Genomic DNA, 72,089 nt, shown 5'->3' with positions numbered 1-72,089 from the left:
ATGATAATACAATTATTGTAAGACCTCAAAGGGATCGAGGGTGTGACACCTCACCGTTGCAGTAACTCCTCATCACACAAAATGCAACACACACACACAAAACGAAATCGAAGATCAGAAGTGGACACAAAAAGCAACCAAAAGCAAACGGATGGAAAAAAAAAAATCACTTTGACAGCATGACAAGGAAAAGAATGATAAAATAAATAGCAGCCTACCTGCGTGCTTTAGCAGGTGCAGCAACAGAAGCATGTTGAAAAGTAGTTCCTTAGACATGATTTGCGTCGCGTCACTCCAACAATCGTTATAGTCAAAAGTTTGATCCTGTGTTTATGAAATATTTGTGTGAAGACACGCAGGAGGTATCAATGTGTCTCTTCTCCACTAGAAGGCTCTCTCGCTTCGACGAAGTACACAAGTTGAGTAGTCCACTGAAATGAGGCAGGGCTGGAAATCATTCGCGACTACATGTCACTGGCGCAGCGATATTGAAATGTGTATTAAATTATGTATCAGATTATGACATCATCATGATAGATACATTTCAGATGACAATGGATATGAAACGCTCTTGTCTGATATGACAGTAATATCGCACACGCTCAGAATGATGTGGCGCACTTCCCTTTGATATCGGCCTATAGGTTAATTTTCTCTCTCCTCTCTCTCCCTCTTTCGTATTTGTGAGGGCAGAAGTAGAAGAATGCAATGAAATGAGTTACCAGCAGAACAATTTCATTTGTCTCTAAGGATCTCATCATTTCTTCTTGTATATGATCAAGATGTCATACAGGTTCTTCTTGTTTCTAGTGAGGATTACATTGCCTCATTCAACACCACGGCGAACAAGATAGGAACAACAAAGTGGTGTACGTGCGAAAATGACACAGGGTTGTCGAATTCAGCATGTACTTTAAGTAAACTCTGTGTGTGATTTTTTTCTGTATTGAATTCGTTTATACTCGGTTCATTTATTTCTTCTTTTTGTCTCATCTGTTTCTTTGTTTTGTTTGTTTGTTTGTTTGTTTGTTTTTCATCTGAGAAGATGGATGGACAGCCCATATTTAGCTACGTTTAAGCTGGTCTTCCATGGGGTCCACTTGGATGTGAGGTGGGACCACTTCACTGGTTAAACACCCTGCTCTTTGCGCTGAATGAATGAAGCGGATCTTTTACGTGCATGAGTTGTTACTCTCTCATACACGGGACCTTGTGGAGCGGGAAATGTGCAAACGCCGGGAAATGTGCAAACGCCTGGAAATGTGCAAACGTCTCGCCGGGAAATGTGCAAACGCCGGGAAATGTGCAAACGTCTTGCCGGAAATGTGCAAATCTCTAAATTTCATCAACGGGAAATGTGCAAACGTGACGCCGGGAAATGTGCAAATGTTCAATTTTGCCGGGAAATGTGCAAAACGTCGCCGGGAAATGTGCAAACCATTCATTTCACCTATATTATGTAGAGATGGAAGAGAAACCTCAATCAAAGCTGCGCACGAACCATTACCATCTTTACCACCTGTCTTAGCGACCATCTGTCTTTTATGCCTCCGCCACGAAGTGGTACAGAAGCATTATGGTTTCGGGTTGTCCGTCCGTCCGTCCGTACGTCCGTCCGCTTTCGTTTACGCGGTAACTTGAGTAATATTGACTGGAATTTTACCAAACTTGGTCCAAGTATAAAGTATGATGGGGTAATATTTGATAAGATTTTGGGTGAAATCGGCCTAAGGTCAGAGGTCAAAGGTCAAGGTCAAATCATGAAATTGTATCCGTTTACGCGATAACTCAAGACTGGATCGAGCAAATTTCACCAAACTTTGTCGGAGGATGATGTATGATGGGACAATTACTTGATAAGTATTCTAGTGAAATCGGACAGAGGTCAAAGGTCAAAGATCAAGGTCAAATCCTAAAATTTATCTGTTTACGTGATAACTCAAAACTGGGATGAAGCAGCTTTCACCAGACTTGGTCCAAGGATGATGTATGATGAGACAATTAGTTGAGTAGATCTTAGTGACATTGGCAAGAGGTCAAAGGTCAAAAGGTCAAGGTCAAATGCTAAACATGTTGCTATTTCCCCCATATCTATGCAATGCCCAAAGTATTTTCTCAAACTTAGTGTAGACATGTACTACTGCGTAAAGATTCTCCAAAGAGAGTTTCATGTCATAAGGTCAAAGGTCAAAAGGTCAAAGGTGAGTGAAAATGTTGCAATATCACTTTTCTCGCAAATGGTTCAATGTATCTTCATGGAACTTGGTGCATACGCATGTACTGACTGGCAGGGATTATCTAGGGAATTTAGGGGTCGCGGGTCAATAGTCAGGGGGTCAAAGGTCAAGGTCAACTCCTCAAAATTTTACTATTTCCCTCATATACTAGTATATGCAATGCTTGCATTATTAGGTTTTAAAACTTAATATATACGTGCATTACCTAATGGAGATTTTCCGGGAAATTTCCAGCCAGAAGGTCAAAGGTCAAAGGTTAAGGGTCAAGGGCCAGGTTTCAATGCCCCCCCCCCAAAAAAAAAAAAACAAACAAACAAACAAACACTATTTTGTACTGTAATTACATTCTTTTTTCATACCTTGGAAATTACTCAATGCATAAACTTATAAATGGGTCCGTGTGGAGCCGGGAAATGTGCAAACGCCGGGAAATGTGCAAACGCCGGAATTGTGCAAACGTCTCGCCGGGAAATGTGCAAACGCCGGGAATTGTGCAAACGTCTTGCCAGGAAATGTGCAAACGCCGGGAAATGTGCAAACGTCTCGCCGGGAAATGGGCAAATTTCATCTACGGGAAATGTGCAAACGTCACGCCGTGAAATGTGCAAAAGTTCAATTTGCCGGGAAATGTGCAAAACGTCGCCGGGAAATGTGCAAATCATTTACTTTAGCGATATTGTGTATAAAGATAGTAGATAAACTCCATATCAAAACTGCCCATGAACTTCCACCATTTAGATTTTCTTAATGAAATCCTTGACAGATTTTCAACAAAGTTGGCAGGTAGCACGATTATGGCAATGGGATCTCAATTTGTTTATATAGCAGCCACCCCCCCCCCCCCCGAAAAAGGGAGGGGGGCTCAATTAAGTCCCAGAACTACGGTATTATCGAAATTCTTCTTGTATTATATAACCAAATAAGAATGAGCTAGGATGGTTCTTTAACCCTAAAGGGCCGGGCTTTTTGGGCTATGCTCAGACCGCGGGGGGGGGGGGGGGGGGGGAGGGGGAGGGGATGGACTCCGCCCCCCCCCCCCCAAGGAGATCTGGCCATTGGTGGTGCGATAGCGATTAAATTTCGCATGCGTGACACCCACGTCATACTCTACAAGATTGTGTCATAAGATTTTGTGAAACAATCAATTTCTAATTTTAATTAATTAATTATGCAAATTAAGCTCAAGATGATATTTTATGCCTAATTAAAAGCATTGAGAGTCTAATTTTTGATCTGTAAATCTTGTTTTGCATATTCAACAATTGTACCTCACAAAAACTTCCAAAAACTCATTTCACTTCTTATTTATTTCATTGTTTTCAGAATTTCTTATGTATTCCTTGTTTTTAACTTTTGGGTTTTTTTGTTTTTTCATTGGAAATTGTCACTAACCACTCTTCTACCATAATTAGCACAAAATTGATAAATGAAAGTGATTAATTGTAAAAATAATCAGGTTTTATGACTTTCATGACAGAACATTAGGCCTTCTCGCGTTACAGATTTATAGCGCGAAACGTCGAGGGGGGCGGATTCCGCCCCCCCCCCCCTCGCCCCTTTAGGGTTAAAGATATTGATGACAGGAATTCTCGTTTAATGGCAGATCCAGGGAGGCAGGGCACGGGGACATAAGTGGGAGGAGTCTTCAAATTGAAGCCTCAGAGTCCCTAAACTAGTGCTATGAAGACATTAATTGACTGAAATTGCATGTTTGATTATGACGGATTCAGGGGTGTCCGGATCGCGGGGGAAGGGGTGAGGGGAGGAGAGGGATTTTCTACATTGTCAGTATCTTCCTGAAAGTCTAGGACAGATTTTCACGAAACTTGTCAAATAGCCTCATTACGATGATATGATTTTATGAATTGAAATTGGCCCCCAATCCTCCCCCCCCCCCCACCCCCGGCCGAAAAGGGGGAGGGGGGGGGGAGTTGAAGCCTCAGAGTCTTCTAAACTCTGGATTTTTAGTAGTATTTTTCTGTCGTAAAAAAAAAGAAAATAGAGCTAAGTTAGGGCCTTGTATGACTGAAATTTCATGTTTGATTATGGCAGATCCAGGGGTGCCCTGATTGGGGTGGGGGGAGGGAAGTGATGGAGAGGAGGGGATTGTACACATTTACTGCATCTTCTTGATAAATCCCAAGAAGGATTTTCACCAAACTTGGCAGATACCATCTTTATGATATGGCCTTAATATGGTAACTGAGCTCCACCCCTCCCCAGCCGGGGGGGGGGGAGGAGTTGAAGTTTTAGTCCCTAAACTCTGGAATCTGTAATCTTCTTCTGTTGAACCGAAGAATATGGAACTACGTTATATGAAGACACTACAGTTACTAAAATTTCAGGTTTGATTATGACGGGTCCAGGAGTGCGCTGATAAGGGGTGTGAGGGGGATTTTCCACATTTTCTGCATAGTCTTGTAAATATATGACGGATATTTGCCAAACTTGGCAGATATTATATTTATGGTGATTCGGTCTTATTTTTTTTTTTTTATTGAATCCCCCTCCCCCCCCCCCCCTCCGCCGACGAGGAGGGGGGGGGGGCAGAGTCCCCCATTCTCTTGATTTTTTTTTTTTACTTCTGTCGACCGAAAAAGTTAGTGCTGTAAAGACATTAATGACCGAAATCTCGTGTTTGATTATGGCGGTCTAGGTGTGCTCTGATCGGGGGTAGGTGAGGGGTGAGGGGGAGGGGGTGCTGTTCGTTATTCCGAAGGTTCGCTGTTCCGAAGGTACGTTATTCCAAAGGGTCGTTAATCCGAAATACGCAAAGTCCCTATACCCAGAGGTTCGTTAATCCGAAAATGAAAAAGGGTTCGTTAATCCGAAAATTGTTGGCGTTATTCCGAGGTTCGTTATTCCGAAGACTGGTTAATCCGTAAATGAAATTCGGACAATGAACTTCGGAATAACGAATCTTAGAATAAAGAGCCTTCGGAATAACGACCTTCGGAATAACGAACTGTAACCAGGGGGAGGAGGGGGATTTTCACAGTTTTCTCCATCTTCTTGAAAAATCTATGACGAATTTTCACCAAACTTGGCCATAGCATCTTTATGGTGATAGTACTGTAAATACAGTTAATGCATGATGTAGGCTCAAGTTTACAATGACAGATGAAGGAATGCCCAAAAGGCGAGTGGGTAGGAAGGAGGCTTAATTTTCACATATTTTGTTTTTTTCCTGAAAACTCAAGACGCATCCCTCGGATAATAAATTTATATATCAGCTTAAAAAAAAAAAAAAACAACAACAACAACAACAACAACAACAACAACTTCTGTACAGAAATATGGAGCTAATAGAGTGCTGGTGCCTGTTATGGTAAGTTAATTCATGAATATTAATGTTATGTGCGGCGGAGGCGGATTTGTCACATATTCAGCTTCTTCTTGAAACCCTTATATACTAGATATTTGCCAAGCTTGAAACGCAGCGTAGCGTATTTATCTGGTGATATGACCTCAATTTGTCTAAATGAGCACTGCCCAACTCTAAAGTGGGAGGAGATGGAACCCCCCCCCCCTCATCTCCGCCCCTTGAACTTGAAAGGACCAACACGAGGGGGGGGGTCGTTCGGGTGGAATTCAGAATTTTATTGAAAACCCTATACATATGGAAAAAACGAATACATACTTTTTAAAGAAATTTTCTATACAACCAAGAGTAATAGAACACACTCTTATCACATTTTTAGAAGGTAGATCTATACTTTGACGAAATTTCACTTCTGCTTACTAAATGACGTGGGGGCTACCCTGGTCTTATCCTAGCTTTGGGAAGGGGAACAACTCGGACTTGTTGCCCCTTCGAACAAAGTGGGATTCTATTACCCTAGAGATGCTACCTCTCACGTTCCGTGGAAATCCGTCAAAGATTTCTCAAGTGGATGCAAAATATGTGAAAATCCCCCTCCTCCCCCTCAACCCCCCCCCCCCTCCCCCGATAAAGACACCCCTCGATCCGCCACAATCAAACGTGAAATAAAATTTCAATGTCTTCATAGCACTAACTAATGGTGCGTTCCCACTGCCGATCAGATCAACTCGATCAAGCGAGATCAATCCCGATCACCTATTTTTACGAGACCAATCCAAACCAAATGCTCGATCGTCCTTCAACACGATCCCTTGCCGCCGCTATTCGATCTTTTACGATCCACAGCCGACCATTCTCGACATCTCCAGAATCTCTCCTCGACAACCACACAGATCTCTACTCGAACATCCCGATCTACACACGATCAATACACGATCGCTACACGGTCAATACTCGATTTCTACTAGACTTCTTAGACCAGCTCGAGATGACTCGATCTGTGAAGATCTTGCATCGAACGGGTCGGCAGGTTCGTACAGTGATCGAGTGAAAGAAGAATTGGTTACAGTATTCGTTTGGTTATATGAGACAACTCAGTATTTATGCTTGAATACGGCGTGGCCCAAAAGAGTGCCATAAAACTGACTATTAATTGCAAAGCATGAATGAACGAAAGATTATCTTTAGTATAGGTTTTACCGGCCAATTTCGCACTTTTGTCAGTCCATTTGATAAAAGGTTCATTCAATTTTACCCGACCCGTTCGATGCAAGATCTTCACAGATCGAGTCATCTCGAGCTGGTCTAAGAAGTCTAGTAGAAATCGAGTATTGACCGTGTAGCGATCGTGTATTGATCGTGTGTAGATCGGGATGTTCGAGTTGAGATCTGTGTGGTTGTCGAGGAGGAGATTCTGGAGATGTCGAGAATGGTCGGATGTGGATCGTAAAGATCGAATAGCGGTCGGCAGGGATCGTGTTGAAGGAGATCGAGCATTTGGTTGGATTGGTCTCGTAAAAATAGGTGATCGGGATTGATCTCGCTTGAGCGAGTTGATCTGATCGGCAGTGGGAACGCACCATTAGTTAGTGCTATGAAGACATTGAAATTTTATTTCACGTTTGATTGTGGCGGATCGAGGGGTGTCTTATCGGGGAGGGGGGGTTGAGGGGAGGAGGGGATTTTCACATATTTTGCATCCTCTTGAGAAATCTTTGACGGATTTCCACGGAACGTGAGAGGTAGCATCTCTAGGGTAATAGAATCCCACTTTGTTCGAAGGGGCAACAAGTCCGAGTTGTTCCCCTTCCCCAAAGCTAGGGATAAGACCAGGGTAGCCCCACGTCATTTAGTAAGCAGAAGTGAAATTTCGTCAAAGTATAGATCTACCTTCTAAAAATGTGATAAGAGTGTGTTCTATTACTCTTGGTTGTATAGAAAATTTCTTTAAAAAGTATGTATTCCTTTTTTTCCATATGTATAGGGTTTTCAATAAAATTCTGAATTCCCCCGAACGACCCCACCCCCTCGTGTTGGTCCCTTTCAAGTTCAAGGGAGGAGATGAGGGGGGGGGGGGTTCCATCTCCTCCCACTTTAGAGTTGGGGCAGTGCTCATTTAGACTAATTGAGGTCAATATCACCAGATAAATACGCTACGCTGCGTTTCAAGCTTGGCAAATATCTTGAGGTCATATCACCAGATAAATACGCTACGCTGCGTTTCAAGCTTGGCAAATATCTAGTATATAAGGGTTTCAAGAAGAAGCTGAATATGTGACAAATCCGCCTCCGCCGCACTTAACATTAATATTCATGAATTAACTTACCATAACAGGCACCAGCACTCTATTAGCTCCATTATTTCTGTACAGAAGTTGTTGTTGTTGTTGTTGTTTTTTTTTTTTTTTTTTTTTTTTTTTTTTTTTTTTTTTTTTTTTTTTTTTTTTTTTTTTTTTTTTTTTTAAGCTGATATATAATTTTATTATCCGAGGGATGCGTCTTGAGTTTTCAGGAAAAAGACAAAAAATGTGAAAATTAAGCCTCCTTCCTACCCACTCACCTTTTTGGGCATTCCTTCATCTGTCATTGTAAACTTGAGCCTACATCATGCATTAACTGTATTTACAGTACTATCACCATAAAGATGCTATGGCCAAGTTTGGTGAAAATTCGTCATAGATTTTTCAAGAAGATGGAGAAAACTGTGAAAATCCCCCTCCTCCCCCTGGTTACAGTTCGTTATTCCGAAGGTTCGTTATTCCGAAGGCTCTTTATTCCTAAGATTCGTTATTCCGAAGGTTCATTGTTCCGAATTTCATTTACGGATTAACCAGTCTTCGGAATAACGAACCTTCGGAATAACGCCACAAATTTTCGGATTAACGAACCCTTTTTCATTTTCGGATTAACGAACCTCTGGGTATAGGGACTTTGCGTATTTCGGATTAACGACCCTTTGGAATAACGTACCTTCGGAACAGCGAACCTTCGGAATAACGAACAGCACCCCCTCCCCCTCACCCTCACCTACCCCCGATCAGAGCACACCTAGACCCGCCATAATCAAACACGAGATTTCGGTCATTAATGTCTTTACAGCACTAATTTTTTCGGTTCGACAGAAGTAAAAAAAAAAATCAAGAGAATAGGGACTCTGCCCCCCCCCCCCCCCCTCCTCGTCGGCGGAGGGGGGGGGGGGGGAGGATAAAAAAAAAAATAAGACCGAATCACCATAAATATAATATCTGCCAAGTTTGGCAAATATCCGTCATATATTTTACAAGACTATGCAGAAAATGTGGAAAATCCCCCTCACACCCCTTATCAGCGTACTCCTGGACCCGTCATAATCAAACCTGAAATTTTAGTAACTGTAGTGTCTTCATATAACGTAGTTCCATATTCTTCGGTTCAACAGAAGAAGATTACAGATTCCAGAGTTTAGGACCTAAAACTTCAACTCCTCCCCCCCCCCCCCTGGCGGTGGGAGGGGGTGGAGCTCAGTTTACCATATAAGGCCATATCACCGTAAAGATGGTATCTGCCAAGTTTGGTGAAATCCTTCTTGGGATTTATCAAGAAGATGCAGTAAATGTGTACAATCCCCCTCCTCTCCATCACTTCCCCTCCCCCCACCCCCAATCAGGGCACCCCTGGATCTGCCATAATCAAACATGAAATTCAGTCATACAAGGCACTAACTTAGCTCTATTTTCTTTTTTTTTTACGACAGAAAAGACTACTAAAAATCCAGAGTTTAGAGACTCTGAGGCTTCAACTCCCCCCCCCCCCCCCCTTTCGGCCGGGGGTGGGGGGGGGGAGGATTGGGGGCCAATTTCAATTCATAAATCATATCATCGTAATGAGGCTATTTGACAAGTTTCGTGAAAACTCTGTCCTAGACTTTTCAAGAAGATACTGACAATGTAGAAAATCCCTCTCCTCCCCTCACCCCTTCCCCTGCGATCCGGACACCCCTGAATCGTCATAATCAAACATGCAATTTCAGTCATTAATGTCTTCATAGCACTAGTTTAGGGACTCTGAGGCTCAATTTGAAGACTCCTCCCCACTTATGTCCCCGTGCCCTGCCTCCTGGATCTGCCATTAAACGTGATTCCTGTCATCAATATCTTTAATCCTAAAAGGGCGAGGGGGGGGGGGGCGGAATCCGCCCCCCTCGACTTCTCGCGCTATAAATCTGTAACGCGAGAAGGCCTCGTCGCGAGGCTTTTCTTTGTTAAGTCTCGGCGCACTTTTGAGACCAAATTTGCAACGTCCGCGCATACTTTTGCGAAGCCACGCCCATTTTTGTAACGGAATGTCGCCCCAAAACGGGCACAATTTTGTGATTTTGTGTACGTTTCCTATATGGAAAATAATGTTCTGTCATGAAAGTCATAAAAAACCTGATTATTTTTACAATTAATCACTTTCATTTATCAATTTTGTGCTAATTATGGTAGAAGAGTGGTCAGGGACAATTTCCAATGAAAAAACAAAAAAACCCAAAAGTTAAAAAACAAGGAAATACATAAGAAATTCTGAAAACAATGAAATAAATAAGAATTGAAATGAGTTTTGAAGTTTTTGTGAGGTACAATTGTTGAATATGCAAAAACAGATTTACAGATCAAAAATTAGACTCTCAAATGCTTTTAATTAGGCTAAAATATCATCTTGAGCTTAATTTGCATAATTAATTAATTAAATTAGAAATTGATTGTTTCACAAATCTTATGACACAATCTTGTAGAGTATGACGTGGGTCTCACGCATGCGAAATTTATCGCTATCGCACCACCAATGGCCGAGATCTCATGGGGGGGGCGGAGTCCATCCCCTCCCTCCCCCCCCCCCCCCCCCCCCCGCGGTCTGAGCATAGCCAAAAAAGCCCGGCCCTTTAGAGTTAAAGAACCATCCTAGCTCATTCTTATTTGGTTATATAATACAAGAAGAATTTCGATAATACCGTAGTTCTGGGACTTAATTGAGCCCCCCTCCCCTTTTCGGGGGGGGGGGGGTGGCTGCTATATAAACAAATTGAGATCCCATTGCCATAATCGTGCTACCTGCCAACTTTGTTGAAAATCTGTCAAGGATTTCATTAAGAAAATCTAAATGGTGGAAGTTCATGGGCAGTTTTGATATGGAGTTTATCTACTATCTTTATACACAATATCGCTAAAGTAAATGATTTGCACATTTCCCGGCGACGTTTTGCACATTTCCCGGCAAAATTGAACTTTTGCACATTTCACGGCGTGACGTTTGCACATTTCCCGTAGATGAAATTTGCCCATTTCCCGGCGAGACGTTGCACATTTCCCGGCGTTTGCACATTTCCTGGCAAGACGTTTGCACATTTCCCGGCGTTTGCACATTTCCCGGCGAGACGTTTGCACAATTCCCGGCGTTTGCACATTTCCCGGCGTTTGCACATTTCCCGGCTCCACAGACCTCCATTTTATGTCCTATTCGAGGGACAGAGTGTTTTGCCTCTTACTAGAGGGGACGATTGCTTACACACAACAATGCTCGGACCAGACTCGGATTCGAACCCCGGGCCGCGTGATCGTGAGGTAGCGGAGAACGCGCTACCGACTGAGCCAACTCACCGCCGTTCCACTTCGCGCATGAGCAGAAAAAGGTCATTTGTACCAACAAGCATTTTGGTTTGTAAATTCACTGAGATAAGCATCTCAGTGAACGGTGGTCACAAGAATACAGTGGAAGTTTGTACGTTCGTTTTATGGGTCTGACTGTACAAAATCGCCTCGTACTTTTCCAGGTCCCAAAACATTCGCAAATTGTCGTAAGGAATTTGCAAACAGTTGCTAATATTTGCAAAACTGTCGCTAAAATTTGCTTACAGTCGCTAATAGTCGCCACCTGTGTTTCGCAAACACTTTCGCAAACATTCGTCAAAAAGTTGGTAAATCTCAAATTTGCTACGTTAGCAAACGTTCGCCGTTCAGGGAGATACCAGCTTAATAGTAGAAGGAAGACATCATTTTTAGATCCCGAGATAAAATGAAAGCTAGAGCAGGGTTTTTTTTTTTTTTTTTTTTTTTTTCTTTTTTTTTTTTTTCTACAGTGTCTTTGGATCGCCCTATACGGGTACCAAAGAATTTAAGCTACCTAACCCGCCTCAACACGTTGAAATGCATCAGTCACGATGAAATAAGTTTCAAGTACTCATCTTTCAAAACTTGTAACACAAATATAAAGCGTGCTGTTATAAATTGTTATAAGCCATTTATCGTATACATGACACTCGGTAAAGTAGGGCCTACAAATTACTTGATATACTTTATCAATGGGTCAATGATCTTTGGATCAAAGATGCGCTTATGATATAAGTCATTCAAAATTGTGTCTGTCTCCAATCTAATGCTCTCCTTGTTTTTTGGGGTGTTTGTTTTTCTACAGGAAAACTAGAATGTTTCTACGGAGACTGTATGTTCTAATAGGTCTACGGTATAATGTCTTGACAATGTGCGATGACAGTTTCACATAACTGGCAAAATATTATAATGACAGAGTCGTCACAAATGCGCTGAATGTTCACTTTCCTTGAAGTAGGTTTAACTGGATGAATGGCTAAATTGTCTAAGAGTGCAGGTATTTGGCAATTAGAGGATTTTACTTGACTTTTGACCCTTTTAAGTTTATGCATTGAATAATTTTCAAGTTAAGGTGAAAAAGTATAATTTCAATGTGTGAAGGTAAAACATTAGCATTCAAACCTGGCCTTCGAACCTTGCCCTTTGACCCTATGACCCTGAAGTTCCCAAGAGAATCACTGTCAGGCAGAACATGCATAAATATGTACTTAGTTTCATGATGATACCTTGAATCACTTTTGGGATACGGAAGAAGAAGTGAAATTAAACACTTTAACTTGACTTTTGACCTCTTGACCTTTGACCTTTAGCAAGAAACTTCCCAGAGAATCTCTATTGAGTAATACATGTGTATATCAAGTTTCAAGAAAAATCCTGCAGGCATTGCATAAATAGGAGGGAAGGAGTGACATTTTGGGAGTTGACCTTGATCTTTGATCCATAACCCCCAATTCCCTAGATAATCATTGTTAGTCAGTACATGCACATTTAAGTTCCATTAAGATACCATGAACCATTTGCAAGATATGGAGAAAAACATGAAATTTCAAATTTTTCACTTGCTCTTTGACCTTTGATCTCATGACCCAAAGCTCTCTCTGGAGACTCTTTATTTGGTAGTACATTATTGTATACCCTATGTTTAAAGAAAATACCTTTAGGCATTGCATGGATATGGGGGAAATAGTGAAATTCTGAGCAATTGACCTTGTCCTTTTGAACTTTGACCTTGAGCATGTATGTCTAAAAGTTGATAGGCACAACTTTGCCTACTCATACATATACATGCCAAGTTCATTAGGATACCTCAAACGGTTTTTTTAGTTACGCTGTCCACAAAATTGATAACGGCCCGGAAGGACGAACAGACGGACGGAAGGACGGACGGACAACCCGAAAACATAATGCCTTTGACACCACTTCGTCGCCGAGGAATAAGAAAAAAAAAAATAAGTGAAAGCAACTCAAAGTAAAAATTGCTGTCTAAATCATGAAAATCATGTTAACCTTGAATAAGCAACTTAAACACCCCCAGATCAGTAGTTGACTATGTGTAACTGATATCATAATATCTCTATGAAAGGAATCACGAACAATCATCCATGCGCACTTTGGCAAGGCACACTGACAATTTCACTATCAATGATTTATTATTCTCACATAATATATATTATCAAATATACAAATTCTCAGAATAAAAAATATGCATGAAAATAATTTCATTCTCTCATGCAAATTTTTGAGTACCTCTGTCGATGTATTGCGCATTTACACAAAGGGACCTCTCTCGTTGCTGATACATCATGTATAGCAAAATTAATACTCACATCATCAAAGTTTACATAGAAAGGCGTGATTGTGTCTCGATATTACGTGATACAATAGAAAGAGCAGGTGAGAGAACAAGAGGAAGAGACAGACTGACAAATAAAGAGAAAGACGAGAGAGAGAGAGTGATGAGAGAGAAAGAGAGAGATGAGAGAGAAAGAGAAAGATGAGAGAGAGAGAGAGATGAGAGAGATGAGAGAGAAAGAGAGATGAGAGAGAGGGAGAGAGATGAGAGAGATGAGAGAGAGATGAGAGAGAAAGAGAGAGATGAGAGAGAGAGAGAGAGAGAGAGAGAGGAGAGAGAGAGAGAGAGAGATGAGAGAGGGGGAGAGAGACAAGAAGGAAAGGAGAAAGATGAAGAAAGGAATGAAGAAGACAAAATTGGGCCGTGACGCGAGAAAAGGGCCCTTAGGGCATAAAAATACGAAAAATGACTTTTCACCGCCACATTGTAGAATGAACTCTGACGTATTTAGATATGCAAACCGTTTTCTGAAATTCCACTCCTAAATGCCCCAATTATGACATTTAAAAAAGAATGCTTTGTTCAAATCTGACCACTTTTCTCACGTCACGGCCCATATGTATATACCTCGGTACTGCATACATTTCACTGTGATTAAATCGTAAAATTTCAGTTAATCATACCAACAACTCAATTACATTCCTCATCTGGTTGATCAAGCACAAAATAGTCAGTCTAAGAGACATTGGATATTAGCGCGGCACACTTAGTAAATGGGAACCTATTCATACGGAGGTCGGATATAGTGAGATATCTGATATAACAAGGTTAGTTTGCAGGTCTCATTCCTTTTCATATTCTGTTATTTGTTTACTTGATAATTATAACGAAATATTGGATGTGAGGAAATTTCAGTAATCCGAAGCAGCACATTAAAGAGGTTCACTAAACCGTCTTGCGCCGTTTCAGTCTCTGACTAATAATTTCTATAAACTGCTTTACATTACTGCTGACTTACAATGTAATTGCAGCTCTGAATAACAATCACCAAATGGCTCCATGCACAATTCTAGCTAGTCTGGTTTCCAGGACCCTTTGCCAACTGGACTCCATGTCGATGAAGTCACGCCCCGCGATGAAGTCGCCAACTTCACCAAAAAAAAAAAATAAATAAAAAACACCTTAAACTATACCAGTTTTCGACGCTGAAGGCGTCAAAATCCTGAATAGTGAAATAGTATGAGCAGAGGGTCTGAAAGCCAGACTAAATTCTAGCATGACATAATAAATCTCATACAACATATCAAGTACCAAGGTATACATAAAATGACAAATTGATATAATAAAGGCAACTTCAGAGGACGAGCGTCGTTTGTCAGCTAACATCGTGGAAGTCAAATACAACATATGGACGCACATGGTTTTAAGTTTAAAAAAGTATTTATGTTTTGAAAGATTAAAAAATGAAAGTGTTTCTATCCATGGTACAAATTCATAGACAATAGACGATACAAACTTGGCATTCACCTCCCACTTACATTTTCTTTCCGTGTAAATTTTCCAAATTTAGGCAGCAAAAGGAGGAACAAATAGTACTCAATTGTTAATGCATTTATAGTCATCTAAAGTAGATACTAATATATTGCACCACAGCAGTTTTTACAATAGCTAAAAATGTGTATGGTATATAATTACTTTCATATTGTGTAAATGCCCTCACAAGATTCGGGCAAGTTATGTCCTGTATACATTTGCTCTTTCGTGGTTTGACCCAAATACACACAAATATTCTTTGTCATAGAGACTTCTTTGATTTCATAACATCAACTACTATACCATATAAAATATAAAGAATACATGTAATACCATTTGCAATATTTCTCACACAATTGCGATTTCTATAAATCTTCAAAAGCGGTAAACTAAAAGCTCCATAATTTTACTTCATCCTCAATATGAGGAAAAGGAAAAACATGAAAACAAATATTATGTGAAATGAAAAAAAAAAAAAAACACCTAACAATCTATTAATGGCACAGGAAACATCCTGAGCAGAAGACAGTATGTTGATATAGTTCTTCATTTTGGTGGCCAAAGACTGATAAGCCCTAGCACATCTGTTTTATCAGTGCATCTGTCACGAAGCATTGTGTATCTCTAGGAGAACAGCACAGGGAATGCGTATTTCATGAATAATTTGAAAAAATGATATCTGTAATGAGAACATTCTCCAGATTGTTTGTTTGTTTGTTTGTTTGTTTGTTGTCTCAACTGTGTGTGCATCGTTGTTTTTGGTGTGTGTGTGTGTGTGTGTGTGTGTTTAGATGGTGACAGCTCTTACCCCCAGTGTATTGAAATAACTGGAAAATGCACAAGAAATCGAACAAAAAAAATCCTTCAGAAATGATTATGTATTAAGTTCATCTGAAGTTGTCTCAGCTTAGTTGCATTCAAAAGATTATTCCATGCAAATCTACCAAGCCTCAGACCTCTGATGCCACTTCACATGGGTCATCCTTTTTTCTTTTCTTTTTTGGATAAACATGCTTCTGGATTAAAAATTCTTAATAATCAAGATGCATCATGCATTTGACTTTTAATAAAAGGTACCCTGAAGCAAAGTCAATCCATTCTAACTACCCTGAATGTGATGTAATGATGTTGCTCATAGAATGGCAATATCCCAATTAATGCTCAGCAAGGTTTTCCACTGTAACTCTGGTAACTGAAGATAAATCCTGTTTGAACATCATAATGTGCACCCTCTCCACTCTCTGAGGATACTTCTTAGCAGCTGCTGCAATCCCACTTGATATCAACTCTTTCATGATAAGCGAAGATGCGACAGTATCACTTTTCAGTATGGATAAAATGCAGGATTGGGCGTAATATGCATGCTCTAAATACCAACGTAAACAGTAAATGTATATTTTCGAGTGAGTGATTTTTCGCGCTCACCCAAGTAAGATAAGTTCCACGTGTTCTTAATTCCGCTGAATCAAGACATCAACTTGTAGATCATATGACAAGCAAAAGTATTTGCATGCTTTTCTTTTCACACCAATTTCTGGTTGTGCGAAATGTGTGAAAATTTCCCACTTTTACAGTATATTGTCGTACAAAGAGAGTGGCCTTCTGTTGCCTTGGTCTTCCCTTCTCACATCTGTTTCTGCTTTACACATATTATATCTCCTTTTTCAGTAATCTTCATTATTTTGATTTCATTCATTTCATAATTATTGCATCAATCATAAGCATTCACTTGAATGCATACATAAATCTTGCACATTAAAATTCAAGCGCAATCACCAATCATTTGAACACAAACATACATACACAAAAAACCACAAACATACAATACACAGACACATCTGCGCTAAGATGAGTCTCACGATAATTTTTCCACCGAATTTGGTCTTAAAGAATGGCAAGAAATTAACCCCATGTCTCACACATATCTATTCACTCAATTCTCTCTCTCAATTTTCTCTGATATGCACAAAGCAACACTCACACCAACAAAATCTCTGTTACCCCCTCCAGAGAGATTAACTTCTCCAGGCTTCCTAGCTGCTTCAATAACAAGCATCACTCTCAGTTTCTCCTATATATACTGGTTACAAAATGCAGCATCTCTTTTTTCAGGTTTAAAAATCTGCAAAACTATATACATAATAGATATCCCTTTATGATCAGAAAAGAGCCCTGTGGACAACCATAAAGCAATATCAATGAAAAATACAAAAAGGGAACCCTGAAAGAATCCATTGTAAAAGTAAAAAATGCTACCTCATTACAAATATAAAAAACAAAACTGGCCCTGGGATGTAACATTTGACCTGGTTGAGAACACTTTGCCAGAAGGAATGTTTATAGTTTGTGCTGCTACAAATTACATCTAAGCCCTGTTTGGTAAAGAGGTGTGACACAAAATTGCAATAATTGCAGTAACCATGGCAATCATTTAAAGCTGAAAGATGTTTTTTTTTTTTTGTTTCCTGGCCTACTGTTGCTGCTGCTGCCATAGAATTCTCCCCATCACTTATAACTGTAAAAACGAGCTCACTTGATCATAAACAAGAAACATGGAACACTTTCTCTTTCTCCGAACTATTACAGTTTTGTAGATTTTCTCAGCAATGTTACATGTTGGTTAAAGAAATATCATGTCATAAGCACTGATATTGCTATTTTAGTCATAATAAAAAGAAAAACAAGGAAAAGTAGAAATCACGCGGTGCGTAATATATGTCCCCGCCGGAAGTAGCATTTAGTAGCAAAATGTACAATATAGGTAAAAAGATCAAGGTCAAAGGTCAAAGAAGTCAAAGGTCAAAATTCTATGTAGAAGTTTTGAAGCCCTCACCTAGTGCCATCACATAAAGCAAACGGAATCGAAATCGGGTTAGAAATGGCGAAGGAGTAGCATTTTGTAGCCAATGTACAATATAGGTAAAAAAATCAAGGTCAAAGGTCAAAGAAGTCAAAGGTCAAAATTCTGTGTAGAAGTTTAGAAGCCCTCACCTAGTGCCATCACATAAAGGAAACAGAATCGAAATCGGGTTAGAAATGGCGAAGGAGTAGCATTTGGTAGCAAAATGTACAATACAGGTCAAAAATCAAGGTCAAAGGTCAAAGAAGTCAAAGGTCAAAATTCTGTGTAGAAGTTTTGAAGCCCTCACCTAGTGCCATCACTTAAAGCAAACGGAATTGAAATCGGGTTACAAATGGCGAAGGAGTAGCATTTTGTAGCAAAATGTACAATATAGGTCAAAAATCAAGGTCAAAGGTCAAAGAAGTCAAAGGTCAAAATTCTGCGTAGAAGTTTTGAAGCCCTCACCTAGTGCCATCACATAAAGCAAACGGAATCGAAATCGGGTTAGAAATGGCGAAGGAGTAGCATTTTGTAGGCAATGTACAATATAGGTCAAAAATCAAGGTCAAAGGTCAAAGAAGTCAAAGGTCAAAATTCTGCGTAGAAGTTTTGAAGCCCTCACCTAGTGCCATCATATAAAGCAAACGGAATCAAAATCGGGTTAGAAATGGCGAAGGAGTAGCATTTTGAAGCAAAATGTACAATATAGGTCAAAGGTCAAGGTCAAAGGTCACAACTGAAATTCTGTATACAAGTTTCAAAGCTCTCATGTAGTGCTATCATATAAAGCAAACAGAATCAAAATCGGGTTAGAAATGGCGAAGGAGTAGCATTTTGAACATTTTGATCACACACGGACGCACGGACGGACACACGGACACACGGACGGACACACGGACACACGGACACACGGACACACACACGTACAGAGCCCGTTTCATAGTCCCCTGCTCGAACTCATTCGGCGGGAACAAAAATGAGATGGAATTAAGGCATCTATGCTCTGCCCGTGCCTGATGCACAGTAACTCCGCATCACCGGAAGTACATGAGTGAACACTGAAAATGTGACTCCATTTGACTTCTGTATGTTGTGCAGGGGTGCATAAGATCACCTCATTCATTAGCATGCAGCGCACGACACGTGTACAGACCCAACTGGTACAATGAGATGTTTAAATGTATAATATGCCATAGGAAGAATTTTTTGCCAGCTGCAATCATAAAGAGCTCGATAAAGTGAGGGTTCTGGAGGCTATTTCAGGGCTATCTTGGTGGTGTTGGGCAGGGTCAGCGTGGTGAAGCCCCCTATGGCAAGCATGACGGCGATGACAATCATGGGCACTGCGCAGTGGGCATCGATAAAGAGGCCAAATATGAGATTGCCCAGGATGGCCCCGATTCGATTCATTCCTGCCTGTACACCCATGGCAGTGCTCCTGCAGAAAATGAAACACAAAATAAAAACGAAATTAATGAAACAAAATGAAAATGCACTAAGACTATTTTCTACTTTTGATATAGATTGTTCGGCACATCTTTACACATTCTTCTGTGCTTTGTCTGTAACATTTATTGGATGATGACAAGGCCCTTGGACAAAAATTCATGCACACTGAACATTCAGTAACACAGATTTTCCTTTATTGCAGGGATAATATTCACACACAAAGAAAAAAATCAAAATCAAAAATCCAAAATACCAAACATTCTTGTGATATTCACACTTTTTGGAGTCTCAAACATGGATAATCATGACAATGAAATAAATATATAGTAATACTATCAAATAAAAAAAAAAATTGATATCATTATACAGCTCCAAAGTGACAAATAAGAGTGACCGACACAAAGACGCTTCACATATGATTCACCTGCATGTTGTCGGATAGAGCTCTACTCCGAGCACGTTGAGGGTGTCCCACGCTACAACAGAGATGGCACCAAACACAATGGACATGATGAGCACCTGGATTCTCGTGTGGAGGAACCAGATGAAGAAGACGCTGACGCCGGACAGAATGAGACTGGTAGCTGTGTGCCGAAGGAGAGATGGGTTTATTTGTCGCAAGCGTCGATATCTTCTTCTTCAATGAAAACTTTGATTTATTTAAGATAAATTGGCTATGTTTTGTCACACATGTTTGACGAGACACATCTCTCCATATTCTTTATCATTTCATTTCATTTCATTCCATTCAATAAGTTTTCCTCAAATGAACATTTTTCGTTGCATCAATACTCTCGTGACCCCACAGCGATGTCTACACTGACACAAAATATAAAATTTTTAACATACATTTACACATCAGACATAAATGTAATACACAATAATATAACATAGATGTGAAAACATTGTGAAAAAGTTTATATGATAATTGAAGATGAAGAATAAACTTAAATCAACAAGGGTATGCCCATTTCATAGTTGAAAATTAAGAAAATGTGTCGGGGAACCCAGTTAAAAGCAGATGGTTGTTGGGGTAGGTCCCCAAAGAAGAAAATCACAGACACATTCCACATAGGCAAGTAAACCTGGGCCCTGTTTTATGAAGAGTTATAATTGATTATCCATTATTTTATTGAAAGGTATTTATTACATAACATCTCTTGCAGCCAGGAGGCTGAATTGTGGACATTTTACAAGGATCATCATGAATACATTCAAATATACAAACACACATTACAAATATGAACTATTGCACAATAAAATCAACCTTAACTATTAACAAAAACACAAAAAATATACAATTACAATTATTCACATTAGGGAAACAATGAAATGTTCAAGTATACAAATAATGTCACGAAATCAATACAGCAATGTGATGAACATAATAACATGTAATAAAGAGTAAATAAAAGGTAAATTTTTAACACAGATTCAAATAAATGCTATATCATTATGGTAAACTCAGAAACAAAATTATTGGTAGGGGAGGGGACTGCTAAAAAGCAGAGCTTGAAGTATGCAGTCCCCTCTTTGACACAATCTTTTCCCCAATTCTGTATTTTTTAATGTTCTCTCCATTCGATTTCAATCATAAGTCCATTGCAGTCTGTGTGTTAAGGAAATGTAAAATCGATTATATCTTCTGATAAAATGAAGGGCCCTAGACAAGCATGCCAGCACACACCGACAAACAACAGAGAGAAATAAATGAGAGGGAGGAGCACAGGTGAGACCATTATAAAGACAGCATTAAATAGAAAATAATGTGGGTACCTGCAGCTGTGAGCGGGGAGAAAACATTAAAAAATACAGAATTGGGAAAGAGATCATGTCAAAGAGGGCACTGCATACTTCAAGCTCTGCTTTTTAGCAGTCCCCTCCCCTACCAACAATTTTGTTTCTGAGTTTACCATAATGATATAGCATTTATTTGAATCTCTGTTAATTCACCTGCGTCTTTATTACATGTTATTATGTTCATCACATTGCTGTATTGATTTCGTGACATTATTTGTATACGCGAACATTTCATTGTTTCCCTAATTTGATGGAGATGAAACTAGAAATGTCGCTACAGCGACTGGTTATACCCCCGCCAAACAACATTTCATAAGCTTTGGTCAAAACAACATTTCATAAGCTTTGGTCAAAAAACTGAGGAAGTAGTTAAATCCGCAAGATCTTTCCTTGATCTTCTGCCATTAATATGCCGTTACCATGGCTACGTACTTTCGGGTACTGTCGAAAAATGCGTCTTGCACATCTACAACCAAAGGCACACATCTGTACCAAGTTTCATGGAAATTGGGCAAAAACTGAGGAAGTAGTTTGCAACACAAAATTTTCCATCATTTTGGCTCATAATATGTGAGCTGTTACCATGGCAACATACTTTTTGTCACTGTCAAGAAATGTGTCATGCTGACCTACATCCTAAGACAAACATTCAATATGAATTCCATGAGAATTGGAAAAACACTGATGAAGCAGTTTTGCCATGAAGCATTCTGCCCTATATTTTACCAATAACATGCCGTTACCACGGCAACGCACTTTTTGCCACTGCGGAAATATGTGTCTTGCACATTAACATATTCAGATGAACATCTGTACCTTATTTCATAAAAATTGATAAAAAACTGTGGGAGGAGTTCGCGACGCAAGATTTGTACCCATTTTTGCCCATAATATGCCGTTACCATGGCAACGTACTTTTGGGTACAGTCAAAAAATATGTCTTGCACATCTACAACCCAAGGCACACATCTGTGCCAAGTTTTATGGGAATCGGTTGAAAACTGAGGAAGTAGTTCGCGACGCAAGATTTGCAACGGACCGACCGCCCAACCGACCGCCCGACCGACCGCCCGACCGACCGCCCGACCGTCCGCTGATTCCTATATACCCCCTTCAAACTTCGTTTGGCGGGGGTATAATAAAATGAACTTGAAAGAGCTGTTAATTAAACCAATTTTGTAAACACATGATTTAAAAAAAAAATACCTTTATAGAAGACAGTGCTGGCAAATATAAAGACTAGCACATGTATGGTGTTGTGGGAAAGAAATTTAGTTCATGAAAAATGGTGCAAGGTATGCTAGAAGGTGCACCTCATCATGCACATCTGAAAGTGAATGTTTCGCATACATCCCAACCAAGACATACAACCAAATACACACAGGCGCAAACTTACTTAGCATAAATTTCCGGCCGAGTCGGTCGATAAATATGATGGCCAGGAGGTTTCCTGGAAGGTTTGACAGCGCGGTATAGAAGCCGTCCTCGTATATATGAGGATTGTCAGTGTCGTTCGACAGCGTCACGTTGACATCGCCGCACGCCGATCCACCGTTCTCGACCCTCGTGAATAGCTCTGGAAACCACATCCACAGACCATAGTATCTAGAATGTGACAATGAGGAGGTAAAAATCATTCCTTTTATCACTTACAAGCAGAAACGACACTGGCCGATGTGTAGTGTGGAGTTTGTAAGTTTGGAAGGCTGTAGAGGCATGTCTATCTCTGAATTTCAAGCATATAGGTAGGCCTATCGTTTAAACATGAATACAATATTTCTCTGTGAAATAAACTTTTCTTCTACATATGTTGAATTTGAAAATATGAACATATACTGCAGACTATAGACACTTAGTAAAGATCATGTACATGACGAGCACTGATTAGAAAAATCCTGAATAATCACAATGTTAATTTTCTTCTTTTTTTTGGGGGGGGGGGGGGAGGAGGGTTAAAATCTTGCTCTTTCATTTCATTTCATTTCATTTCATTTATACGGCAAAATATAAACAATGTAGAAGTCAGTACAAAGAAACAAATACATGCCAGGACTCCTAAGATGCTTGTAACTGGAGCCTTCAAACAAAAAAGATAAAATACATTTAACTATCACATGCAGAATATCAAATGTAGAAATGAATAGTGTCCAGCACATTCTGTAACAAGAGATAAATCAAGGAGGTATTGATGATACAGTACTAAGATACATTTATATTGACTTAATGTGCAATTTCATGCCATATTCACATAAGTTTCAAATAAAGATTAAAATCAGAGTAAATTCAGATGAACAGGAAGATGGAGGTTTGATCAAAATCAACCCTAATATTTATTCAAAAGTTATGAAATTTTATGATTTCATATGTGAGGTGACAATGTCATCATATCACATAATTTGCATGAGATTGTAACTAATATCGCACATTTGTGAAATCATTTTCCAGTCTGAAATTCCATGTTTTTATTTTTTGTATGATTTTGATGGAGATATTCTCCTATACTTCGCGGTATTTGTTTTGAGTTTACTCACCGAATTCAACCAAAAATGAAGTGATATTTAACCCATCACATCTCAAACATCTCATTCCTGTGGTTTGTGCCGTATCACTTGGTGGTAAATATTCCTGTGTATTTTCAGTGTTACAAAATTCTCATTTGAGCCCGTCGCTGTTTCAGTTGAAGAATTTTGAAAAGCCTCCTGACTGCTACACATATAGCTGTTACTCAAATTGGCAACATAATGCAGAAAACTGAAGCTTCTCATCTTTTCCTCAAAGTGGCAACACTTTGCAACACAATTTAGAATTGGCAACACAATTGGCAACACAATTGGCAACACAACACAATTGGCAACACAATTTAGAAAACTGAAGCTTCTCATCTTCTCCTCAAATTGGCAACTCTTTGCCAACATCTTTTTATCTCGGGAAGTTTTGATGAAGTTCCATCTAACCTTTCTCCAAATATCAGATATGCAGGAAAATATAGAAGTGCCAATTTGATGTTGAAGATCACATGACAATTTCTACAAAATAAATATATAAATGAATAAATAAATAAATAAAATTTTAAGGATCTGATTGATTGACCAAAAGTCAGGCTGGCACTTGCACCATTCTTGAGACCTACCCATAGGAAAGACAGAGGTAAATGGCAAGCAGGGCTAGGGTCACTCTGGTCAGTGGACTCCTGAAGAGCTTTATGGTGGCCTGGGCAATGGACTTCACCTTTGCCAAGACTCCACCTCTCTCGATGTTGTCTCTGATGAGCCCCTTTCTTTCTGTGTTATTTGGAACCACATGTTGGACCTGAAATGCAAGGAAGACATCAGAGGAAATGCACTTTTCAAGTTGACATTATTAAATTTTCTTTTTTGTTTGTTTGTTGGCAGAACATAAATGAATATAGAAAATAAATACAAGGTGTATGAATACAATATTATGCTGACTACAAAGCAGACATTACAACCTTTCTGACTGAAAAATAGGGATGATTTGGCTCAAAAGCAGGATTATGAGATTAAAGAGGACTTCCCATAGTAGTGTGTAATAAGATTATCAAGAAAAAAGAGGAAACTCCTGTTCAAACAAGACCTGGGAATGGTCAAACTTCAGATTCTTTCCTCAAAATTCAGAATGGTTAGGAAATTTGATAAAGTGTGAACAATATAAACTGATTTTCACGTGGTATCTCAGCACAGTCTATCAGAAGTAATCACATCCTCCCATAAAATGGAGAGACCGTATTCCTAAGATGGACACTGGTGATGGCAAATGTTTTGCTCCATATCTTCTTACCTCTGCCCACTGAGATCATGAAACTCTCTAAAATATATGCATTTTATTAAAGGACAAGTCCACCTTCAAATACAAGTGGATTGAGTGAATGCAACAATATTAGCAAAAACATCAGTGAAAGTTTGGGGAAAATCTGACAATCCGTTCCACAGTTATAAATTTTTTTAAGTATCTGAGCTCATTGCTGGATGAGAAGACTACTACAGTGTATGATGTCACATGCATAGAATGATACAACAGAAATAAAGAGAGAATTTCACAAAACTTTACTTTTTGAAAAAAGTGCACATTTCTTCAACTTGTTACTGAGGTATGTTGAGGGCAACATTATTTCCCCTGCCTTCTGAAAGAGAGAAGTCTAGTGTTCTTTTGTTATGCGAGAGAAGTAAAAATATGTTGAATTTTCTTTATACTTTCTTTATATCGATGTACACATGTGTGACATCACAAGCTATAGTAGTCTTCTCATCCAGCCGTGACTGAGCAGAAACTTCAAAAATTCATAACTTTTGAACAGATTGTCTGATTTTCCTCAAACTCTCACTAATGTGTTCTACTATTATATTGCTGCATTCACTCAACCCACATGTCGATGAAGGTGGACTTGTCCTTTACAGAACTTGAGTGCAACCGAACCAAATCTAGTTTGAATTACTCTTTCTCATTTGTCTATCCATCTGAATTAGTGTCAGACAATTCATCGCCGGTCACACGAACCGACGAATCACTCGATTTGGGTCAAATTTTCGATTTTGAGATTTTCAATCATTTCGATAGTAGATATTCCATACTACATATTCTGAAATTCTCAGTGTGTAATTCGGTGTAATTTTTACGTAGTTATCACTTTTGTAGAAGTATGTAATTCCATTTGTGAAAATAATTTGTTTTCCCCATAGACGCGTGTGTTAAAACAATCAGGCGATTCGACGGTCCGGTGACCGCGCGTACTAGTACGCACGTACGCGCCTTCACCGAACCGACGAATCAGTGCGCATTGACTTGCGTGTAATTTTTGAGATTCAACAGTTCACTGACCACGCGCACAGTGCGCGTACTATGTAATACATGCGTTGACAATGACAACGCTCAATGTACATGTACATATGGACACACATGGAAAATGACAACGTTCTTTGCAGACCGAAAATACATGCATGCAGCTCTTTGACGATTTTCCGCTTATTTGTTAGCAATATAGTTCGATAAAAACTTCACAAGTTAGAGCAAGAATTGAAGTCTGATGTACTACAAAAATAATTGGAAATTATAGACATGAAAGTGTAGCAACCATAAGTAAAAAATGGGTTAACTTCAAACGCGATTTTCTCGAATTGTCATTCTTACGCAAACCTGAGGGATTCGTCGTCGGTTCGTGTGACCGGCGACGAATTACACAATGGTCACCAATAGACAATTTGGTGGACAATTTTGTTTCCTGAATATTGATGTAGGGGTGAGAAATACGTGCCAAGGACAAATCCATCACACTGTTGGTTCCATCAACAATGGGCCAGGATTTGGGGCCTGGGTAGGTGTCCTTTCAATCAAAGCTTCCTCTTCTTGCATACTATTATCTGCAAACTATTTTCTTGAATACCATCTCCTTGAAATACAATTCACAAAGAGTATTGGTTCAGCAGTACACATCAAAAATGGCAGCAGTCATGCATAAAGAATCATATCACAAAATGATAGTGACCCAAACTGCCCCAATGGAATTTTCCATAGTTAGAATGCTGTCATCTGTATCATCTGTCCTCCTAATCTGCCCCTCCTCCCCCCCCCCCCCCCCCCCCCCCCGCCCCGTTCTGTTGTCTACAGGAGCATACTGCAGATGGCTGCATTGACAGCAACTGTACAAATGATTGCTTTCATTGCTAAGAACCAAATTTGGAATGCATTACTCTGATGTACATATTGGTAATCCTGAACTAATCACAACATATAGCACACTGTAAATGCAGAATGATGTGGTAATTTTTGCAAGATTCGTGATTAAACTAAGGCAAACTTAGAACAAACAAATGTGTTTGGAGATTGTAAAGTTTGTCAAAAGATAACTGCAAAGTCTACAATAAAAGTCTACGAAAAAGGTTGAAGTTTACTGAAATTGGCTAAGGGCAAAACAAAACAAAAAAAATAAAAAATAACCAGAAAAGCACTCTGAGAGCCAAGATCCACCCATAAACACAAGCTAAAATCGTCCAATTTCCAAATATAGAAGCCTTTTGTTTACGCCACCAGCTTCCAGCTGCACAGCGCCTCGCCTTTGCAGAGCACATGCTTTAGAGTGCGTATGCAAACCTCAAATACGCTCAGCTTGAACTCCCAAGTTCATGGACCCTATCTGCAAAAACATCAAAAATCCTTCAAAAATTCATGGATCATTACCAAAATTTAATCATCTGTTCATTGTGTCATTATCAACTTTTCCTGCAAGTTTCATTCCAATCTCTTCTCAACTTTTTGAGTTACTTTGCACACAGAAAAGCAAACAAACAAACAAACAAACTAACTAACAGACAAACAAACCATGGCTGTTGAAAACATAACCTCCTTCCTTGGCAGAGGTACTAATGCAAAGCCAATGACTCTTTCCTAGCACAGCTGCCCACATTTACACTTCAAAATCAAGGAGATTCCAACCAGTAATTAGGAAGATAATTGTGTGTTACATGCATCTAAGTATGCAAAAATGACCCCAAAATCAGGGAGAGTTACATAATAATTCTCTTGCCAGGACATGAAGGAAATAGTTTAAGGAGAATGAAACACAAATATTAAGTGGATTGAGTGAATGTAGAAATGTTGGTAGAACACATCTGTGCAGTTTGAATAAAATCTGACAATTTGTTCAAAAGTTATGAACTTCTTTAAATTGTGACACTACCACTGCTGAACAAGATTACAATAGCAATTCATGACAGCACAGTTAAGATGATATATAGTACATTGTAAAATATACAGGGGATTCTACATATCTTTATTTTTCAAGAATAAAGGAAGAACACTTGGCTTACGTCTTTCAGCGGGAAGGCAAGGGGGAATATCACTACCATGAACATATATTGGTAACAAAAAGACAGAATGTGTACTTTTCAATTGAAAATGAATATTTGTGGAATTCTCTCCAAATTTTCTTTAAACCACTGTCCAATTGTGACATGACAAACTGTTGTAGTCTTCTTATCCAGCAACAGCAGTATGAAAACTTTGAAAATCTATAATTCTTGAACATGTAGTCTGATTTTCCTCAAACTGCACCGATGTGTTCTACTAATATTTCTACATTTCTCAATGAAAACATGTATTTGGGTTCAGGGAGACTTTGATAGTTCTACGCTAGCAACCCTGGTGCTTCCCTCAATGATCGCAAGAGTCCTCTTTTCTACACATCGAGCATCTCATCTCGAAATCATACTTACTGGATAGTCCTCAGGTGACACTCCCCTGTTATTCCAGTAGTAAATCTTCCTCAATACCTCCAGTACCTTCTTATTCTCCCCTCTCTGTCAAGCAAACCAGTAGAACAAAGTAAACTTTGAAAATCAAAGTGTGAATCTTAGCAAATACTGTACAAACCTTTACATATTTTGTGAGTCTAATTTTCACGAATCAGGAATTTCCAACAACTCTGCAAGTGATTAATTGATTCGCAATTAACATGTTGTAGTACCAGTACATTATTATCACACACATTACTCATATACAATGTATTCGTAATAGTACATGTAAATGTGCACATCACATTCATGTCAGAATCAGAGCTTATATTTTCACATGTTCTTAAATTTGTGAATAGCAACTTGCAAAAAAACATTTCCCACTTTTGATCCTTAATAGTTCGAAAACTATACATCAGATACTGCCATTGATATGATTAATTGTTAAATAGTGTACAATTTAGTTAGGGTGATTTGAATATTAAATCCATGATTAGTTTTAAAGTTAAGTTCCAGATTTTGGTCAAACTTTAACCCGCTGTACAAAACTGAACTTTACATAGGAACCAATGATATGTATGTGAGTGTGTGCTTACAATGACCCTGAACAATAGACATGAATACCACGAATACCACCTGTAGTATTTATGATGATACATGGATAAATAAATAGACTGGCAGACCTGACTGTGGTCCATGCTTTCTCTGCATGTGTTCTCCTTGACTTTATTCATTACTCCTTTTGTGTGTGTATATAAATTAGTACACTGTATGTGTGTATACACAGTACATTCTGCTTGTGTCATACAATCATAAGACTCTGTGTGTGTCATACACAAATCTGTTGTACTGAGTAGCCAGAGAGCCACATGGCTGTTATGGAAAGCCAGATATGTAAATGATATATAAATCAGTCATAACATTATCATTGACCAAGTACTGGATACTACATTCCTTCCTACCTCGGATAGGACCATAACCAGTATGTGCTGATTATTCTAATTATGTGATGCGTTCAGTATCACGATTCATAATGTGTCCTGTAGTACCATTAGCTATGAGTATGATAGCATGCAATGCTTACGGAATGTTTGAGTTTAAAGGTGTAAATCTAAAGTGACTATGATGAGAACTATGATCACTCGGTACAACTGTATTACTGGCCTTTCGTAGAACAACCACTGTAATCAAAATCCAACTAACTTAGAACTTTTTTTTTTTTTTTTAACATATGTGAGACTTTTCACATTTGATATATCCTGAACCAAAATGTACTTCAACAAGAAACCAGCATATCCAATCAACTGTTACTCTTCTCTTCACAAATTCACGACAATGTTCAATGTACATCATATCAAGGAATTAACCAGATGTATAACGTTTACACCCTTATTGGCTTTTCACTTTCAATACCACTTTCTCTATCATGCATCAGCTATTGTCCGAACTATGATCTAATATGCCTGTGTTACAAGGTCATAAATTCACAAGGAATTTTTCGATAATATGCTCACCCATACAACACTTGGTAATGGATGACATACTAATGAAGTTCTGTGACTTGAATACATATAACTTTGTATTTGCAGCGTTTGTCTATCCTCAAATGTCCGGGTATTTGTATCACTTGTGTGCAATTCATAACAATCAGATACAAACAAAACTGTCATCTGAAGTATGTTGCCATTTGGTGTCAAATAATTACACAATATCCTTTTCGACAGTCATAAAATAGATTTCTTTATGCTATCGTCACAGCTTACCTAATATTTTGTTTAGTGCACAGCACATCCAACAAACTCATAACGTTCATTTTGAACCACTTTACAAACATACATGTGTGTTACATCATACCATATTTCCAACAACTGTTCACACATTGCAATTTCCTCACACGTACCCTATAGCCAGAACAATTTCACTCTCTCAGAAACTCGAGCAACTATCAGCTTTGCCACTCTGGCACATTGTGAAAAAGACCATAAAAGTGAACTCTTACAATGCAAATCGTCAACTGACAAAATCATGCAAGTAATATACATGCAATGATAACACCTTTTCAAATGTTCAAGTGTTCTAAGTTTCATAGTCCCTCAAGTAGCGAGGTCGCTGTCGGTTCCTTTGTGGGTAGCGACTTTGTGGCACATTATTTTGCTGTGTGGGTGGTTCAGCTTGCATTGGACCATCGATGTCCATGTCATTGTCCGCGTGTGTGTGGCGGGATGGCATGCCAGTGAATCGTTTCAAACGCGAGATATTTCTGGTGATGCGATGTGAGTCATGCTCGACTGTGATTTGCGAACCGCGTTTGCTCACGACTGTGAAAGGTACCGGCATATATGGTGACATGTGTTTCGGAACATGTCCATCACGACGAACTAGGACTTTGTCACCGACTGCGATTGCTTTCGTACGTACAGAACCATGATGATCTGCATACTTCTTCATCGCCTCTTTCTTTTTCTCGTCACGTTTGCGAATTGCTGAGTCGTCCTGGTGGTTGAGCTCAGGCTGAGGAAGACGCGTGCGAACCGGGCGGCCAAACAGCACAGTCGCTGGTGGAGAACCTGTCGTGGAATGAGGTGTGGCGTGATAATTGCGGAGAAATTTGTATAACTCCTGTTTCCATGACTTTGCTTCGGTGTTGGCAGCGCGATACACCTTTTTCAGTGAGCTCATGAAGCGTTCCACTTCTCCATTGGCTTGTGGCCAGCACGGGGTAATTCTGCGATGCTCGAACCCCAAGTACTTTGCGAATTGAGCAAACTCGCTGCTATTGAATGGTGGTCCGTTATCAGATCGAACAATCTCAGGTACTCCGAACGTGGAAAATATGCGATCTAACTTTGGGATGACTTGGGAAGCTGACGTAGATGTGACTATCTCGACATCAGGAAGCCGTGAGTAGTCATCCATGACTACCAAGAGGTGTTCGCCATTGGGTAGATCCGCGAAATCGACGCTAACTTGGGACCAAGGTTTGCGAGGAAGTGGGCTCATGGTTAACGGTTCTTTGGCGTGCTCAACAACATTGGCTTGACATGCGAGACAATCGCGAATGGTGGCTTCCACTATGCGGTCTATGGATGGAAACCACACTTTCTCCCTCAGAAGCGCTTTCGTCTTTGTGACGCCCTGGTGGCCTTCATGTGCAATGTCGACGATGCGCTTTCGTAGCGTCTGCAGTATAACTATGCGATGGTCGCGGAGAAGAATATCGCGATCTTGCGACATGGTTAACTCATCGCGAACATTGTAGAGGCTTTGGACTTCTGCTCTCGCTGATGCGTCAGTGTTGCTAGCGAGTTCATTCCAGTTGTTGGTTGCAACAGCGCGGATGACAGACTGGAGGACATCATCAGACTGCGTAGCATGCGCAATGTCATCACGCGACACATGTTTGGGGACGGCATGAGACGCGACGAACTGTACATGCGCCTCAGCTAAGCTCTGCTCAGTGGACACATCGACACGATGCTGCGGATGACGAGACATGTAATCAGCTGGGTTGTACTTCCCAGGCTGATATTTCACTGTGTAGTCGTAAGCCTGCAATTTCAAAATCCACCTTTCGAGCCGAAGTGGGGGCTTGGAGTTGGCATTGTTGAACAGCGAGATGAGCGGTTTGTGGTCGGTGGCGACGGTGAAGGGAGATCAGTACAAATACAGGTGGAAGTGGGTAATCGCCCATGTGATTGCGAGTGCTTCCCTCTCAGTTTGCGAGTAGCGCTGTTCTACCACGGATAGTGCTCTGCTTGCCAAGGCGACAACTGACCTGATACCTTGTCTGTTTTGTTGCACCAAGATTGCACCAAGTCCAACGGGACTGGCATCAACGATGACCTCGGTGGCGCTGTTGCGATCAAAATAGGCCATGGCACAGCATGTTGCAAGGCGTCGCTTGATTTCGTCAAAGGCGTGCGCATGAGAGGAAGACCACTCCCACGGAACATCAGCTTTTGTAAGTTCGCGTAGTGGTGCTGATACGGATGCCAGGTCACGGACAAAGCGACTGCAGTAGTTGACCATACCAAGGAAGCTGCGAAGTTCGGAGACGCTAGTGGGCGGAGTAACAGCATTGATGTCGCGAATCTTCTCTGGATCTGGGGCAACACCGGAGGCGGAGAAGACATGACCGAAGTACGTGACCTGCGAGACACGAAACTTGCATTTGTCATGATTCAGAGTCAAATTGGCTTCGCGTAGACGGGAGAGACACGCTTGAAGACGTTCATCATGTTCCTGTGGTGTACTACCGAAAACCAGGATATCGTCGCTGATGTTGATGACTCCAGGGATGTCTTGAAGTGTCGACTGAATGGCATTCTGGAAGATCTCAGCTGCCGATGTGAGGCCAAAATTAAGACGCTTATACTGGAATAGGCCTGCATGAGTTGAGAACACTGTGTATTGTCTGGATTCCTGCGCTAGCGGAATTTGATGATAACCAGAGTTGAGGTCTAGCTTGCTGAAGACAGCGGCACCGTTCAGGGCAACTATGACGTCATCTATTGTAGGTGTGAGATGGCGTTCGCGTTTGATGGCTCGATTCACATTCCGCATATCAACGCAAAGGCGGATCGCACCAGGCTGATGAGGTTTTTGCACAACAGTTATTGGCGAAACCCAAGGAGTGGGCTGATGATTCACACGTTCTATGACGTCCAATTCTACTAGGCGATCAAGCTCCTTCTCGACTTGTTGGCGCATATGAAAGGGAATGCGTCTATGTGGCACTGCAACAGGTGGGACTGCGTCATCTACATGAAGCTTGCATTCAAATGATGACACTAGCTTACCGATGCTGACGAAACGATCAGCGAATGTCTGCTCAGGCTGAAGGTTGTACGCTATGTGAATCAGTCCGAGTGCTGAGGCAGTGGCAAAATCCAAGAGTGTATCGCCACTGTGCGTTGCAACAAAGACTTGTGTCGTTACAGATGCCGACCCATATGAAACAGCTGCGGTGAAAGTTCCAATAACATCAAGAGGAACTGTGCTACCATATGCGTACACTGGGACTGGAGGCGTTACCAACTGCGGCTGTGGACTGAGAGATCGAAACGTGTCATGACCCATCATCATGACGGACGCCCCAGTATCGATCAGCACAGAAACTGGACAAGAATTGACAGCAACCTGGACCATAGGTTTTCTGGCTGGAGTCGACTTGACGTGAAATGCATAGTCGTAATCAGCAACACCTGACAAATTGGTAGCACTGCGACTGGTACCATGCTGGGTTTGAGCCGTCTGTGCCTGCTGACTATGCTGGGCATGTGCTGGATCGGGTGATTGAATGTTCACTGCTTTCACTGCAGTATGACGTGGGGTTTGCTTGGACTTGCTTAAACAATGTTTCTGGAAATGATTCAATTTTCCACATGCATGACATGTAACCCCTCTCGCTGGGCACGGTCGATGATCGGGGTGGGGATACTGTCCCCCACAGTTTCTGCATTTTGTTTTCTGCTTGTCCCTGTGATGACTGGTATAGCCAAATCGCTGGCCCTGCATCTTATTTGGATTTGTCAAAGGCTTGATACTAGCTGCTAATTCCACAGATGATGATGAATTCTCCATCGCCAAAGCATGTTTGTCTGCCTGTTCATATGTACGGGCGGTGTGGAGAAGTTTCTCTAGCGTGACAGCCTCACGTAATGCATAACGCCAGAGTGTCTGTGAGCAGCATCCCAATATAATTTGAGACTTGATTGCGGCATCCTTGTCAGAAAAGTTACAAGAGGTTGCTGCTTTCTGCAGACGCAGATGATACTGATCTACCGTCTCATCATGGAGCTGTTTGGACTGTCGAAATAGATAGCGTTCGTATTCGATGTTTAATGAAGGGACGAAGTGTTTGGCCAGTGCCCCTTTTGCAGCAGCATATGTTGTGCCAGTGTCTGGAAGGGACTCAAAAATGTCCGAAACATCGGGACCGGAATAATGCAGAAGTAACGCTCGCTTCTGGGCGTCATCACTGATTGCAAACACTGTGAAGAAGGTCTCGAGCCGTTTCACGTATCGTTCCCACCTGACACCAACAGTTGCAATGTCCTCATGCACAGCAAAGCGTTCAAATGGTGGCAAATTCATAATGGTGGTCTTATTCGTCTACACACTCAGCTGGATAAAGGCTTGAAGATGATCAGATGTCATGATGTTGAGCACGAGCTGGGCATACACTGCACACAGCTACAAAACAGGATACAGTTCACTGGTACCGATGGGGTATAGTAAGGGCACTAGGTCTCGCGCAGGGACCTAATGATCGCGCATAGCGTAACTGTGTATAGCAAGCAATATTACGCGTAGGACTAAGCGCAAAATTTGCCGATATGCCCATGGAATAAACATACCACGTACCTGACAACCGCTAAACATGAGAAGGAAGAAGGTAAGAAATTTTGATTTCAAACAAATTTTTCACTAAATTTCCAATTTTTTGGAACAAAATTTTCACTAAATTTCCAATTTTTTACCTTATAATTTACCTACCTTAGCTTAAAATCTTTTTTTAAGGATGTTGTAGCCTAGACGTGTCGTCTCGCTTGTCTCGCTCGTATGATCGTAGCCGATAGAATTCGTAATTTGTTCGATCGATCGTTTATACTATTCTACGAAAGCCGAAGCACGTTACAGCCGCAGAGAGGGGCAGACACTTTCACGCATGAAACTACATAGGGCAGCTGCGCGACCTTTACATACCCCGAGAAATTGAACGCATAAAATTAAGTCCGACATACAAACGGCGACAGCGCACTACTCCGTCATCGCATCATCAGGAGATTCTGGGAGGTGATTTTTCTGCATTTTCGTGATATTCATTGAGAAATTCAGGTACGATTATGGAATAACTTCTATTATAAGAGCATTTCAAATTTTCGTGTGCGATATCTAGACCCCTCAACCATACTCCCTGCAGCTACACCGTAAGCTTATCGTAGCACTGGATACACACTGCATTGTGCTGCACTCGACGTGTTGACTCGATCAGTTCAGCAAGGTCCACTAATAAACTAGCTGAAATAACACAGTCTGTAGATTGACATCCCATCAAACTGCCTGTAAGGGGTCCTTGATGTTTCTCATTCAAGAAATGAGACCATGCTCGTCGCCAAATATAGTATTTATGATGATACATGGATAAATAAATAGACTGGCAGACCTGACTGTGGTCCATGCTTTCTCTGCATGTGTTCTCCTTGACTTTATTCATTACTCCTTTTGTGTGTGTATATAAATTAGTACACTGTATGTGTGTATACACAGTACCAGGTACATTCTGCTTGTGTCATACAATCATAAGACTCTGTGTGTGTCATACACAAATCTGTTGTATAGTAAGGGTACTAGGTCTCGCGCAGGGACCTAATGATCGCGCATAGCGTAACTGCGTATAGAAAGCGATATTACGCGTAGGACTAAGCGCAAAATTTGCCGATACGCCCATGGAATAAACATACCTGACTTACCGCTCAACATGAGAAGGAAGCAGGTAAAAAATTTTGATTTCCAACAAATTTTCCACTAAATTTCCAATTTTTTACCTTGTACAAACCTACCTTCCCTTAAAATCTGTTCTAAGGATGTTGTAGCCTAGTCATGTCGTCTCGCTTGTCTCGTTCGTAGTCGATAGAATTCGTAATTTGTTCGATCGATCGTTTACCACGTGACGTCATCATACATAAGAACAATGTATGCTGCCAGCTACGCTGAAATACTGTTAATAAATGTTGTTTTAAGTCAAATTTTAACACAACGATTATAATATTACAAAGGAATAAATATTTCAGTCTATCGAAGTTGAAGTGTGATTTCAATTTGAATTTGCTTGTGATTTCTTGCGCTAACTTGTGATATATTTGTGACAGGGGAGGGCCATAATGATACTGAAGAAAACAAATTAGATGAGAGTGTGACAAATGTGTGACGAACATTTTTTTTTTTTTTTGAGAGGGTGACGAATGGGTAAGCAGACACACAAACACACACACACACATGCAAAATATATGTTCATATTTTACTTTTTTTCCATTTTATATTACGTGTATATTATTGGTTAAAGTGATTAGAAATATTGTAAGAAAACTTTATTAATGAAAATCATTAACGATTATGAAAATATCGATGATAAAAATAATGATAATAAGAATGATAAAATGATGATGGTGGTGGAAGTGATAGTAATAATAATGAAAATGATAATGATGATGATTATGATGATCGATGATGGTGGTGGTGATAATAGTAATAATGATAATAATAATAACAATAATAATAATAATAATAATAATAATAACAACAATAATAATAATGATAATAATAATAACACATATAATGATAATAACAATAATATACACAAGTTAGGTAAAACTGCTGTTGCTTAACAGGGACAAATTTAATATCAAGTGAAAAAATATTCTACGAAAGCCGGAGCACGTTACAGCCGCAGAGGGGCAGACACTTTCACGCATGAAACTACAGAGGGCAGCTGCGCGATCTTTACATACCCCTAGAAATTGAACGCATAAAAAAAAGTCCAACATACAAACGGCGACAGCGCACTACTCCGTCATCGTATCATCACGAGATTCTGGGAGGTAATTTGTCTGCATTTTCGTGATATTCATTGAGAAATTCAGGTACGATTATGGAATAACTTCTATTATAAGAGCATTTCAAATTTTTGTGCGCGATATCTAGACCCCTCAACCATACTGAGTAGCCAGAGAGCCACATGGCTGTTATGGAAAGCCAGATATGTAAATGATATATAAATCAGTCATAACATTATCATTGACCAAGTACTGGATACTACACCACCTTTTCAGAGCTCTGCTGACTAGGCTTCTACTGGTCTCTTGCTCCAAGGCACATGAATGCTTTTTATCAATAATTCATAATTGATTGCCCTGGGCACTGCTAGACCCTGTTTACAGTGCGGGGCTGGGCCAAGCCGCGGCCCGAGCCCAGCCTCAATTGCGAGGCCGAGCCCCGCAATTTTGTCCATTTACACTGCCGGGCTCGGCCGCTCTTTTAATTCAAACCTTTCAGTATATTGTCTTAGTGGCACTCTGCTTGTAAACGAATGCAATTTGGTATAGTCTGGTTTTCAGACCCTTTGCCAACTGGATTCCGTTGCGACAAAGTCGCCGTTCGGGCAAAGTCCTTTGCTGAAGGAAAAATCCTTTGCAGGACAAAACCACCTTAAACTATACTAGTTTTCGACATTGAGGGGGTTAATATCCTGAAGAGCGAAATAGTACGGGCAGAGGGTTTGGAAGCCAGACTAAAATTGGCCGTGCATTTGGCCCAGTTTGCGTTTACACTGAGAAAAGGCCGGGCTCGGCCAGCCGCGGTCGAGACCACCTCCAGAGCGTGGCCAAATGCACGGCCAATTTTGGCCTCGCATTTGGCCTTTTGCGCGTTTACACTGAAATGAAGGCGTGCTCGGCCGAGCCGCGGCCAAGCCTTGCACTGTAAACGGAGTCCTAGTAGCATGGCAAAATGTAAAATGCATGCACATGAGAAAAGTAAGCACCTGTTTTCATGTGCTCACACACACTATATTTCAGGATGAATAAAGACTAACTGTGATAGTGGAATTTCTCATGAAAATGAAATAGAGCATTCAAACCCTGGCCATTAAATGTTCAGGACCATTGTCTGAGTGTCAACCACCCACTCCCATACACATCAATTGACCCCTGTGCAAAATTAAAGTTTTGTACAGAGGGTTGAAAATAGAGCAAAATCTGAAACCTAACTTAACTGAAATAAATCATGAATTCAATGAAACTGATCGCTACTTTCATTTTTAAATTACCTCCGATGAAATTGCACACTATTCAGCTATTGCTCATATCAATGTCAGTGTTATGTGATACATAGTTTTTGAACTATTAAGGATCAAAAGTGGAAAATGTTTTTGTAACACCTCATAGAAACCCCATAAAATATATGGTGTATGTATGTTAGGGTTCCTTTCAGGTAATATCACAGATTGTTAAAAGAATCTGATTGCTAGATGTCTCCTGGAATGTGGTGCATAAAAGGCTATGTCCCATTATCTCATTGTTTAATGACACTAGAATGATTTGGGACTTACTAGTTGTATTCTTTGTATCCAGTGAGAAAGAAGCCCCTTGAAGATTGAGTCAGGATACAGAGCAATGTCAGTTTAGGTTTACTGTTCTAATCTATGCAAATACTTGCCTAAATCACAAGAAGTAACTTTTAGGCAGCCTCTGTAGATTCAATGAATTGAATCTAATACAATGGTAATAACTTCAATAAACTTCATCAACAAGCACATATTCAGTTAGGAAAGAAATACAGTAAATGACAGTAGTCCTATTACAAGCTCAAAGAAATAAAAGCCAATGAATTACCTCAAGTAGGTACATAGGACTCTTTGGTAAAAACAGGAAGGTCACCATTGAGGTCGCGGCAGGGATGCAACAGAGGGCGACAAAGATCCGCCAGCTCTCGTAGCTGAAGCCGTGAGGGTTATGGTAGCCCAGGTGCTCCCTGGGTATGACGGCCCAGGCGAGGGCAGCAGTCAGGATGTTGCCCAGCATCCAGAAGGTGGAGAGAGCGCTCACCATGGCACCACGGTTCTTGTCCATCTGAAACTCGCTGAAGTAGGTAAAGATAACGGGCATGGAACCTCCAACCCTGGGAAAGTAGCAGTTAAGTGATTGACATAAACATCATGGTACACATACTGATAAACTGAGTTGAGTTGAGTTGAGTTTATTAACAACATACATGTGAATATGATAACATGATAACATGAAATTCCATAGGGTAAGATACGATGACATGAACATTTTTTATGAGAATACAATGATTTTGTACAAGGTTCTTACAGCTATGCAAGCATATATTTTACATACTTATATTTATCTTACATAAGAATACATGTGGTATAATAGATTTAGTTTCATTGTGATACATTTATCACTGAAAAGGAAAAGAGTATGAATTAGTATGTAATGTAGAAACACGCATAGACAAAGGTTCTGAAAAAAAAAATAGAAAAACAGAAGATAATGTTGTTAAAGGAGAAAACCAAAAGTTTGCACAAGTGCTAGTCGAGAATGGTTCTCCCATTATAGCTACATGTATATTTAAGCTGCTTATTGCAAGGTCTACTCTTTTAAAGTAACTGTACTATAAAAGTACATTAAACTAAACACTGAATATTCCTTTCTTCACTAAACTTCATTTAACAAGTGATTTTTTAGGTTTCTTCGAAATGAAGATCTTGTTCGTTCCTCCTGAATATTTTTGGGCAAACTATTCCAAAACTTTGACCCGACAAAAGATATAGAAAATGTAACATGTGTCGTTTTACATTTCGGGAGTCTAAGCATGAACATTGATGTTCATGATGACTGTAATGAGATAGATGATAGTGATGATGGTGATGGTGCATAGATATAAATTTTTGTTTGTTGTACATTGTAATCTAATTTAGGCATTCTACTTCTGTCAGAAAATGTATCATGTTTTTGTCGGAAATGAAAAAATAAAGTGAATGAATGTGGTGATGACAATGATGAAGATGATGATGGTGCTAGTGATGATGATGATGATATTGTTGATGGTGATGACACCAATGATATTGTTCCTCATGATGATGTCGATGATGGTAATGATGATTGTGATGTTAATGTAGTTAATGATGCTGATGCCAATGTTGATGATGTTGATGATGTCGAGGATGAAGATACTGATGATGGTAATAAAGAGTACAAGGTACAAGAGTACAGGTTCTTTTTTTTTTTTTTTTGCCAACCAACAGTCCCTTTAAGGACTCCATGCATACACATGGTGTTATTGCAAACCACTCTTGGAGTACAATAGTGAAGACAGGATTTTATAAGACAATAATGTATATTCATATCCACATTACTGGGTATTTTTGCAATCATTCTTATCATCACATAAGTAGTAGGAGTGGTAGTTACTTGTCATTTCTATCATTGTCATCCATCTAGTATTCTTTAGACAATGCAACATGATGACATCTTTGTGATAATCCTTGACCACCTTTAGCTTTCTTGCAATGTCAACCTCTAATCACTGAAGGACAGCAGTAGTAACTTATCATACTGTAAAAGTGGATATTTTTGAGCGACTAATTTTTCGCGCTTGGCCGGGTAAGAAGAGTTTCACGCGCTTTTAATTCCGTGGAATCAAGACATCACGCACAGGAACATATGGCAAGCAAAAATATTTGCGTGCTTTTCTTTTTGCGCTAGTTTCTGGTTGCGTGAAATGCGCGAAAATTTCAACATCGTGAAAATTTCAACTTTTACAGTATTCCACAATATGATTACCATGGGTTCAGAAAAATTGAAGGTGTATCTATGGAGATAAAATTGTATAAGATGATATAAAGCAGACAAAGAAAGAAACACATATGCATACACTGCTGCCAACACACACAAACACACCAATTCAAGGGCAAATGAAAGTTATGAGGTAAGGAATGATTGAGGAGCTAATGTTTAATCTACAGAGTGCTGTTTCTCACACATATATTGAGTTTATTACAACTTTCCATTTGCTAAGCTAAAAACCAACACACCAAAGATAATATAAAGAGAATTTCACAAAAATTCACTTTTCTAGCATAATGAAAGAACACTTGACTAACTGCTTTCAGAAAACAGGAACAATAATTGCTACCCTTAAACGTCAATATCAAGTTGATAGAATGTGTAATTTTCATGAAAAATGAATTTGTGTGGAATTCCCTTTATATTTTCTTTATATTGTTGTCCACACATATGTCATAACCTCTAGTAGTCTCCTCATCGAGCAGTTCCAACACATGTCATAACCTCTAGTAGTCTCCTCATCGAGCAGTTCCAACACCAAAACTTTAAAAATTCATAACTTTTGCATCAATTGTCTGATTTTCCTCAAACTTTCACTGAAGTGTTCTACTAAAATTGCTGCTTTCACTTAATCTACATTTCTCTTTGGATTTTGGTTTCCTTTAAAGCTGTTTTTCTTAAATGCTCCTCACCCAAGTCCACTCATGAATCGCATGGCCAGGAAGAGCCAGAAATTTTGGCAAAGACTTGAGAGAAGGCCAAAGATGGCATTGCATCCCAAGGATACCACCAGGGTCTGCCGTCTCCCCTGGATGTCGGCCAGTGATCCCCAGACGAACCCTCCCACCAGCATTCCTGCACGAAGGTGAAGACAAAATCAAGTCAAAAGCCTGAGATACAAGTCTAAAATATTCAATACAAGCATATTATATCTATATATTTTTAATCATTTCATATATTATTTACCAGTTTATCTATTTAACACACAATGCAGACCTACGTTTCCTCTGTAGTAAGTTGATTTGTCATCTCAACATGTTCTCTCATGAATATAATATTTTTGCATCTGATGGCAGATTCAAATACAGTGGGTTGCTAGTCTCTTTTTTCAGCCCCTTTAACCCTCTGTGTACCACATCACTTTCCTGTCCATAGGTATGTGTGTGAAATTTGTACACATTTGACTCACTGGCATATAAAGGGCCAATCTTCATCTCTTCATCCTCCCCAAACATTCCCCCTTCCCTAATTCATTTACCTCTTTCTCCTGTCAACTTACCCTCCCCTTCCCTCCCTTACTTCTATTCCTTCCCTCCCCTTATGGTTCAAACCTGAGATTTACAGGTCCTGCTCTGTTGTTGTTGTTGTTGTTGTTGTTGTTGTTGTTGTTGTTGTTGTTGTTGTTGTTGTTGTTGTTTTGTTTTGTTTTTGTTTTTGTTGTTGTTGTTTTGTTTTGTTTTTTTTTTTGTTCGGTCACGTCAGACCAGTAAATCTAAAGATTCCTGAAAAGTTGATGGCCTGACAGTGGTTTTTGCCGGTCTGGGACCGTCAGACCTGCACCAGTGTTTGGCCACTGTGTGTAGTAATACAATTTTGGGAAAACAGTATTTTCCATGAAACCTGCACTATTCTTGCCAAACAAAAAACCCAAACAGACAAACAAACAAACAAACAAAATACTGCCAAAAAAGCAACAGTTAGCATCTTTGATACCCCCTTCTCACTCTTTTCCCTTCTCATGATGCCTCCCCTCCCCCTTCCCCCACTCCATGTTCCTCCTCCCCTCCCCTCCCCTTCTCTCCCTCGCTACTGGCCTTACCAACAAAGACCACCGATGTAAGGAGGCCTTTCTCAAAGGAGGTGATACCCATGGTCTTAGAGGCCTCCTTCCCCGACTCCATGTTCCTCCTCCCCTCCCCATCTCTCCCCCTACACTGGCCTTACCAACGAAGACCACCGATGTTAGGAGGCCTTTCTCAAAGGAGGTGATACCCATGGTCTTAGAGGCCTGTGGGAGAAGGAAGGATACGCTGAGGATTTCTGCGCTGTCACTGATGTTGGCCCAGCCACATACGATCAGTAGTACTGCATGAAAACGTCCACAGCCTAGAGAACAAAATAATAGGCAATTCATGAGATAGTGTCTGTGCAAAACTCATCACACACACACACACACACACACACACACACACACACACACTTTTTTGAATATTTGTATTTTTATTTTGTTTTTTCAATGAATTTCATTTGATAGCTATCGTTTTCATAATGAAATGAATACACATGATTTTGTGTAGATTCATACAAACAAAAAACACGAACAAAAGTTTACCAATATGTATTCACCAGCATTAAAATACAAAAGTAGAAATTGTCTTACTATTACAAAATTCACCTTGATCACGTGGATCAAACTCAAAAACTTCGGCCTAATTGCACAAAATAGACAAACAGCATGACACGAAAGCCTGCAGTAAACTAAAATCTCATGGAGCAAAACCCAATTGATCAAACAATACAAAATTCATCACCCACACACATGCACATACACAATCTTGTATCTCAGTCTGCTAATTATTAGAACAATAAAAAAAAACAAGTCTCTTGTTTAAAACAACTTCAGAAAGAAATTTCATACAAACCACAATGTTGCACAATCTTATTCATCAACTCCCACATCCAAATTTACCATTTGGAGCAAATTTGAAACATAAAGCTCTCTCAGGGAACAGATGAGTGTGAAACTGTGGGTAGCCTGCCATTTGAGTCTGTGGCACACAATAAATATACTTTGATAATATTATGTACTACAAATCTCAGTCTAGTCATCAAATGTTTTAAGATCTCAAATGACACATGTGTTTTTCCCTTGACATATTATCACTAGTAAGTCAAGCTTCAAGGGATGGTCAGTTTTAGTAAAGACAGGGCTTCATGTTTCCAACTTTTTTTTTGTGAGATAATGAGAAACCTCTCATGAAATATGAAAGAGCATACAATTCTAAGAGGAATTCAAAGTTTTGTTTTTTTTAATGAAAATTAGCTTTGAAATGGCTGAGATATCAAGAAATGAAGTGGTCCTAATAACAAGAGACCCGCGGGTCTAGCGCTCACCTGAGTATCGCAAGTTCACCTTTCACGCAGTCACTGATCTACATTATTCACAGCTCTACTAAAATTTGACCAGGCATTCTCAAGTAGAAGATGAAAATGTACAATAAGGGCCCAAATTTTTTAAGATTCCTTAATTTGGGGGGATTGGGGCCCCCTGGGGCCCTCTGGGTGGGGCATGGTGCCCATTTTGATAAATTGAGATCCTGACCCCCTAGGGATGCTACCTGCCAAGTTTGACGAAAATCCATCATGAAGTTTTCAGAAAGAAGATGAAAATGTACAATTCAGGCCCCCATTTGGACCTTCCCACCCCCCCCCCCCCCCCCGCCCCTAAGAGGGGCACCCCTGGATCTGCTATGAACAAACTTAGCTCTATAACTTCTGATTATAGAGAAGATTTTTAAAGATTCAGTCATTTTGGGGGGGTTTCTGGGTGGGGCATGGTGCCCATTTTAACAAATTGAGATCCTAACCCCCGAGGGATGCTACCTGCCAAGTTTGGTGAAAATAGGTCATGGGGTTCTCAAGAAGAAGATGAAAATGTACAATGTAGGCCCCATTAGGACCCCTCCCCACCCCCCTCCCCTGGGTCCCAAGGGGGGGGGGGGAACACCTGATTCTGCCATGAACAAACTTGAAACTACAGTCATCAATGTACTAACTCATAGTATTAACTTAGCTCTATCACTTCTGGTTCTAGAGAAGAAGATTTTTACAGATTCCTTAATTTTGGGGGGTTTGGGCCCACCTGGGGGCCCCCTGGGTGGGGCATGGTGCCCATTTTAACAAATTGAGTTTCTAACCCCCTAGGGATGCTACCTGCCAAGTTTGATGAAAATCGGTCTTGGGGTTTTCAAGAAGAAGATGAAAATGTAAAAAGTCGCACGACGCACGCCGCGGATGACACACGACGGACGCCGGATGAAGGGCGATCGCAATAGCTCACTTGAGCCTTTGGCTCAGGTGAGCTAAAAAGTGGGGCCCACTTTTATTAGAGCCATTATCTTTGCTTCGTTTGTTTGTTGTTTTTTGGGGAGGGATATATCATGCCATTTCAAAACCAATTTTCATCAAATAAATTGTGAATACCTCCTAGAATATTGTATGCTCTTTGATATTTCATAAGTGGTTTGTAATTATCTCACAAAAAGCTAATATTTGAATTCCCCATCTCAACCAAAACTATACCATCACCCTTTAAAATCAAGAACCTAATACACTTAATCACATCTTGTATGGTAATGAAATGAGGAAATTAGCCATTGCCAATCAGGAGTCACACTTAGAAAATGGTAGTAGATCAATGCTACATACCAAGTGCATTCACAGCTTCACTGTAGGAGTGCTCTATCGTATTTGTACTTCCTGTGAGGGGGAGGTAAAGAAAAGAAACAAAGAAATCATGTCAAACACCCAAAACAATGAACAAGAACAATTTACGGTATGGTCATGCAGATAACCTTTGACTACTTTATAAGTAAATATTACCAGGCATGTTCAAGATGATTTGTGTTTTCATGCTCAACTATGAAGCATGCGGAATTTAGAAATTAACCTCAAGGTTTCATTTAAAACAAAAATGAAGATCAAAAAAGAAAGAAAAGAAACCAACAAACCTGAAATATCATCTACATTTGAACCAGAATGAGCACCAGGGCAAAACAGTAACATGTGCACTCTGGCAGATGGCGTAATTTTTGTTAGGATGAGGATTCACGTTTTAACTGTAATCAGAAACCACTTACATGATGTATTAATTAAGCAATTTTCATCTACAAAACTTTAATTCCTCTTTAATAGTATTGTATCCTCTTTAATAGTATTGTATGCTCATAAGCATTTCATATCAGTGGTTCCAAATCATCTCACAAAAACTAAGTAAAAGAAAGATGCTCTGATAAAAGTTAAGTCCTATCTTTTATTGGGACCACTTTGTTTTACTTTGTTTCTGGATATCTCAGTCATTTCAAAACTGATTTTCATCAAATTAACTTTGAATTCCTCTTAAAATTGTATGCTCTTTAATATTTCATATAAATGGTTTCTAAATATCTTGCAAAAAGTTAAAATCTGATTCCCCACCCCAACCAAAACTCTACCTTCCCTTTTATTCAGAGGAGCGTGTTATTTTGGTACCATATATGCAGTCGCATAGGAGAAATTCAAGAACACCAAAAAAAGTTTACAGGGGTGGGTTGCATCAGCACTTTATCAACACTTGCATGATACCTTCAGAATCTTATTGACCCTTGTGGCAATTTGCACTTTATAACAGACTTTGCAGTCAATTGTAAGGCTAAAATTATTTGAAATGCATCTACTAAGCATATCCTTGGTCACAGACCTCCAATCAATATTGCAATGTTTCAGGATTACAGGACCCTCTTTTGGAAAATTTCTCAGCAGGCATCATTTGGCTAGAATGAAAGGCTGTTTCCACTGAGTCTGCTTGGATTTATGCAGCCTTCAGACAACCTTAAAGGCATAATTTACCATTTGCAAAAAAAAACACCAAAAACCCAGCATAAGTGCTTTGAAATACTTCTGAAATGTGAGTTAGGGATAAAAACAACCACTGTAAAAATTTGAATCCATACAAATGATGTTAAATATTGTTAAATATACAAAATGTGAACAATAGTTTTAATAAAAATGTTTCCAGACTAAACCGTCTACAGTTACGGTTTATTGAGAAAAATACTGTTATCTCCTTATATTTTAGGTTATATTGCAAAAAAAAAGATTATATGGTAGGATGTTCTGTGATACAACAGACCTACACATATATGCATTAAATGTGATATCTTGAACATTTTAAAATCACTATTCCAAAAAGTAAACAGGACCTCTAATGTCTGGTGCATATATAAATACAGGTCTCAATACTAACTTTTTTACTTGGTTGTCCATTTGGGCCAATAAAATCTTTAGACTTCAAATTTTGGTGGTCAAAAAAAAAATGTAGTGGCTCAAAATAATAGCAAATTATCCATTTTGACTCTTAATTGCCTAATTAGGTCACCAAAAGATATTGGTGGCCCAACACCAATCTTTAGTGGCCCAAGGTCAGGCCACCACTAATGACATCAAGCGATACCACAAGGCTTAGCCCAGACCACTTAACACCACTTTTTACTAAACGTTGAGCATTCAACGCTGCCTCATATTTCCTACCCACTTCAAGCTGAGTTTCCAATATGCTGATTTGCATGGCATGGAATATAAACCATGTACAGTATAAAATAAGAAGGTCTTGTTATAAGAGACTACACACGGAGCAATACGCAGACACACAGAAAAACCAATCACCTATATTGCATGTGCAGTTAGTGGACAAATGATTTTTAGACATTCACACGAGATAAAGAAAAAGAAGAGAATAGATTCGACACTTCAAATGAAGTTGAGTTTCCAGTCATGCTCGTTTGCGTGGCATGGAATATACACTACAGTAAATCAAAGGTCTTGTCAAAAGGCTGTATATACACACACAGCAATATGCAGAGACACAGAAAAACCATCACCTGTTGTGCATGTGCAGATAGCGGACAAATGATTTTTAGACATTCGTCCGAGATTAAGAAAAAAAGAGGATAGTTTTGACACTTCAAATGAAAGTTGGCAAAGCCATTTCCATAATTATGTGAGTGAGATCTCTGAGAATGATAGTGGCAAAGCAGTGGTAGTAGCACCAGTAGTGGTAACAAGATATTGTAGTGAAAGCAGTCATCACAGCTGTAGGTAGCTAGCATAATATGTGATATGATAGTGGTGTCAGGAGACTGAACTGACTTGCACTCATTTTGCACTGAGGAAAGTCATTATTAGAGTGTAATTCAAGGCACAAAATATGAAATGACAAAATGATATCAGAAAAGTCTCTCCATGAAGTGTCATCATCATATAATTTCTATGAAAGCTTTAACCCGTTGAAGACTAGTCCCAAGTGGGAAATGCATGTTATATAGCAAAATCAGCCTGTTCTCAGTGGGCTAATACACAAACACAACATGGAGCATCTATGACACTTTAGTTTGAGATATATGCCATTGATAAAAACATTGATAAAAACATTTGCAACTGGTGTAGAAATTTGCACAGTACAAGATATTTACCTCCAAATTTTTCAGCAGTCAACCCTACAGCCTTCATCAGCGGACAACCTGCGTTTATCTTCTCCTTGATCAATAAACATGTACTAGATTATAGAATATCTGTAGCGTTGACATCTGACAGTTTTGGAGGTAAATATTTTGTATTGAAATCGAAAAGTCTAACACCAATTTCAGATGAATTTCCAACAGAGATGAGCTCCAACTCTAATATGTAAGCATGAATACATTGAAGAACTGTTCATTTTTTGTCAACATTACTGCTTAATGAAAACACATGTAACTGCTATATTCCAATATTCCTTTCTTATTTGACTTTGTGCACTAACGAAACCACAATCAGTCAATTAGTTTGATCTTAAAGTTCACTTAAAGGGTGTGTACAGTTCTGGTCGGGGTGAGGATTTAGCTTTTAACGTTTTGCGAGATATTCAGAAACCACTCTATGAGATGTCAAAGAGCATGCAATTCTAAGGGGTATCAAAAGTTTATTTGATGAAAATCGGTTTTGAAATGGCTGAGATATCCAAAAACAAGGTGAAACAAAGAGATCCTAATAAAGGTGGGGCATGTCGCCTTTTATTATTATCACTTTTAGGGATATCTCAGCCATTTGAAAACCAATTTTCATCAAATAAACGTTGAATCCTTCTTAAAATCACATGCTCCTTCATATTTCATAAGAGGTTTCTCATTATCTCATTTAGAAATGTTCAAAACATGAATCCCCACCTCAACCACTACTGTACAGTCCCTTTAAACACAGAGGGGTGCTTCACTTTGAATTTTGCAGGAATTTTGCAGTCACTAGCATTTGAATTCACATGAAAGTGAAAATCATATCTGTATGAATGCCGGAATCAAACCCATTTGATTTGATTTGATTTGATTTGATTTGATTTGATTTGATTTGATTTGATTTGATTTGATTTGATTTGATTTGATTTGATTTGATTTGATTTGATTTGATTTGATTTGATTTGATTTGATTTGATTTGATTTGATTTGATTTGATTTGATTTTTCTGCCTTTTTCCAAATCACACATAGCAAAAGAATACACATATTTAGAAATTAACATTACATGATGCATCACTGCCAGCATACTGTCTTACAAATTAATTCAAACCAAAGTACATAAATACACACACACTATGAACATGACAGTATTCGATGTATAAGATGTGTAGCATAATATCATTCACAAAGAATGTTCAGAAGCGAATCGTTGAATCAACAGTTGTAGATTATGTAAATAATAATTGATTATTCATTCAGAGTATATCATGTCGTTCCAATAAATGAATTTCACTTTTTTCAGAAAAAAAAATAATATAACAGAGGGGGATTTAAATAAATTGATTTTTAGAATTAAACATAATTTGTAGTTATTATAATAACAGAAAAGCAGGAGACCGCGATCATAAGCAGCAGCCTGACAGGGATTGAGGCCTCGGGGTAAAATTCAAGACTTAAAATCGATTTACATATCTGCATGACGGACGTATCTACAAAATAGAATCAATAATCAAATCCAAAATATCGTATTAATTACTATAATTACTATAATTACTATAATACTGTGCTGTGCTGTGCTGTGCATGCCATGAAATACAATTTTGTTAATTTAACGTTTGGGTATGTATACCTGATTGAGTTGCTTCTGGTGTATTTCTGTGTCACATGTATGTCTGTTACATACTTCTGTATACAATATCAACAATTTTGGTATGCAGCAAATTACTAAACTCCTACTATATCGATATAAACTGTTTATGAGTGAACATAAAACCCCCCAAAACTTCTTATCACTCATACATCATTATGACATCATATTCATCATTATATACATCATTTCATGACACATAATATGATCGAAAGGGGTTTCAAACTAAAAAAAAAAAAAAAAAAAAAAACTTTCAGTTGTAATCCAGTTTCAGGGGTGGATCCAGAAATTCCGTAAAGGGGAGGCGCACATGCCCCCCATTTTTTTCTTTTTATTTTTGTTGTTTTAACAAGAAATAAAGAGGGGGCACATGCCCGGTGCGCCTCCCTCTGGATCCACCACTGAGTTTCCATCATGTCTAGTCATACCAGCCATTAAGCCATATAAAAATAAGTCCCTCCTGGATCACTGAACTGCAAATAACACATAATATGACACTTGTGTCACAATTTTAATGACCTGTCTATCAAATGAGATACAACTGTACTTTTCCAGACCTTTTAAAGTAAGAGCCTTGTTTGTTTGTTTGTTTGTTTGTTTGTTTGTTTGTTTTCCATCTGAGAAGATGGCTGGATAGCCCATATTCAGCTACGTTACACTGGTCTTCCATGGGGTCCAGTTGGATATGAGGTGGGACCACTTCACCGGGTTAATCACCCTGCTCTTTGCGATGAATGAATGAAGCGGGATCTTTTACATGCACGAGTGGTTGCTCTCTGATACACGGGACCTCCACTTTACGTCCTATCCGAGGGACAGAGTGTTTTGCCTCTTGCTAGAGGGGATGGTTTGCTTACACACAACATTGCTCAGTCCAGACTCGGGTTCGAACCTGGGCCGCGTGATCGTGAGGCAGACGCGCTACCGACTGAGCCAACTCACCGCCCTTTTGAGTACAAATATCCTATACATGCATAGGGATGGGAGTGAATAGATTGTAATGCTAAAGCTCTAATTAATTGTCTCTCAAAGGTCAAACCCTTTGGATTACAAACACCTCTCCACCAGACCTTAACATTTGAAAATAACATGATTAGCATTTGGGTTGACCTGTTTCTAAACATGCATACCAACGAGTTCTTTTGTAAGTCGGAAACCCTTCAATATCAGAATCTTCCTAGACTCTCTTTATCAAGTATCTGTCGTGCTTCCTTGGTTTTCAAAACCACTCACTCAGTTCCAAAGTTTACCCAAGGACCATTGCCAAGCACTCCCCTGCCATCCAAAACAGACTACAGCTATTTATACCTCACCCAGCTGGTGCCTTTCCTGCTGGTTGAGAATGTGCTAGGTACATCACTGTAACTAACTGTACTGTCAATCAAGAGGCATTCATAGAAACTCTTGTAAGTGGCCGATTTGGGGAAATGAAATCAACTGGACAATGTAATTCCGAGTCAGTATATAACGACACATATACATATATGTTGCAAAACAGCATTTCATGGTTAATCTAAACATTTCTGGAAATATACTGAAGTGGAGATTCCAGATAGTGTAATACACTGAAATTAATCAGTTTCCTGGATGTCCATGCAAAGAAAAAAAAAAGAAAAAAAGAGAAAAAAACACACAACCTGCTCAGTTCCTTTTTTTCCAGGTAGGTATGAATGGGCCTGTATATAGAGGTTTTTTATGTAAGTTTTGTAAGCACAAATGATTACATATAGAGAAGAAAAAAAATCTCTCTCCACAGCTTACTATATAGGCTGATTGTTCCTACACAAAAAGACTATATTTTTGTGTAAATGTTGGCCTCATAGTGCTGTTGGAGGGACAAAACCTTGTATCTAATGTCTAATGCTCATCAGTGGGAAAAAACATGGCAGCCAAAGCACTACTTAAGTGGGAATGCCTTTCCTACAACATGCCATGGTGGCTCCCTTTTGGGGGTAAGACAGTAAGGATTTGGATAAGACATTACTCAACAGATTATCTGACAATTAATCCCAAAAAGTGATTTTCACCAAAATTTAAGATGCAAACTTTTGTCATCCCGGAGACGGTATGCACTGTTGCTCTCATGTGAATAGTACAGGCACGCAGAATGACCACAGATAATCATAAGACCTCGATCACGTCTTTCAGCTGCAAGGATTTTTAATCAACATCACAAAAACAATCTCAAGATTTAAAGCTGTTTGTGTCTGTAAATGCAAAACAACCATCACTGAAACGGTGGAGGGGGGGGGGCATTCTTTTGAAACGTTCTACCAGCTTATTGTCAGACCTAAAGTAATCAAAGCAATTTGATGATAAGACAGGAAGTCACTGAAATCCACAATGGTGAGAAAGCAAAAAAATTAGATTCCTTGAAGGACACTCCATGGAAAGGGTGTGATATCAGCTGTAGTCATTTAGAGCGCAATGCACCTGTGAACTCTGATGGCACAGCTCTGATTTGTATACTCTGAAATCTGGTTAAAACTGTAAAGGGTTAAAGGATCCTGCGAACATCTGCAGATGAAAAAAAAACCAACAAAAAACAGCTTTGCTAGTGCCTCAAAATAGTTCTAAAATGTGAGTTAGGGGTAAAAATAACCAACATGAAGATGTTAATCAATATAATCAATGTTCAGCATTGTTAAATACACAAAATGCGAACTATATATACTTTTATTAAAAACCGTTTCTAGAATAAACCGTCACTATGATGGTTCATTAGCAATATCTCCTCATATTTGTGGCTTTATTACAAAATTTTGTACAGTAGGGTGTTTTGTGATAAAATTGAACTACTGTAAAACGAGGAATGTTCACGTGCAGTAAATTTCACGAGAGCCAAGATTCGCAAAATAAAAATGCACACAAAAGTTCTTGTCAACACTACATACACTGAATGCCGGTGAAAATTTGTGAAAATTTTTATGCCGCAAAAAAGGTCATTGGCTCCAATTCGCGAAAAATGTCATGCCACAAATACATCATGCTTTACAGTATGCATCATATGTGATAATTCAACATTTTTTCAAATTTAAACACTGCTCCCAATAAATAGTAGCTTTAATGTGTATCCATTCTACCAATTAGGGAAACCATTCACACACAAGAGTTAATAGCAATTAAGAGCCATACTTGCCCTTTGCAAAACCAAGGAGGTTGAAGAGATGGATTAACAACAGAGTTATTCCCTTTGATCTATGTTCGAAGCCGCCGCTCAAAAATATTTGAAGCATGTGCCAAACAGGATCTGCCGCGCCGATACGAAGACAATTGACTCGTGTCTCATTGCATAATCACCAGCCACTTTCAAAGGAAGATATGTCTTTTTGATGGTAATTACTTTTCGCTATCCCTTCTTATAAAAGGTAGGTGGTACAGACACGAGGATGCGCGAACAGAAATTGAGGGAAAAATGCTGAAATGAAGATGAAAAATTACTCGACTGGGCATACGCGGACATTTATCTGATATATCTATCAATAAAGAATTATACTTGAAGATATTACATATTAGTTTCATTTGGGCAAATTAAGTGGAAAAGTGATAAAACCAGCTTTCCAGGATGGTACAGTTTTAAACATTTTCACATAATACAGCTCTGATTTACACTTTTGCGCAAATTTCTGAACGGAATTGACTTTTGTTTTACATGCTTTATTATTAAGTGAAATTTCATTTCATTTGATAAATAAATAAGCAAAATATGGCCAACATTATGATAACGTTCAAAATGAATCTTCAAATCGTGATTGCTCAGCAAGACGGCGGCTTGGAACATAGATCATCAAAGGCACAAGTACACCGGTCTGTGGAATTCTTTTGTACATCGATAGAAATCTGACAACTGTTTGAATAATTACAGCCAGTTGGAACTCCATGTATAAAACCTCCTTGGCAAAACCAAGGGTGCAAAGATGACTGGGTCCATAATAGATTATTCCACCCAAAGTGCTCCTTTGTACTCCTTGGAGAAGGTCACCAGAAGCCTATTTCATCAAGCCATTTACAATGTTTTCAGCATGAGTTGCAATTCATTGCAGTTACTATAGCAACAACTTGAATGCTCAATGCTGATTGGTTGTTTCCTGGCTGCTGCTCACAGTTACTGCAACTAATCGCAACTTTACAACGATAGCAACTTTCTTTCTGAAATGGGCCTCTGGGTGTATGAGGTGCATTTCTGTGATGACTCTTGAATTGTGTGAAAACATGAGTGCTCACACAACCAGAAAGGGTGAAGATAGATAAAATTCCATGATTAAGACCATTATATTCTTATAAATATCTCTGGAGGAGTGCTCATATCTTATCAGTGTGAATGAGGTGAAATATGTTAAAAGAAGAAGAAAAAAAAATCAAAGCAAAACATAACAAAACAGATACATGCCAGGGCCACTTTTGATGGAAATAGGGAGCAAGCCATCTTGTTTATTTCTAGTCAGTGAACCTGTAGCTGCACAGAAATCATAAGCATGTGGACAACACTGTTAACAAATATTTGAAAACAAAAAAAGGAATCAGTAAAATTCATAATTTAACAGACTGATCTGGCAGGATCAGGCAACATGCATTCGTGAGTAAATACTCATATGATTGTTTATTTCTATGAGTGTGAATGTGTCCCTATATGTGAATGTGTATCTTTGCGGGTATGATGTCTACACATTGTACAAAGTCCTTTGATCCCCTATCCCTATAGAAAAAAAAAATCACACTAACAAACATGTAACCTGTACGCATTATCAATCAAAACAGAATAAGGTTACGATAAGCACGAACATCCTCTGAATAAAATTTTTACTGACTTAGTAACATGAAATTATTTAAGAGAAATTTATGGCATCTTTGATAAAAAAAGACTGGGGTACAGAGACTACTAATGTTAGCTATTTCATTATGATTTATAAGACTGTTTCACTACTACCATTACTTATACACAGCCCTGTTGCTGTCACAAGTATCGCACTTCGCAGAGTGTCTGGTTGGGCTATACTACCATCAACTGTAACATGAAGGGTACTCATGCAAAATCATCTGTGCTACTGACCTAATTGTATACCCTATACCGATATATGTAATGTTTACCAAAGCATGAAATCCTGAAATGCAGAGCTCTTGTAATGACTTTACAGTAAATTTCCTTGCCGTGCCCCCCCCCCCCCCCGATTCACTCACACACACACACACACACACACACACACACACACACACACACACACACAAATAAACAAACATTTTATCAAATCAGTTTGAGCATAAGAAAATATAATTCTTTTTATGGACTCTCTGGTATTTGAGATACATAAGTCTCATTACACTCAAGCTTGAGTGCTTCAACTGCCATATATCCAACGGGTCATGCAATAGTATTGTGCCCAACATACCATGCTGCATTTCCTGTTCAGCACATTTTATGTTTGTAGTACGGATCTAGACACAGACACAGAATGACTCAGCAACATGCAGGATGGTATGGTATGATGGGATGGTAAACATGATCCACTCCAATCCACTGTCAATCTTACTCAAAATGCACACTTTTTGAAGGGCAAGGAATACTGGTATTGGTATGTGGATAACCTTTGGACCAGTCAAAGCATGGACCTAGGTCCATGGTCAAAGCAACATTTCCTCCTTCCCTGTGCTGAATTTATCAATTATCGTACATTGCACTGTATGGCATAATTTATAACAATTATGCTTTCACAAGCCTGTTGCATATAAAGCGAATAATGCCTGCACACAAGCAAAAATAGGAAAGACAGCTTCGTCCCTCTGAAGGGCGATGCTATAACTTCTAAGGATGAAGTGCTTTAATTGCCGATGGGGATGATCACTGCAGCTAGGGGACTTTATAGGTGAAGTCCAAATGATTTTCATAATTTCACATCATGTGGGACATAAATCGACAGCTCCATGCAAAGATTTGTGGAATTCATTGTGGTCCTAGTTCAGAGAATTCAATACCATTACTCTGGAAACCCCTTGCAAATTACACTGAACAAGGATGATGACAAACAAGAAGACATACATATATTTCAGAAATGTATTTCCATCACAATAAAGCTTGTTTAACAAGTTCACACGTGTACAATTATTACATGCTTTGTTCTTTTGTTCAGCTTCCTTGAGCCCCCAATCATGCATGCCTACATGTATACAGTGAAGCTACATATCATCATCCTTGTTAGGTGATACGAGTATCCTCTCGGATCACCTTCTGTATCTGTACTGAATCTTTCTTCTTTCTTTGTTTCTTTATTTCTCCTCAAAAGTTGTGCAGAGGTTAGCTCAGAAAGTGCATTGCCTCTCAATGTCAAACTTATACCATATATGTATCATGTCGCAAAGACGACAGCGCAAGTAAAATCATAGTGATCAGTCGACCGTGACGTCACTATGACGTCATTATATGAAAACACATTTTCAGGCATATCTCATTAATGGAATAGAATATTTCAGTGAAATTTACGTCACATATATTTCAAGTCATGCGAATTCTACTCATATTCTCAAAATTCATTTTAATCTCAAAACGCGCGCGTACGCGCGCGTTGAAATATCTGTATGCTCAAATCGAGCTCAAAACTTTTTTGCACACGTTTCAGACCATTTGGAGCATTTTTTGAAAAATTGAAAAAATTGGACGGACGCGTACGCGCGCGCACATATTCGCACGCACAGCTCATATGAAATAGAAATTTTCAATTTTTTCACAGGGATCGGATGTCCGAAATGTCAAGGAATATTTATGCCAAGTTTCAAGTCGATCCGATTCAATATGACGTCATACAGACCCGTCAAATTCAAAATTCCGCGCGTGCGTCAATGGGGATACACAGTGCAACTATGCCAAAAAACCGCCAATTTTAAATCGGATTTTACTCGTCAGGATGGACGGTGACCCCCCATTTTCTTGACATATTCTGAAAGCTGATGAGTTGAACATGTCATTTCATGGGCTGGCTATGCTGAAAAAATGATTGAAAGATATCAAATTTCTGAATAAAGTAAAAAAAGTAAATTTTCAAAATGACGTCATCAAATTTCAAGTTTGCTCGAGCGTATCTCACTTATCCTTTGCCAATTTTCACCTAAATTTCAATATGTTGTAGCTTATGAAATGCTCTTTCATAAATGTAATTACACAAATTTGATTAGATGACGACATCACCTCGAAAAAATGGATTGAAGGTAACGTTGTCAAATTTGACCAGTTTACGTGTAATCTCTATGGGAGTGCAATTTTTATGGAAATGAAAATTGACATGACTATCTTTATCGAGCACTAGCTCACTTACGCTTCGGTGAATTTCTCTAAGATTTTAATATGTTGTAGCTGAGACGTAGGGCTATCGTAAGTGTGCCATTTGTTTTTTCATACGTTGTCGGGATCACGTGAAAAAACTTGGTTGAAATTAAAGCGTATCTTCGATGTATTGTAATATTTCTTTCTTTTTACAACTTTATGTGCAATAACTCAAGAAAAACATACCCTATCACCACCATATTTTGCACATGTTTAGTTCATGTCACGAACATTATTTCATAAAATAACAACTACTTGATCAGACGCCATCTTGGGTATGTAAATTAGGGTCAAAGGTCATAAATGTTTTATCCTGTATATTGGTGAATACATGTCCTGTCTTTCCCATATTTTGCACACGCAAAGATCATGTTACAAGAATCATTTCACAAAAAAAACACTCTTTGCTCAGATGCCATCTTGTCTGTGCAAAGTGGTGTCAAAAGGTCATATGTACTTCTTTTTGTTTCTTCGTTATGACGTGTTATCTCTATGGGAGGGAATTTTTCTAGATGTGAAAATTGACATGATTGTCTTTATCGAGCACTAGCTCACTTACCCTTCGGTGAATTTTTCTCAGATTTTAATATGTTGTAACTGAGATTTTGCGCTATCGTTCCGTGCCCTTTGTTTTTTCATATGATGTCGGGATCATGTTACAATACTTGGTTGAAATTAAAGCTTATCTTCGATGTATTGAGCTATTTCTATGTTTCTGCAACTTTCTTTGCAATAACTCAAGAAAAACAGCCCCTATCACCCCCATATTTTGCACATGTTTAGTTCATGTCACGCACATTATTTCATAAAATAACAAATACTTGATCGGACAACATCTTGGGTATGTAAATTAGGGTCAAAGGTCACAAATGTTTCATCCTGTATCTTGGTGAATACATGTCTTATCTTTCCCATATTTTGCACACGCAAAGATCATGTTACAAGAATCATTTCACAAAATAACCACTTTTTGCTCAGATGCCATCTAGGTTGTGCAAAGTGGGGTCAAAGGTCATATGTACTTGTTGCTGTATCTTCGTTATAGAGTATACAGATTTGGTACCAAAGATGGCAGATATGACTCCCTTTTCTAAATAAGAATCCAAACATCACACGGCCAATGTCTCGAACACAGATGAAACCTGCATGGCCATGCCTATTGCGATCAGGACTTGAATCATTGATTAAAAATAAAAAAAAATCGGATCACCTTAATTTGTCAGTGATGACAAATTACAATCTCTAGTTCATTGTAACTTGGTTATAAATTTTGAAAACATTCTAATTCCTCATCCCAATCACTATAAATTCTGAAATTCTGTACCAAGTATGACCAATTTACAGTTCCTTTATTCAAATGCCAAAGTCTTAAAATGCCTTACCATTTGCACATGAAGCAAAAACCCGGCCGCGCGAATGCTTTAAAATAGTTTTAAAATGTGAGTTAGGGATGGAAACAACCACTGTAAAAATTTGAATCAGTATAGTTGATGCTAAGTATTGTTAAATATACAAAATGTGAACAATAGTTATAATAAAAATGTTTCCAGACTAAACGGTATACAGTTACAGTTTATTGGGAAAAATACTGAAATCTCCTCATATTTTAGGATTTATTGCGAACATTTTATATGGTATAACGTTTTGTGGTACAACAGACCGACGCATATATGCATCAAATGTGATATCTTGAACATTTTTTAAATGACTGCTCCCAAAGGTAAACTGGACCTTTAAGTACAGGCTGAGTACAGGAGACCTAATATGCATCTTATCTGTTGAGTCACATCAGGTCCTTCATGCTCCACTGAGCAGGAAGGCTTTTATACTTTTGTCGAGTCATCCCCACATGACTATCAAATAAAATCCAACCTCAGTTATGCAGCCATTTCATCAATCTGCACATGTGCTTAAGATTTCCGACATACATACGTTATGACATGGCTTATAGTAACCTGGTACAGCAACCGTCAAAACATGGGCACGAGAGATCGGAAAATTTGCAGATGGCTTCAGTCTCTACACATCTATAGGCTAGTTTACAAACATGTATCCTGCTATTGTATGCATACCTTTACAATGAAAATTGTTCTGACAACAAGAAAATTTGCCCGAGACCAGTCTGACACATAACAACCACTGCATATGCCATATATTTTGCGAAGGTTTTATTTTCTCTTAATTTTCACGAGTTTGGTGCTATTAAAGGTAGGGAATCCCATTTGCACGCCATACATGAAGAGTTGTATAAATACAGTGGTATGTTGAAGAGAGTATCATTTTAGAAACTCCCATTAAGTATTGAAAGTGGAAGGTAACATTTAGTACATTTTTTTGACCGTTAGATTTTGAATTGAATTGTTTTCGGGGCTCACCGTAAATTCCAGTACATTACTAGGCTACCTTTGCAGACCCATGTACTGCATGTGTGTCCATCATGTATATTTTGTGAAGAAAGTTCATCAACACTTACAAACATTTCTATATACATTCTTGCCACACACTCTATATGTTATAACATCAGCTCTTGTACTTTTAGATTTGTGTTTACCCAGGTCGAAATTCCCGTAGAAACCAGTAGAAACCAGTAGAGACCTTCTACTGGTTTCTACTGGTTCCCGGATTTGAGTGGTTTCTATGGGAATTTCCAGGGGGTTCCAGTAGGATTCCCATAGAGACCATTAGATTCAACTGGTCAAAAGACCAGAACAAACCAATAAAAACCAGTAGAGTCTACTGGTTTTCAAATGGAGTGTTAAATTCAAAGTTAGACCAGTAGAATCCAGAAGAAATCAGTACTGTTTAATGGTTTCAAGTGGAGAGGGAAACCTGTAGAGAACAGTACAAACCAGAAGAGTCGACTGGTTTCAAAACTGGGTTGAAAAAAGACAAGTCAGACCAGTACAAACCAATACAAACCAGCATTTTTTTTTATACATGTTAAGACATTACTTGTCAACCAGTAAAAACCAACAGGTACCCGTGCAGCCTACTGGTTTGAAGATGGCTTTAAAAGAAGGGAAAACCAGTATGAACCAGTACAAACCAGTCACTTTTCTGCATGTATAAACAAGAATTAAATCAAACCAGTAGAAACCAACAGGTACCAGTAGTAATGGCTGGAAGAGGGTCATACAATTGTGATGAAGTAATACCAGCATAAACCAATAGAAACCAGAATATTCTATTGGCTTAAAATGGGGGTGTCGAAATATCAAGTCAAACCAGTGGTAACCAGTACAAACCAGTCAATCTCCTATACATGTAGAAACAAATAAGTCAAACCAGTAGAAACCAACAGGTACCTGTAGAAGTCTACTGGTTTGAAGAGGGTTGAAGAAGTGTGAAGTTATACCAGTAGAAACCGACAGAAACCAGTAGAATCCACTGGCTTTAAAGTAGGGTGTCAAAATATTAAGTCAAACCAGTGGTAACCAGTACAAACCAGTCAATCTCCCCTACATGGAAAAACAATAAGTCAAACCAGCAGAAACCAACAGGTACCTGTAGATAGTCTACTGGTTTGAAGAGGGTTGTAGAAGTGTGAAGTTATACCAGTAGAAACCGACAGAAACCAGTAGTTTCCACTGGCTTGAAATGGGGTGTCAAAATATTAAGTCAAACCAGTGGTAACCAGTACAAACCAGTCAATCTTCTATCACATGTAAAACAAATAAGTCAAACCAGTAGAAACCAACAGGTACCTGTAGATAGTCTACTGGTTTGAAGAGGGTTGTAGAAGTGTGAAGTTATACCAGTAGAAACCGACAGAAACTAGTAGATTCCACTGGCTTGAAATGGGGTGTCAAAATATTAAGTCAAACCAGTGGTAACCAGTACAAACCAGTCAATCTCCTATACATGGAAAAACAAATAAGTCAAACCAGTAGAAACCAACAGGTACCTGTAGATAGTCTACTGGTTTGAAGAGGGTTGTAGAAGTGTGAAGTTATACCAGTAGAAACCGACAGAAACCAGTAGTTTCCACTAGCTTAAAATTGGGTGTCGAAATATCATGTCCAACCAGTGGTAACCAGTACAAACCAGTCATCTCCTATACATGGAAAAACAAACAAGTCAAACCAGTAGAAACCAACAGGTACCTGTAGATAGTCTACTGGTTTGAAGAGAGTTGTAGAAGTGTGGAGTTATACTAGTAGAAACCGACAGAAACCAGTAGATTCCACTGGCTTGATCGAAATGGGATGTAAAAATATCAAGTCAAACCAGCGGAAACCAACGAGTACCTGTGGAGTCTACTGGTTTGAAGAGGGTTGTAAAATTGTGAAGTACCAGTAGAAACCGACAGAAATCAGTAGATTCTACAGGTTTAAAATGGGGTGTCAAAATACTTCTAACAAGTCAAACCAGTAGAAACTAACCGAGTGCCTGCAGAAACCAATAGAAACCGGTGGATTCTACTGGAAGTTGTCAAACAACAGAACGGCGTTACAACGAACAACTTTTACGAAAAATTTTGTTAATTTTGTTATCATGGGGATATTAACAATTGCAAAAAAAAAAAAAAAGTCATATATTTTGAAATAAAATTATACTTATGTAATTGTTATAACCTAATTGCCTTTAAACTCGTTATGCTCATCAATAAATCCCTGGGTCTCAAACGGCAACATGACGTACTACCGCGCAGCTAGCCGTTATGCAAACGAGCTACTTTTGGCGGGCAGCGCAATCCGCCGTCCGCTCCCCAGCCCTGCGCTGGCTGGCTGGCCGGCCGGCCGCCACCGCATTCATACTTGAGCTGTACGTCGTACTGCGCTGTCGCAATCCGTTGAACTCTGTCATCCAGCAGCCAATTATACCGAGAAAACTCCACTTACGATTGCATTTGTGTTTCGGAATGAGAATCTTCAATGAGCTCAGGAATCTAAGGTTTAGTTAGCGGTAAACATTGACGTTTTATTTCATTTGAGAGTGACTTTGATGTCGAGTTTGTTTCCAGGCCGTATTCATACTGATCATACTAGATGACTATCGGAATCGAAGCCGTACGTTTGAACGCTACGTTTTTTTCGGTGTACTAGTACGCCCTACGGTATGTTTCAGAAATGTCGTACACCATACTGCATGTATGTTCAAACGATTTGAAATGTGCGAGCTAGTGACATCGTGAAAATTGACGAAACAATCCACTGTGAATCCAAACTGTATCTTGTACTACCGTTGTGGTGGTGGTACGTGTCGGAGACTGACAATGCCCGATAATGGACTGTGAGACACTGGAACAGCTGCAGCCACCAGCACGCAGTAGGTTCACTGATACAATTGTATGCATAGCCATGCTGTACTCGTCTGCAGTGCAAGTGTATGAAGAACCCGACTGAGACAAACCGAGCACCGGTGTTGGCCAGTTAGTGAGTATTTTGCCTTAGACCTCTTGTTAGCCTAGATTTAAAGTATTATTAACGCTAACTACAAAGTTGGATTTAAGTTAGCTCTTTATCACTCAATATCAGTTTGTGTGCCATGATGGAAACATTCTGTTTGCCACATTAGACACCAACAAAATAGTGATGATTTGAGAATACATGTATTTTCAGTTTTTCTCATCTACATGTATTTAACTTGTAGATTTATGTTGAATCGTATTTTGGACATGCAGTGAGCAAAGTTGTAGAAAAAATGCCAAGCTTTGCTTTCATGTGTGTGTGTAAATTGTATGACAAATCTGTGACCATTTAAGTGTACAAAAAGCCAGTATATAACAACAGTTCGTAGGGAACACCGCTTGCTAGTCAATCACCAAGTAAAATACAGGCTATACCGGTTACCCGGTACATTGTAAGTGAGAGAAATGGAATTGCCAGAAACACTGTCTACCCTGTGCTAGTGATTTATCGATCGGTGGGGGCGGGTTTGTGCATTGAGCAGAATATGTGAAGTTAACTATAACATGCCCTTGACAGAGTCAGGCGTAGAAACGTAACATATGTTGTACATACATGTATGTATAAAGAGTTCAAACTGAAACACTAGTTGACCATAATGATATGATTGTTGAATGTTGATCTCCAATGAAGAAGAAAAATGTGCTGATTTTTTAAACAAATGTTCTCAATTTGGCAAGATTTACGTACAACGTGTAGTACAATATATAACTTTAACATCAAACATTGAAAATTGATTGATTACTCAAAGTTCTCTTTCTATTTGTTTTATCTTTAAGTATTAGGAGACGAAGACTAGAAGAAGCCAGCTAAGGTCGACTTGCGGAGCTCCGTTATGCCACGTACCTGGTATTTTGACTGCCACGAGTGGGCCCTACATCTTCCCTTGCCTTCTTCAGAGAATGATGACCTCACTGAGAGTTTGGGCCTTCAGCATTTTGAAATCGTCCTACAAGCACCAGATGGGCCCAACCAGGGAAGCCTGGCCAAATATTTGCTCTTACAAAAAGTGTATGTTGTCAGCTTGTCATTTCAGGAAAATTTCAAGATATTTTCACACTAGTGAAAGAATTATGTGAGCGAAAGAAATGTAAAACTGAGAGAACCATCATATTCAGCCAGACTCATCATCATCAGTGCAGAGATTTGTTAGCGATAATGTACTTTAAAGATTGACTGGAGGAAAAGGAGTGTCACTATGTCCTGTGTTATTCCATCACTGGTGACAGCTTAAATGAGGAAATACTTGAACAGTACCGTAATGTATAATGTACAAGTTTAGTACATACATGTATGTCAGAACCAGATGACTGGGCTTGGGTGATCTTCTGTGCTACAGTGTATCTTTACATTCATGATGGGTACAAGTATAAACTGCAAGAAAGTCAGCATATACTTAGTTCATGTAGGCCTACAGTATTTTATCATTTTGCACAAGAGAGTTGCTGTGCTGGTAGAGGAGGGGAAGATTCCTGTGCTGTACTGATGGCAAAGGATTAGGTGAGGACTAACTTGGGCAGTAACACAGTATAGCTGTACTTGCTTTCGGATAAAAAGACTAACGGGTGTGAGCCTGAAGTGCAAAACCTTCTGCGTCCATGCTGTGTTGTTTGTGCTCAAAGTTGTGTAATTGAATCATGCAACGGTGTACATTGTATTTTTTCTTTTTTATTTTAAATGGTCAAATGGGTAATGTTCAGTTTGATGCATTTTCTTTCTTTTTTTTTTTTAATTAAATTAGTGTAACCTTGCAACTTACAGACCTGCCAGTTTGCAAATAATAATGGATGATTTTATCAGGTCCCAGGTGAAGACTCTTGACTTATTGTGAAAAATCTATGACTATTATTAGACATTAAACCTCACAGATTGTGCATACCACTTTCCAGCTGACAGAACAAGAACCTATTATAGAAAGAAACTAGCCCCCAAAAATGCTGTGTGCAGCAAAGGGACAGGGCTGTGTATAATTACAATATAGTAAGAAAGGTGATATACACTCAAACAAGGTAATTACAGGTGAATCGTGGTATTTAGGTCCTTGACATAATGAGGCTCTCTTATGTTTTTGAAAGGCTGTTAACTAACATAAAATGAGCTGCCAGGGCATGGGTGAGCATGTTGGTAATTGAAATCTATTCTGTAAACTTACATTCAGATGTGACTATGAATTTGTTTATTTGTTTATTTTCCTCTTCTTTTTTCTTACTCATTGCCTCTTACCTAAAATATTCAATCCCATTTTGGTGCCGCTTTTTTTAACACTATCTATGATCGATGCTGTTAGTGTTATCTGTGTATGTACAGTAGATGTATGTACCTGGATGATGCCAGCAAGACAACATGGTTTATTTTACATTCATAATTATGAATATCTATTCTTTGCCAACCACCAATGCTGTATTTTGTTTTGTCAAGTGAAGTTTTGTTTGTCATGCCATCAGTTTAATATCTTTATTATTAAGTTTGTTTGTGCACGTATGAGTTTTGCATCCTTTCAGATGAACATTTTCTATGATTAGGGTAATCATCTTTATGTCATCGCTTTAACAAACAAATGGGGGCATCTGGAAAGTGCTCAATGACAGGAATGTAAACCTTGTGTTTTTGATGTAATACAAATTTACATGTTTTTGGTTTTTTTTTTTTTCAAATACCTGTCGAGGCCTTATTTGTCTTTCAAAAACAAAAATTCCTGTCACATAATCAGTTGAACGAATTTGTTAACTGAAATAAAAATTCTTTGGCTTGGCAAAACAACATGGTGAAAAAAAAAGTAATCTGAATAATGAATACTTTGAAATGTAATGTACTCATGTAATATGATTATCATCCATTGACCTGTAATAAAATTTCCTCAACTTAAGACTGTATTTACACCAGACTTACAGTGTGTGATAGAAGTCTCATGTTTTGATCAATGTATGCATACAAATGCAGTGTGAATTTGTGTGGCATGTGTTGTGTACATGTATGCATTCTTAATTTTGAACATTCAGGTATGTCTCATTCAGTCGAAAATTGGTTAGTACTGTACATAAGTTGATGTCTGGTGGCACCATTACAAATAGGTTTTTTGTTTGTTTGTTTGTTTTTGCTGATTTGAAGAAGAATTTGTACTACTAGTGCACATCCATTATATTGGACATGGTTCTATGGAAACTTTTTTGCAATGTATCAAAAAAGTAAAAAATCAGGTCCTTAAATTATCTGTATTTACAACTGTACTACATTTACAATGTTCTTTCTTGCATTGTTGAGCTGTAACAACATTTTAATGTAACAAAAAGAAAACTGTCGGTCCTGAAGATGTCGTTATAATGGGAGTCACTTGAAGTGCAAGTTCTTCTTCCAAATGCATTGGTACATGCTGTTACTGGTTCAGTAGGAATTTCTTCTGGTTTCTACTGGGGCAAGTACAACATCTACTGGTATTCTGTTGGTTTCTTCTGGTTTCGGTAAGGCCTCTACTGGTATTCTTCTGGTTCCAGTAGAAATTCCTACTGGTTTCTACTGGTTCCAGTAAGAAATCCTGCTGGTTTCTACTGGTTCCAGTAAGAAATCCTGCTGGTTTCTACTGGTTCCAGTAAGAAATCCTGCTGGTTTCTACTGGTTCCAGAAGAAATCCTGCTGGTTTCTACTGGTTCCAGTAAGAAATCCTGCTGGTTTCTACTGGTTCCAGTAGGAAATCATGCTGGTTTCTACTGGTTCCAGTAAGAAATTCAGCTGGTTTCTACTGGTTCCAGAAAGAAATCCTGCTGGTTTCTACTGGTTCCAGTAAGAAATCCTGCTGGTTTCTACTGGTTCCAGTAAGAAATCCTGCTGGTTTCTACTGGTTTTCCACTGGTTTTGTTGAGATTTCTACTGGTTTTGTTGAGATTTCTACTGGTTCCAGTAAGAAATCCTGCTGGTTTCTACTGGTTTTGTTAAGATTTCTACTGGTTCCAGTAAAAAAATCCTGCTGGTTTCTACTGGTTTTCTACTGGTTTTGTTAAGATTTCTACTGGTTTTGTTGAGATTTCTACTGGTTTTGTTGAGATTTCTACTGGTTCCAGTAAAAAAATCCTGCTGGTTTCTACTGGTTTTCTACTGGTTTTGTTAAGATTTCTACTGGTTTTGTTGAGATTTCTACTGGTTTTGTTGAGATTTCTACTGGTTTTGTTGAGATTTCTACTGGTTCCAGTAAAAAAATCCTGCTGGTTTCTACTGCTTTTCTACTGGTTTTGTTAAGATTTCTACTGGTTTTGTTGAAATTTCTACTGGTTTCATTGAGAGTTTTCATTGGTCTTCACTGGATTCTACTGGTTTAAATCAAGCATTTCTACTGGTTTCTACTGGTTCCAATAAGAATTCTTACTGGTCTGCTACTGGTTCCAGTACAAATTTCCTACTGGTTTTCTACTGGTTTTATTTCACTTTCCATATTGAAACCAGTAGAAAATCGGTCTCCACTGAACCCGTACAAACCAGTAGAATTCTACTGGTTTTAGCTCTACTGGTTTCTATGGGAATTTCGACCTGGGTATAGATCACAAATACAGAAGAATGCAACAAAAAGGCTTAAGTGTGGCTGACACACAGAACTACTAAATAGTTGAGTTTTGTGCATTATTCAAATTTTAGATAACTGTTGACTTCCAAATTTCTAAGCAGTGGCCTAAGCAAGTCCCCTGAGGTTCATATTTAATGTTTTGCTGCATTTTGGGAGGTCTGTAAAAGGTATCCCCTACCTTTAAGGTGCAAACACATCCACTCTGATCTCAACATGAATGCAACGTGCAGGTGTACACATTTTCCCATTCATCACTGTATTCCATGACTGCGAATTTAACCACTCGCGAAACTGTTGGGGAAGTCCAAATTTGCAGAGAATTTATAGACTTGCTAAATATATGGCATATACAGTGATGCGGGTCTATGGCAATTATCCCCTGAGCGAGCAGTAACCCCAGACCCTTCCCCTAACCCTAACCCTAAACCTAACCCTAACCAAAATCTTTACTCTGACCTTATCATTTACAAGTACTGGGGACGGGGGGGGGGGGGGGGGGGGGGGGGGGATTAATTGCCCTGATACGCAGTGATGCACATGAACTGGCTGGATTGACCTGAAGTTAATTGAATTTGTACATTTTCTAAAGATCCTAAAAGGAAAACAATATATAAATTTGAATACAATTATTACTAAACCAGCTAAGTGGCTGATTATCCCAAATGAATGTAAAATCATGGATGTTTTCCCACAATTTCATTAAAATGCATTCCAGCCTTGAGATGTCACTACATTGGTTCATTCGGGCTTTGAGGTTGGGAGTCTATCATCCCAACAAGCTAATGTTTCTGTGTCTCACCTCTGACCGGGACGTCTGATTTCTCATCTTCTGAGTTGTCATTCTCGTCATAGAGCGGCGTGTACAACACAGCTGGAGAGTTCCGGTCTGCCATATTGTATGCCGATCCTCAGGTACAGGCTTCTAGGTAAAAAAGGTGATGAAAGGGGCAGGCAAGAGTCTGAAAGATTGAAGTGAGTAAGACTCAATGGTGGCACTGAAAAAAAGAGAGCATACTGCTTAACGATAAATGTTTTCCCAGGATTTCCTTCCCCCCTCCCCCTTTGCATCCATGTTCAACCAAATCACAAAACTGACGGAATTCATTCATGTTTATCAGTTAACCACTCAACCATTTTCTGCATTGCCACTGTAACAGGAGGAATAAGAAATTCCCTAAAAATGCATTAATAGCACAAAGAATCTCTTGCTATTAAATGTGGCTATGTACACGGATATAGGATTGGCCACTCACCTGTATTATAAATTTTCAGTGCTACTGCTCTCACAAATTCATGCCCAAATAGCTGTTAGCGAACATTTCCCATAAGGCTGTAGAACAATAATGGCATTCTTTCAACCCCACTGTAATTATTGTCACGAGATATTCCGACCTCCACATTTTAGGCCTACAGGAAGTATGATAGGAATCAATACAGTCAGGCATATTCAATAGCTTTCTCTCTTATGTCAGACCTTTGGAACCTTAAAACCACTCACCTGACCACAGGGTATGATTGCTCAACTGTTTGCATAACACAAACACAGACCACAATAACTTCCGAGGCAGATTAAAGTCCCTTTCTGGACATCACTTAAAGGGTCTCTTTACCCTCCAGTAATTTCAACCTTGGGCATTCATAAAACCCCATTAAACCAGCCATTGTATTCACAATCATCCCTGGCTGTACAGGTTTCCCCTATTATTGAGGGGGATATTATGGTGTCATTGCAAATTGTACTCTCATTAGTTTGTCAAATTTACACAAAACACAATAGTGCACTATGTTTACTGCAAACATAATCATCATGACTATTGTTTAATTACAAAAAAAAAAAATACAATTTACAATCTGCTTCCTCTCTATATTTACTGAAAGTAAAATTTCAAAATTTATAACTTTTGAATAGATTGTCCAATTTTACTCAAACTTTCACTGATGTGTTCTACTAAAATTGCTATATTCACCAGGGGCGGATCTAGCTTTTTATAAAGGAGGGGGTTGGGGGCGGTATGTGAGGGAGCGTAGCGACTGAGCCCGAGCGAGCGGAGCGAGCGAGGGGAGGAGGGGGGGGAGGTGTGGGGGGAGGGTGTGGGAGGGGGGTGTCCCCCCTCCCACAGTAGGGAGAATTTTTGAAAATCTGTGTGTGAAAATGGCGTTTTCTTGCATCTAAAACACCACTATTTTTGGTATAGAGGTCATTGCCATAAATAGAAAAAAATAGAATTACAAATTTAAAAAAAAAAGATAAGATTAAAAAAAATGGTCCCCGGATTTTTTTTTTTTTTTTTTTTTGGGGGGGGGGTTTGCAACCCCCCAACCCCCCCTCTAGATCCGCTTCTGTTCACTCAATGCTTATAAAACATACATTATATACATATATATTACATATATATTATATACATATATATTACATATATATTATATATGTATACATATATATGGGCCGTGACGCGAGAAAAGGGCCCTTAGAGCCGCTGCGCGCAAACGCCACAAAACGGCGCGGAAGTTTGACAAAGCAATACGCGCAAAAAGAGATCAACAAGCTAACCGTGCGCATATGCATAGACGCATCAAAAAGTGACAGGATTTAGACAAAACATGTTTTTTCAATGTCGTAATTGGGGCATTTAGGACTGGAATTTTAGAAAAAGGTCTGCATATCTAAATTCCTCAGAGTTCCTTCTACAATGTGGAGGTGAAAAATCATTTTCCGTATTTAATACCCTACTCTCTAAAAAAGATCGAGTGAAAATTTTCACTCTAAAAAGAGTGAATACAAAAAAGAGTGCATTTCGAGTGAAATTGGAGTGAATTTTGAGTGAAAATGTTCATTTTCACTCATTTTGGAGTGATGTCAGGGATCACTGAATTTTGAGTGAAAATGCTCATTTTCACTCATTTTGGAGTGACGTCAGGGATCACTCGAAGATATTGGAGTGATCCCTGACATCACTCCAAAATGAGTGAAAATGAACATTTTCACTCAAAATTCACTCCAATTTCACTCGAAATTCACTCTTTTAAGAGTGAATATTTTCAATCGATTTTTTTTAGAGAGTAAGGGCCCTTTTCTCGCGTCACGGCCCATATATATGTTATATATGTATATATATATATATATATATATATATATATTATGTACATATACATGTATATATATATATATATATAGGACCATATATTTGGGAAACTTCATCTTTACCACTAATAGGGTCTAGGTGTTTTCATGGAATGGTCCAATATATGAGGACCACGAGTGCAGACTCAAAACAAGCATTCAGTCCCCATCCCCCCCCCCCCCCAATATACCCCTACTCAGCAAAGTTTCACAGTCACTCAAGTTCTGAGGTTGTTGAGGAACAAATACTTTACGCTATATATCATATCATTATCAGGTAGGCCCTATATGCCTATATTTAGTGTGATAAAGGAAAAAAATGTAAGCATTAACAGGCCATATAGGCCTACTAGTATTTGGGAGGTAAACAAGAGAATGATGAGCATTTCACAAAAGGCCTTGATCAATTAAAAAGAAAAAAAGCACACACACACACACAAAAAAAAAAAAAAAAAAAAACATGTGCCATAAACTACAGAATGGTCCTTCGATATTTCCCTTGGATGACAGTAATATAAAATAACACTAAAGTAAAAGTGCTTTACTAATACTACATTTCTTGTGATACAACTTGTATCAATATCAGGGGCTGAATGTTATTCCACCCTTGTTATCATCAATCATTTCTATCCGACTGATACTAGAATAATACTAGATAGCTTATCTTCTATTTCGCGGAATTTAAGGACCTCTTTATACCTCCCCTGAGCTCCTATAAGTCAGTGCCTCCAGAAGGGAGACACTAAAATCTAGTGCTAACACCATTGATTATGTTTCCACCTTTATAATTACCAAAACTGCTCTTTAGCACTGCAATGCCATGGCAAGAAAGGCCTACCCGATGCGATGGGAGTCAACGCTCGCTCCTGGATGCGCTTCCCGCGATCCCGCGGGGCGGGGCGAGCGAGGACAACCCCGGCGATTCCCCCATAGATGGCCTAACCGCCTGACTGACTCTCTACACCAACGTCGCAATTTTTGCACGCTCGATTAAGCCCCAAAAACGTGTTATTAAATCATATAAAAGTCACATCACATACTTGTCAGAACTTCCGTCCGGGATTCGTACAATGAGATGAGTCCAAGGAACGTGACATCGACTCAAGGTGCACACTATCAGCCGGTTTATCTCTGTAAATTTCTGAGTGTTCACCTGGTACGTGGGATAATACGTGCAGTGAGAGATGAGAACAGCACGCATTTCCGAAACATTCCGGCGTATACTCTTCTCATGCGTACGTCATGTTTACCTATACTTCCGCTGGTAGCACAACGGGGTTAGATGAGCGCAGCAGGTGAGCTCACCTCCCCTGGATGAGCGTGACTGCCTTTTTCCCGCAAAACACAACAACCACTACCTAACTAGTTAGTACATGTACCACCAAGGAGCTAACTTGATACCATACATCCTTAGCGGCTGCTTGTCGTGGTATACTAGTCGAAAACTTGTCTCAGAAATATATTCATAGCGCGCTACCTACTAGTAAAAAGAATTACATGTACTATAAATGCGCGAGACACACCTGTCACGATAATACGATTATACGAACAGTGAGATAAATGGTGGTTTGTTCAGCCATGGACCCTAGGGTCCATGGTTCAGCTAACAGCAGCAGCTGGACATAGTAAATTTTCAGACTTTGCCAAAAATATGCACGCATTATAATACAGCTTTTTTACGGAAGCTTGCAAGCGCGCGCTAACGAGGTAGAACTTAGAAGACAATAAAATTCGACTCGTATTCAAAGGAGAGGGAACATACGAGATCCAAGATCTCAACAGATTTCTTGATATATTTCTCAACATATACAATACCAACACTACAACAGAGCCCCTCGACTTTGTCTCGCATTTACAGCACTATTGAGAAATCACCTCTGAGCAATAACCGTGTCCCTCGAAGCAGTCGATATACTAATTAATACACTCTGTATGTTGATTTGCATGTCATGATATAACAGTGGCGTATCTGGGGGGGGGGGGGGGCAAGGGGGGCACATGCCCCGGGCGCCACTCCTTGGGGGCGCAAAAAAACGAAAAAAAAACGAAGAAGAAGAAAAAAAAAAAGAAAAAAAAACGAAGAAGAAGAAAAAAAAAAGAAAAAA

General features: G+C 39.1%; 1 protein-coding gene across 1 annotated transcript; it reads right to left on the bottom strand.

The window, feature by feature from the left end:
• Positions 1-19,098: 19,098 nt before the first annotated feature.
• LOC140237857 (synaptic vesicle glycoprotein 2B-like) lies at positions 19,099-67,756 on the bottom strand. Its single transcript, XM_072317789.1, has 10 exons — positions 67,663-67,756; positions 45,129-45,179; positions 42,645-42,806; positions 41,393-41,555; positions 38,742-39,027; positions 28,330-28,413; positions 24,234-24,412; positions 22,500-22,708; positions 19,728-19,887; positions 19,099-19,292 (listed from the first exon to the last, which is right to left on the bottom strand). The coding sequence occupies exons 1-10, from the start codon at positions 67,754-67,756 to the stop codon at positions 19,109-19,111; spliced, it is 1,572 nt and encodes a 523-aa protein (XP_072173890.1). The 3' UTR covers positions 19,099-19,108.
• Between the last annotated feature and the right edge of the window lie 4,333 nt (positions 67,757-72,089).

This window comes from Diadema setosum, chromosome 14 (assembly GCF_964275005.1).
Source record: "Diadema setosum chromosome 14, eeDiaSeto1, whole genome shotgun sequence".
Classification (NCBI taxonomy): Eukaryota; Metazoa; Echinodermata; class Echinoidea; order Diadematoida; family Diadematidae; genus Diadema; species Diadema setosum.
The sequence above is the reverse complement of the archived record's forward strand: the minus strand, read 5'-3'. Positions and strand labels throughout refer to the sequence as shown.

Coding starts and splice junctions, on each gene's coding strand:
- LOC140237857 (XM_072317789.1), bottom strand. CDS start 67,756: ATGGCAGACCGGAACTCTCCAGCTGTGTTGTACACGCCGCTCTATGAC. Junction 28,414..38,741: donor GTCCTATGTACCTACTTGAG/GTAATTCATTGG, acceptor TTTGCTTGACAG/AGAGGGGAGAATAAGAAGGT. Junction 22,709..24,233: donor TACCTCTGTCTTTCCTATGG/GTAGGTCTCAAG, acceptor GTCACATTCTAG/ATACTATGGTCTGTGGATGT.